Source organism: Ascaphus truei, chromosome 6, assembly GCF_040206685.1.
Source record: "Ascaphus truei isolate aAscTru1 chromosome 6, aAscTru1.hap1, whole genome shotgun sequence".
In the NCBI taxonomy this organism is placed as follows: domain Eukaryota; kingdom Metazoa; phylum Chordata; class Amphibia; order Anura; family Ascaphidae; genus Ascaphus; species Ascaphus truei.
The window spans coordinates 25,790,496-25,862,584 of NC_134488.1; the positions used below are offsets into that span (position 1 = coordinate 25,790,496).

A 72,089-nucleotide genomic window follows, 5' to 3' on the forward strand; every position below is an offset into this window, starting at 1 on the left:
CCCATTAACTTAGGGCCCCCTTGACTGTTATAGGGACACCTCACATCCCTTTGCCCCTTTTACCTTTCTGGTCTGTGCTGAAGCGGGGAACCACTAGTGGTGAGTCGCGAAAGCGTTTAAGGAGACAGATTACCGAGACCATATGTCTACATGCATCCAGATTTCCTGGGTACATTTTTAGGGGAACGAGCCACTCTGGGCCCTGGCTAGATAGACACAATCTGACAACACTTTCACCGCAACCCCCCCCCCCCCTTGAAACTCATACCAACGCCACCTCTGCTTGCTGGCACTCCTGTTAAAGGTAAAAACACATAAAATACTTTATTACCGCACATTACAGGTTATGCATGTACAAACCCTGCGCTCAAGAGCTGACACTCTATAAACCCAACACATGGATCAGGGGTAACCAAACGAGCTTAAACATTTGATAGCCTGGCAACCCCCTACTGTCACACTCAACACCAACTCCCTCACACATTATCCTGCTCTCACACCTCTACCTCCGCATAATCCCATTTACTGCTTCCCCAACACCAACTCTCTCACAGCTCTACCTCCGCACACTCCCACTTACCTCTAACCTAACACCAACTCCCTCACACATTATCCTGCTCTCACACCTCTACCTCCTCATAATCCCATTTACTGCTTCCCCAACACCAACTCTCTCACAGCTCTACCTCCGCACACTCCCACTTACCTCTAACCTAACACCAACTCCCTCACACATTATCCTGCTCTCACACCTCTACCTCCGCATAATCCCATTTACTGCTTCCCCAACACCAACTCTCTCACAGCTCTACCTCCGCATACTCCCACTTACCTCAAACCTAACACCAACTCCTTCACACATTATCCTGCTCTCACACCTCTACGGCTGCGGCCCCGCTGGCGCTGACCGCGCTCATGCTTGAGAGCGGTGACGTCACCAGCTCTCCAAGCATGAGCGCCGGGTGTCCTGTCTATTTTACAAGCGCGCGGGGGGGGGGGCATTGGGGGCATGTTGAGCGCGCTTCAAACTCTCTTTTTTTTGTCTCCCCAAGCGCCAAAATTTGGGAGAGTGTGCGTGCCCGCACACGAGCGCGCGCGCACTGCGTGAGCGGGGATGGGACAATTGAAATTGCAGGAACTAAACTCGGCAAGCGCAGCGTGCTCAGCATGTTCGCAGCCTACCTTTTCACACACCCACTTACCTCTTTCCCAACACCAACTCCTCACACCAGTACCTGCTCTCACAGCTCTACCACTGAATAATCCCATTTACCTCTTCCCCAAAACCAACTCCTTCACACATTATCCTGCTCTCACAGCTCTACCTTTTCACAAACCCACTTACCTCTTTCCCAACACCAACTCCTTCACACATTATCCTGCTCTCACAGCTCTACCTCTGAATAATCCCACTTACTGCTTCCCCAACACCAACTCCCTCACACATTACCTGCTCTCACACCTCTACCTCTGAATAATCCCATTTACCTATTCCCCAACACCAACTCCCTCACACATTATCCTGCTCTCACAGCTCTACCTCCGCATAATCCCACTTACCTCTTCCCCAACACCAACTCCTTCACACATTATCCTGCTCTCACAGCTCTACCTCTGAATAATCCCACTTACCTCTTCCCCAACACCAACTCCCTCACACCATTACCTGCTCTCACAGCTCTACCACTGAATAATCCCATTTACCTCTTCCCCAACACCAACTCCTTCACACATTATCCGGCTCTCACAGCTCTACCTCTGAATAATCCCATTTACCTATTCCCCAACACCAACTCCCTCACACATTATCCTGCTCTCACAGCTCTACCTCCGCATAATCCCATTTACCTCTTCCCCAACACCAACTCCTTCACACATTACCTGCTCTCACAGCTCTACCTCTGAATAATCCCACTTACCTCTTCCCCAACACCAACTCCCTCACAGCTGTACCTCTGAATAATCCCACTTACCTCTTCCCCAACACCAACTCCTTGATATAACACACAGCTATCAGAAACACACCAGCCTTCCTATCCTGTACCTTATGTATCCACTTACCCTTCCTAATAGATTGTAAGCTCCTTGGGGCAGGGCCCTCCTTACCCACTGTAACAATGTATGTTAATGTTTGTTATTGTATTGGGGTTTTTTTTGTCCTCCAAACCTATTGTACTGCACTACGGAATATGTTGGCGCGTTATAAATAAATAATAATTAAAAGATCCTAAAACCGTTCCATTTTTCGATTACACGTGGAGACATGAAAAGTGCGAAACAAAACTTATAACAAAGCTTTTACGTGTCTGTTTTTCTTTAAATTAATCACTTATGTTGCTTACCATGGAAAGTGTAAAAACGTGACGTGAAAAATCCATATACCTGTCTACTTATTTGTAAATGAGTCCGTCGCCTACATATACCTTATTAAACTTAGTTCACCTCGGTCCTAGGAGGAACTGCCTCTTTAAAATAACTAAGTGATGAAACATGCATATGAAGCGTTTGCTTTCCAGCTTGTCACAGGAATTTCCTGGTGCTCAGCCAGCTGCAGTGTCAAGTTTCCTTCTGACGCAGGTTACGCAGTGAAACTGACTATAAATCACATGGTCTCCTATAGCCAGTAATGTTAATAAGGGGAAATTAGGTGTCCAGGAAGGGGACGGGAGCAGAGAATGTCTCTGTTGGGGCGGGGAAGCGAAAGGGAGATTTAACAAAAACAGCAACCGAGATCAAACTTTGAGTCCCATAAGAAGACAAGCGCTATATGAAATAAAGTTTATTATTATTATTAAAACTAGTGAAGGATACGGGACAAATGCAAGAGGCATGAAATGAAAACCCTGCTCTTTGTTGGCAGGCTGACTATAATTGCTTTATGAATGTGAAAAATATAATCGATTTACCATGTTGATTTGATTGGTTTTACTATATAATACTGCCCATGGCTGAATGTACAGGTACAATCATGGTTGTCATTTGACGCCGCGCAGCCATGGTTCCGGGAGTCGCAGGGGAGACGCGGGAGTCGCAGGGGAGACGCGGGAGTCGCAGGGGAGACGCGGGAGTCGCAGGGGAGACGCGGGAGTCGCAGGGGAGACGCGGGAGTTGCAGGGGAGAAGCAGGAGAATGCCGGGAGACACCGCCGCTGGTAAGACTCGCGAGCGGGTAAAGTGAAGGGGGTGAGAGACTGTTTTTTGGGCTAGTTTTTTTTTTATAGTTTGTCGAGGTGCGTGTTTGTGTGTGTATTTGTGTGTGTGTGTGTGTGTGTGTGTATTTGTGTGTATTTGTGTGTGTGTGTGTGTATGCGTGTATGCGTGTGCGTGTGCATTTGTTGTATAAATGAATAAAAACAGTAACCAGTAGGAAACTAAAGAAAGATACAGGGCAAATGCTGAGAGGAATGAAACTGAAATAAAGAAGAAGGTGAAAAGATTAGAGAGATTAACAAGTCATAACAGGAAAACCCCTCAAACTGCCTCTGTATTCTCAGCAGAGAAGGGTGGGGACCCGTGCTGGTCCTTTCTTCCAAAGGAGGGGAAGGGGGTGGGTGGTATGCAGGCCAATCTCTAGTTGTAGGTGACGGCCCCGCCATGGGGAGGCAGGTCTAACAGAGAGGCAAGAGGGAGAGTAACAGCCGGGCCGGCTGCGATGTTTGTGGGGCTCGGCGCAGGGACATGTGCGGCGGCCCCTGCTCTAACCTTCTCCGGCGGCACCTCCCCCCTGCATGTTCCAGTCATCATGGCTCCGCGACGTCCGATGGCGTTGCCATGACAACGGGAAAGTGCTGTCATGGCGACACGGGGCGTCCCTGTTGTCATGGCAACGCGATACCACTGGACGTCAGGACCATGCAGGAGGAAATGCCGCCGGAGAAGGTAAGAGAGTTACAGAGGCACCCCCCGCAATCAGTTTAATTGTCGTGGAGGAGAGCGTGGGGCCTCTGCAACCACAATTACGCCAGCCCTTTAAAAAAATAAATATGTGTAGGTTTGAGGCAGGGGGGCTCCGGGGCTGAGCCCCGTTTGTTTTGGCTCCGGGGACCCCCTGCTTCCTGAGATACGCACCTCCTTAGGGTCTCAGCTCAGGTTTAAAGCCCCCCCAGTCACATGGGCCAATAGGAAGCTGCCTATGATGTCATGGTGTCCTATTGGCCCATGTGATGGGACAGATAAACATGGTACAAGGTTTCGTATCTCTGTGCGTCCTTCATCCGTATTCCCAATGGCTACAGAACTCTATATACAGGCATACCCTCATTAACGTACGCAATGGGACCGGAGCATGTATGTAAAGCGAAAATGTACTTAAAGTGAAGCACTCCCTTTTTCCCACTTATAGATGCATGTACAGTACTGCAATCGTCATATACGTGCATAACTGATGTAAATAACACATGTGTAACAGGCTCTATAGTCTCCCCGCTTGCGCACAGCTTCGGTACAGGTAGGGAGCCGGTATTGCTGTTCAGGACGTGCTGATAGGCGCATGCGCGAGCTGCCGTTTGCCTATTGGGCGATATGTCCTTACTCGCGAGTGTAATTAAAGCGGGGTATGCCTGTAATGGTGTTTTAAATTCCCAGCCTTTCTTCTCCTGTAAGGGCCCACACATCATACACCAGGAAAAAAAACACAAAGAGGAACAAGCAGTCACACAATAATTATTTTGCTTTTTAATTTTACAATGGGCATTTAAAAAAATGGCTATTCTAAATCCCTTAACCATGGGGGGGGCTCAACTCCAGTCCTCAAGCCTCCTCAACAGGTCAGGTTTTCAGGATATCCCAGCCTCTGCAGAGGTGGTTCAATCAGTCCCTGCTGCTCCGATATCCTGAAAACCTGACCTGTTGGGGGGGAACTTGAGGACTGGATTTCAGAGCCCCCGCCTTAGCCAAATCTAAAAAAAAAAAAAAAAATCGGGGGAAAAACAGAGAAATGCAGCAGCTGCAATTCTGCAGACATCTCTTACACAGCGTTGCATCAGAGAAGGGAGCAATTTGTAAGATAATTGGGTGTCAAGCAGATCTGGGTATAACATAGAAAATATACTGCAATTAAAGTGTTGGTAGCTATGGAAGCCATACATCCCTGGAGGGGGGAGGATGGATTATTAATTAATTGTCAATTTTTTTTATTCTCTAAGAGACACAACAAGCCAATAAACAATATATGTAATGAAGAGCAGATAATTTGTTGCAGCAAAATCCTGCTCCTTATCGACAGACTACCTTGTTACCAATAATACTACATCACTGTAATTGCTTGATGAATGTGAGAAACACAATTGATTACTATGTTGATTTGATTGGTACAAGCATTTATCCGTATATAGTGCTGTACACGGCTGAACTGACCGTTACAATAAATTGCGCTTGACATAGGCCAGGGGTGGGCCAGCTCTTGCCCACAACGGCCACCAACAGGTCAGGTTCTCAGGATATCCCTGCTTCAGCAGAGGTGGCTCAACCAGTCCCTGCTTCAGCACAGGTGACTCAATCAGTCCCTGCTTCAGCACAGGTGGCTCAGTAAGAGGCCTCTGAACAACCGGTGCTGAAGCTTGGGATATACTGAAAACCTGATCTGTTTGGGGGGGGATCTATATGACTGGAGTTCGCCCCCCTGACATAGGCAATACCAACTTTTTTTTAAAACAATGTATCCATTGGCTTCTAATCAAGTCCCACTAAGGACCCGCATATAGTGCTGGCGGCGCGACATCGCGTCAAAACAAATGCATTTCCGCCGCCGCCATCACATGCGCTTATAGTAAGCGCGACGCGAAAGCGCGACAGCTTGGTCGCGATCGCTGGAAGTCGTCGCAATTTGATTTTTCCAGCGGCCGCAGCCTGACGTCGCCTGCAGTTTAAGCGCAGCATGACCATGAATGCAATTCTAATTTTCTTCAGGGGTTAACCCTTTTTACTGCCAAATGGGACCGGCACTGGCCCTTAGTTTAAAAAGTCCCTTCGGCTGCTTAGTATTAGTTGTAGTTTTTCTAGCAGCCGCCCCCGCCTCCTAGTTTTGTAAGAGTGCGTTGCTTTTTCCCCGCTGTGCCCTTTTGTGGGGGAAAAAACCTTTTGGGGAGTTGACTGAACCCAGTGAATTGCTCCAGCTCAAGGGTGCGCAGACTTCTTGAGCTGCTCGGCAGCTGCAGCGTTCGCACCCCCCTTCTCCAAGGACTCGGCGTCAAATGTGGGTCATGTGACCCCCGCCGCGTCATTTGCCGCGCGTTGCCATGGCGACGAGTGACGTTGCATGCCATGGCGACCCGTCGCCGAAGACCCGGCAGAGAGCAGGTAAGGCAGTTACAGAGGCCTCCCCCGGAAGAGCGCGGGGCCTCTGTAACCGCTAGGCCCCCACCCCAGGAAATTGTCGCGCCCCCAGTTTGGGCACCGCTGCTATAGCTGACCTAAATAACAGCTGCCTCCTTTGTGCCAGTGCTGGAATCCCACCACCTCACGGTCCCTTTAATCAGACACAGGAACAGGCATTGAGAGCGGGGACACAGGGAGCAGCAGATGGAGCAGCTTTAATACAAAGGTGCAGCTGTTCTGCCAATAAAACAGCTTCACAACCTCATAAAAGTTAGCTGGAGGGTCAATCCTATCCCTCCTAGGACCAAAATGAACCAACGGCAGTGACATTTAAAAGGGGTCACATCTGGGTGATTGATGCCTTTTAAAAAAAAAAAAAAAAAACATAAATTCTGACACCTATAAGTATTATTAAATCCTGTTTTAAAGTCGGTTTGTAAACAGGGGGAGATGAGAATTGAGATTTGATTTCCTGCTATATCACTGTGCTGAAGAGAAGGTTGCACCCCGGAGGAAATTGCTCCCCCCCCCCCCATCCCACCCCCCGCACCCCGGATTAACTGCGTTCATTTCAGCTCCGGGGACCCTCTGGTCACCAAGCTACTTACCAGAAAAAGTAGGGTCAGTACCTCCACCCCACGTGGGCCAAAAGGAAGCCACAATGTGGCACACCTTCATATTTGTCCACATGATTTGTAACTGTTTTTTGTTGTTGTATAGTGCTGACAGTGCACACTGCTCTGTACATAGAATTTTTGCAGGCACTCCCTGCCCCAGAGAGCTTACAATCTATTTTTTGGTGCCTGTGGTTCAGAGAGATAAAGTGACTTGCCAAAAGTCACCAGGCACCAACACCGGGATTTGAACCAAGTTCAAACCCAGTGGTGTTGTGTTGTGTTGTGTTCCGAGTCAGTGCCTTTACTCACTGAGCCGCTCAATATCAGCTTCCCTGTGCATGTTACTTTAACTGTAACATAATAACAGTGTTTAGCTTCACTAGTTATTTTAGTGTTAGAGCCGGAAGCTGCTTATTCTCCTGGGACAATAGCATCATCTCTCAATGTTCCCTGGTGCTAGGGGTTGTGCGGGGAGAGGAATGTTGCAACACTGGTAATTATCCACGCAAGCATGAATAGCCATGTCTAAAATTCCCCTGTCAACCCGTCACGTATGTTTTATTACGCAATCGCGGCCATAAACAGAATACCAAAAAGAACACATTTGCGAGATGGCTCTTTGCCCAAAATTCGACGTACTAACCCGGGAGCGGCTGTGAACTTTCACTTTACAATGTTTGGTTGAAACCTATCCCAGCTCCATTTTGCAAAGCCGGTATAACCAGCCTCACACTGAGACCCAAAAGGTCAGAACAGCCGTCTGTGAGCAGGGTTACTGGCTCTGCACCGCTTTAACCTATGCTGTGCTGAATAGCTGTGTAATGCGGCAGCCATACGCTTATAGGGGTCCTTGTTACGATGGATTTGAAGCAAAAGGTGACACTGAGTGCTCATTTGCATGTCCTTTCCCAGAATCCTTAGCTGCAGCAGAAGCCAAGAGATAATGGGGGTGGGGGGAGAGAGAGCAGGGTCTGAGGCACGTGAATGTGCTCACAAGTGGGGTTTTTATTTGCTGTACACAATCCCACATAAAATAGACAACAATTCATTCAATAGCCACCACTTCGGGTTTGACCCGGAGACTACGGGTTTTGTAAACCTCTGGGTGGCGGCGGCGGTATCTCCCGGCATCTCGCCCTGCAACTCTTGCCAATATAGCTGTTGCCATGACAATGCGAACACTACGTGATGTGCTAAGGGAAGGTGAAGAAAACGGCGCTAACTCTATTAGTGTACACTTGTGTTATACAGTGAATTTTTAGTAAAATCAATTGATTATTAAACAATAGTGACGTGATCAAATAACGTGCAAATAATGTTATGAAGTTCAAACCCCTGCTCAAACCCAGCTGGTGGGGACTGGTTTCACTAGTCCCACAAATCGTCACTCTCCAGTTGTAATCCAGGGGGAGCATGGAGGGAAATAGAACAAAAGACAAAAAAACAATCTAAGTGCAGACAGTTTTGAAATTGGTGTATAAATTCTGTGTTCTGTCTTGGCTCGTATGTGTTGCCTACTTACAAGATGTAAGTCAAAATCAAGCGGTTTTGACACACAATGGTCTCTGCTAGAAGGATTTCTCCACCAGGTAATGGGGTCTCCACCTCTCAGCTCCGCAGCAATGTGATGCAAAAGAAATGATAACCATAGTGCAGACCAGTACAATATAAAAAACTCGACTTTATAGGGTTAAAAAATGAACACTTACAATGAAAACAAGTGGTTTAAGCATATGTCACAATCATTGTGATCAAGGAGAGAAAGTTGTTTATTTCAGGCTCACCCGCCTCCTCCGGTGTGACTTTGTGTGGACCACCACTCTCTGGGACTCTGCACTTCCGGCGTTGAACGCCGTCTTTCAGGCCTTTTCCCCTCGTGGGCTCCCTCTTATGTGGGTTGTTCAGCTCCCATTTATAGATGTTTGCCGGCACTGTAAAAGTCTTTGCTTGGAGCTCCCTCTCGGGTGGATGGTCCTGCCTCACTCTCACTCCGATGCGTCACTTCCGCTTCGTCCCGATACGTCACTTCCGGTCGCGGTTGTGTGAGTGTCTGCTTGCAAATCTCTCCTCTCTCCTCTCAGGGCGGCTACCACTCTACGCGTTTCGCCAAAAAAGGGTGCGTGGCTTCCTCAGGAGTGTACCGCCCCCTACTCTCTGATGTCTCTATATACCCTCCATAATTGGTATTTAATCAAAAACACTTGTGTATTAAAATGGTCAGCACTAATTACCATCTATACATCTATATGCATAAGGGAGCACTTTTTAAATGGGAATAGGATCCTCTGCCTATTGTTGCGGTTAACATGTTCTATCCTGTCTGGAACCGCAATGTGGGATGATAGGATGAATTACTCCTTTTATTATTAGGTGTAGGTTATTCCAATTATTTATGGGGTGATACAGTGGAATCAAATTTATCCACAATATGAATTTCAATTGGTGGGAATAGGGTGACGGATTGGGAGTTAATTGGAATGGGACAGGTTTAAATCAGACGTATTTCATGCTATGTGATGGGGTCAATGTCATATTTGAACCCAGCAGGGAAAGCGTTAAAACGCATGAATCAAATGCTATAATGAAAAAAAACTCCCATGATTGGACTGTAGGGGCCTAAATTTTTTTATGCATTTCAAAATAAAAAGTAAAAAGTGAAAATATTAATATACATATTATACCTCATATTTTTCAATGTGTGATATATGAAAAAATGTACAAAATGTACGAGAGAGCTCCGTCATGTATATAAATTCTTATATTCATAGGAATTCACATTTATATTCAAGAGGGGTTGGTTGTATATTTAAAGTTCATATTGACAATTAGAAGACATTTACTTTACCTTTAAACATGGAAGTGAATAAACTGATGGGATATAAACGTCATGATATTCTGTAGCATGACTCAAAAAAACATATATATGTATCCTTTACAATTTTTACACAAATGTGATAAAATACTTTGCTATGTGCATAACCTGGGGGTAATAGGCAGAGTGATATACAGTGACACATTTATTCATCTTTTACCTAGAAAACAGATGACAAGTGCATGCTGTGGAAGAGAGAAAAAAAAAAGGAGAGAGAACAACAGGAGGAGAAAACAAAAGAACTGGTTAGTTCAATCTGACACCTCAGAGTCTCACATCTTACATGGATTACAAGAAGGGTGCTATCTCAATTGCCATGTTAAGGCCCCTGGGGGAGAGAGTCCGCAACCTATGAATCCAGAAAGTTTCCCTTCTCACGAGTTCCAGATTGCGATCTCCCCCCCCCCGCCAGTGGCCCGCAACATATCTGACTTACATGCCCATAGAACAAACATAGAACAAAAACATAGAATATGTTTTTTTGAGTCATGCTGCAGAATATCATGACGTTTATATCCCATCAGTTTATTCACTTCCATGTTTAAAGGTAAAGTAAATGTCTTCTAATTGTCAATATGAACTTTGAATATACAACTAACCCCTCTTGAATATAAATGTGAATTCCTATGAATATAAGAATTTATATACATGACGCGTTGACACATGACAAGTCGAGTTTTTTTATATTGTACTGGTCTGCACTATGGTTATCATTTCTTTTGCATACACATTGCTGTGGAGCAGAGAGGTGGAGACCCCATTACCTGGTGGAGAAATCCTTCTAGCAGAGACCATTGTGTGTCAAAACCGCTTGATTTTGACTTACATCTTGTAAGTAGGCAACACATACGAGCCAAGACAGAACACAGAATTTATACACCAATTTCAAAACTGTCTGCACTTAGATTGTTTTTTGTCTTTTGTTCTATTTCCCTCCATGCTCCCCCTGGATTACAACTGGAGAGTGACGATTTGTGGGACTAGTGAAACCAGTCCCCACCAGCTGGGTTTGAGCAGGGGGTTTGAACTTCATAACATTATTTGCACGTTATTTGATCACGTCACTATTGTTTAATAATCAATTGATTTTACTAAAAATTCACTGTATAACACAAGTGTACACTAATAGAGTTAGCGCCGTTTTCTTCACCTTCACTTAGCACATCACGTAGTGTTCGCATTGTCATGGCAACAGCTATATTGGCAAGAGTTGCAGGGCGAGATGCCGGGAGATACCGCCGCCGCCACCCAGAGGTTTACAAAACCCCGAAGTTAAGCGCTAAATGTAAAAATGTTATCTCCGGGTTAGCCTTCACTAGAAGGTGGCAACCCTGGTTCTCAGTCCTATATAAAGCCTGCTACTTCTGCTGCAGCTGAGTCAGCAAATACTCTTATCTTCCTTGTTCCATCCCGTACATACTGTAAACAGATGAGATCATCCCTGTTTCCTCTGTCCTGGTTCAAAGGGAAGTCATTCTACGTTAAAGAGGAAGTCCCTCCTACATGGTCTAAAGCAGGGGTGGCCAACTCCAGTCCTCAAGGGCCACCAACAGGTAGGCTTGCCAGGTGTCCAGTATTGAACCGCACTGTCCTCTATTTGGACACTCTGTCCTGTAAAAAAATGAGAGGTAATGCTGGACATGTGTGTTGCTGGTGTTACTTCTCTGGATGTAGTGACCTGACCGGCTTGGGGGGGACGTGGGACTTCCTCCCCGAGCAGGGAGAGAGCAGGGCTGTTGCTAGGGGGCTGGGCAGCTTCTTCCACCCTGATTTGCTGCTGCTTGGTAATGCAGCCAATCAGGAGGAGATGTCAGGAGCCTGAGGGTGGGGCCAAGGAGATGAGGAAACAGCATGGAGAGGAGAGAAGAGAGAGGGGTGTGTGTATGTGTGTCTCGCACCTTTCGCCATCGTGTCCAGTAGATTTGCTGAAGCCATCTGGCAACCCTACCCAATAGGTCAGGTTTCCAGGACAACCCTGGTTGTTCAGTCTTTGACTGAACCACCTGTGCTGGAGCAGACTTATCCTGAAAACCTGACCTGTTGGTAAACCTTGTTGGCCACCCCTGGTCTAAAGTGTACTAATGCTTGTGAAAGTGTAGAGATGTGTGAAACTTCCACATGAGGTCATGAACTATGTGACATTTGCTCTTTTTGAGTAGCAGAAAAAATACGCTAAGTTGTGAAATTCCATAAAATGGCTAGATTTGCTTAAAAAGGAGCACTCCGAGCATTAAAAATTTTTTTTTAAATAAATATGTTTTAAGCAGGGGGTCTCCGAAGCTCAACCGCGTTAATTTCAGCTCCGGGGACCCCCTGCTTCCAGAGATGCGTCCATGGGGGGGTGCTGATTTCTCTCTGCTGTTTAAAGCTCACGTGTCACACAGGCCAATAGGAAGACACGAGGATGACATCACGGATTCCTATTGGCCCACGTGACACTTTACTTTTAAGCCGCCATTTTGGTAACCCCAACTAGCCCACCCAGAGCTGCCACCGGCACCCCTTCCGGGGTCAGGATGTCGGGAACCAGGGGGTCCTCGGAGCTGAAATCACCACGTTTCAGCTTCAGAGACCCCCTGCTTCAAACCTATTAGAAAGAGGGGGAAAAAACAGGTCGCTCTGTGCCTCTTTAATGGTAAGACTATAAATTGGGCACACACGTTTCTTGCACTGTCTGGCGATATTTCACTGAGCGCTCACTAATATTGGGACATTATTAGCACTTTGAAGCTGGGCGAAATGCGAGTCGAGGTTCCGCACGTCGCTATTAAAGACGGTGATGCAGAGCACAGAAAAAGCAGGTCAATATATTCGAACATCCATACAACAATCATACCCCCACCCTCCCCTTTTAGTCCCAAACCTTGCTCACTACTGGGTCATTGTATAATGTGTTCTCTCATCTTGAGTTAGCCTATCATAGGGTTGCCAGACGTCCCGTATATACGGGATTGTCCCTTATTTCAGTGTCCCGTTGTCCCGGAAAGGCCTGTCAGGACGCATAATTGTCCCGTACTTTATTGCCTTGACGTGTAGGGTTGCTAGGTGGCTTCTCCAAAAATACTGGACACAACGGTGAAAGGTGCGACGCCCTTGATGCTCACGCGCGCACACACACACACACACCACTCTCTCCACTCTCTGCTCTATGCTGTTTCCTCCTCTCCTTGGCCCCACTCCCAGACTTCTGACACTTCCTCCTGATTGGCTGCTGCTGGGTAATACAGTCAATCAGTATATGGAGGAAGCTGCCTAGCCATAGCCCTGCTCACTCCCTACTTGTGGGAAATCCCGCGGCCTCCCAAGCCAGTCAGGTCACTATGTTCAGAGAGGTAATACCGGACACATACATGTCAAAGTATTCAAATACAGGACAGTCCGGTTCAATACTGGACACCTGGCACCCCTACGTCATGAAATGCCTGAATTTAACATTACTGTGATGACGTTGTCATAAAAACGCATTACATTTCTACTCGAGTGTAATAGTTACCTTTTCCGATAGATGTGACCATTGAATTATTAAAATAATAAAGTTAGGACACTGCCTGGTCCCCTCATAATACCGTGACACCCAGCCCTACAGGCGTTACTTCCTCTCCCAGCGCTCCTTGTTAGTTCTACGCGCGCCTTTCCCCGTCCGGCCAAGCGCAGAGAGGAGACAAACCAAAGACTACAGCGGTCAAGCAGGAGATACCACTCAGCTCCAATCGTTTGCAAACCATTCATCGCTCATGAGGATGTCACAATTCTAGGTTGAACTTGATGCACGTATGTCTTTTTTTTCAACCTCATCTATTATAGAACTATGTAACTTTCATACTGGATTTCGTCGACCCCCGTATTATAAAAACTGAAACGCGGTCACCCAAATCCTAGCAGGAACATCAGAAGCCGCTTCTGTACATGTCCATCTCTTGAGAGTGACACTGCAACCTTTGTATACAGCATATAGCCTCCGACTAGCAGAGATTCCGTTACAGAAAGCTCTGAAACTCACACACAAGCATTCAAAGCACAAGCACTTTGTGGTGGAAAAATAAGTGATTGTCCAGGCTGCAGTGTACACAGTACGTGCAGAAAGTCATTTAACCTGTTCAGCGCTGGCTCTTGCATGCCTGTACTATACCCACTGGCCACACGAATGGCTCTGAATACCACAGTTATGAATAACACGCGTCGGAATACCACACTTTTGAAATACTGGAAAATTACTGGAAGGACCGTTTCCTGTTTGTCTAAAAGGGGAGCTTTCCATGTACTTTCACTGATTGAGCAACGGCTGGCAATGTAAGGTTTAATGGTGCTTTCTACAAGAGAGCAATGTAAGGTTTAATGGTGCTTTCTACAAGAGAGCAATGTAAGGTTTAATGGTGCTTTCTACAAGAGAGCAATGTAAGGTTTAATAGTGCTTTCTACAAGAGAACAAGTTAGGCGACCTACGGGTTGTGTTTGTAAGGCACGTTGAGGTGTGCAGGAAGGCAGAGAACAGTTTGTTTTAACACATGACAATGTTTTTTCTGTTTGCCAATGCACAAAATGTCAAACAAATTGTTATTCAAGATTGTTCTGGTATGACGCAGGATGTGAACCTGAACATTTTCTACCAGCTCGGACCTAGTGCAGTTTGTGTTACACTAAGAAACACAGGGGAGTTGGGGGGTGGGGAGGGTAACACTATCTCTGTGATATCTCCCCCCCCCCCTTTATTTCCTGTACCCACCAGCCCGCCCTTCCTTTTCTCACACAAATAAAATAAATGCTCATTTGCTCTAATGTAGGGGGTGGCCAACTCCCGTCCTCAAGGGCCACCAACAGGTCAGGTTTCCAGGATATCCCTGCTTCAGCACGGGTGGCTCAATCAGTGGCTCAGTTGATTGAGCCTCCCGTGCTGCCACAGGGACTGATTGAGCCACCAGTGCTGAAGCAGGGATATCCTGAAAACCTGACCTGTTGGTGGCCCTTGAGGACTGACGTTGGCTGCCCCTGTTCTAATGTAACCAAGCTTAAAGCAAAGATTTTGTTGGGTCCGGCATCCTTAAATTTCACTGATTCCAGCCCTTAGCGGTTGACATATTGGGTAAAGCGACGATGTATCGGGGACAGCCACAGTTTTCATTGGCCTGCCAGAAGCGCAGCTCGATCAACGACAGCTGCAGACAACGTACAAGACTTGTTACAATCACCAAACTACTTTGCTGACGATGGGAGGTGCAGGAGGAAAGGACCCGGAAGTAGATATTCCTGGGTAACTGTACCCCTGTATCTCGATGTTTAATTCTCTCGGGCCTTGGTTTCTCTGATTTTATTTATGTTTGGGGTTTTTATCATTGCTATTAATTGGCCGTAGTTCATTTTGTAACATACATGGGTTGCTGTAGTAACACACATGGGTTGCTGTAGTAAGTTACATGGGTTGCTGTAGTAACATACATGGGTTGCTGTAGTAACACACATGGGTGGCTGTAGTAACATACATGGGTTGCTGTAGTAACATACATGGGTTGCTGTAGTAACATACATGGGTTGCTGTAGTAACATACATGGGTTTCTGTAGTAACATACATGGGTTGCTGTAGTAACACACATGGGTTGCTGTAGTAACACACATGGGTGGCTGTAGTAACACACATGGGTGGCTGTAGTAACATACATGGGTGGCTGTAGTAACATACATGGGTTGCTGTAGTAACATACATGGGTTGCTGTAGTAACATACATGGGTTACTGTAGTAACACACATGGGTTGCTGTAGTAACATACATGGGTTGCTGTAGTAACATACATGGGTTGCTGTAGTAACATACATGGGTGGCTGTAGTAACACACATGGGTTGCTGTAGTAACATACATGGGTTGCTGTAGTAACATACATGGGTGGCTGTAGTAACACACATGGGTTGCTGTAGTAACATACATGGGTTGCTGTAGTAACATACATGGGTTGCTGTAGTAACATACATGGGTAGCTGTAACGACGGCTTGTAACACTTTATACAGTACAATGGGCGATGCAATTTGAATGCCAAACAAATTCCCCAAACGGTGTTCTTTTAATCCAAGCGCACAATTTCTTGTTAGCAGGGGGTCTCCGGAGCTGAACCTCGTTAATTTCAGCTCCGGGGATCCCCCTGCTTTCGGAGATACTTGCCTCCGGAGGGGGCGCCGGTAGCCGCTCCTCTCGGCTAGCAGAGCTCATTTAATGGTAGAGGTTCAAAGCTCCCGCCCCCTGTGGGCCAATAGGAAGCTGTGACGTCATCAGGTTCAGCTTCCTATTGGCCCGCGTGACGATGGAGCTTTAAACTTTTTCGACCTACCAGCACCCCCTATGGCAGGGTTACGCATACTGGGGGGGCGCAGGGGGGCTGCAAGATTTGCTAGGGGGCGCGGCGGTTATGGACGCCACGCACCCTTCCCCAAGGCATTTAATTTAAATGCCGGGGGAGGTGTGAGGCCTCTGTAACGTCCCTTACGTGCTGCCAGCCGGGTCTTCGGCAACGCGTGGCCATGGCAACGTGGCTTCAAATGACACCAGGGGGTCATGTGACGTGATGTATCGCCATGACAACGCGCGGCAAGTGACGCTGCGGGTTATGTGACGTGACATCACATGACCCGCGATGTCAGTTGACGCCGGGTTCTAACTGAGGGGGGGGCGCGAATGCTGGGGCTCTACGGGGGGGGGGGGGGGGCACGCCAAAAACTTTGCGCACCCCTGCCCTACGAAGTCTGTATCTCAGCTGAGCCACTGATTGAGCCACCTTTGCTGAAGCAGGGATATCCTGAAAACCTGACCTGTTGGTGGCCCTTGAGGACTGGAGTTGGCCTCCCCTTGGGTTACAGTACTAATCCTTCCTTTGTCAGAGAAGATCCCCCTCCGGCGGCGAATAAACGCCCATATTTACTACGTAGTGTTCTGCCATAAGACAGCTTCCGGCGCCAGAAGACAATTTTCCAGCCTATTCAAGTGAATGCCTTGTAAGGTGTCATCCAGAAAGGTGTCTCGTGGCAGAGGGCTGCTTAGTAAACATGGGCCCAATAGTTGACATGTGAGTTGTTAATATGGCTGAGCCCTTTCATTGTTTAGCTACTAGAATACATTTCAGTTTTACACATTGAGCACTCAGTCCATGTCTCCACTGGAAGACTGTGCCCTCCGAGACACAAAAGAGGTCTGATGCAAATATTTGCACTCTATACTCTGCACTGAATGGCCAGGTCAGATTATGGCTGATAATAGCATTGTGTAGCATTCAGTTTAGCTGTTCACACAGCCTTCCCCTTTACCGAGACACAAAGGGTTCACACTGACACGATAGCTGCTCCAGCAGACATTAGAAGTCTTGATTCGGGCCTCTGCTTACAAAACGTATTTCTGCCTGGCAGACAATAACGGGTAAAGGTTTAAAGAGGCACTCCAAATGGGCAATTTGTTTATTTTATTTTTAACATAGGATTGAAGCAGGGGGTCTCCAGAGTTAAACCTCGTTCATTTCAGCTCCGGAGACCATGATCCTCCAGAGATAGGGGGCGCTGGTGCCACTCCGCTCGGCTAGCACGGATCACGTAATGGCGGAGTTTCAAAGCTCCCATGCCCTGTGGGCCAATAGGAAGCCGTGACGTCATCCGGTGAGGCTTCCTATTGGCTCACGTGACTCGGAAGCTTTAAACTTTGCTGAGATTCCGGCACCCCCTGTATCTCAGGAAGCGGGGGGTCCCAGGAGCCGAAATTCATGGGGTTCAGCTCCGGAGACCCCTGCTTCTATCCTACGTTAAAAATGTATAAATAAAAAAAAAGTGCATGAATTGCTCCTTTAGGCATGTATTATACTAAGCGCATGCACGCTAGCGTGCGCACGGCAATGAAAACTACCTGTCTTCCTACGGCAGTGTATCCACTGCCGACGCGTGTGCGCACGGCAGACAGCGTCGGCGCGGCAGCTTGGTTGAAATACAAAGAAATTTGTATTTTCGAGTGGCTGCCTTGCCACGTGACACTGTGAGCCAATCACAGTGAGGCCTGCCCTTGTGACATCCTGGCCACGCCTCCTAGCCACACGCATCATCGCTGGGCCTATAGGCACAAAATGCGCGTGCCACGTCGTGCGCCCGCCCGCACGCCCGCGCTTAGTATAATATATGCCTTAATGTGGGGGCATGCACAGTAATATCAAAGCAATCCAAAAATATCATATTCTGCTATATGTTTCCTTAGCAAATCCTAATACTGTATAATTATTTAAAGTTGCATTCCAATTTAGCAATAGTAAACATTGCTATAATGACAGTAATATGTTTTATAGGTTAAAACTAGGTTATTACCATCCTAAACAGTAAAAATCATTAAAGTGAAAAAAGAGAATTTGTTATAATTTATAAGGGACTGTGGGGCCTATGCAGAGAGCAGCGCTAGAATAAATTGGAGAGTTTAAGAAAAAGTAGCTTTAATGGAGAGTTTTATTCTCCATATGCAGAAATGGGCGAAATCCGCTATTTTTAGCATTACTGCATGTGGAGAATTGTAAATGAGGAGATGCGCGCAGCTGAAAGGGAGAAAAAAAAAATCGCGCATTTTTTTTTTCTCCCTATAGCCGGCGAGCTCCTGCTTCTTGCCAACTTTAGTTGGCGGAGAAAATTGAAGAAAATCGCGCCAAAAACAGCCGCTAGATGGCGAGCGCTCCTTTCTGAATTTGGATATTTTTCAGACTGGCGAGATGTAGTTTCTCGCCAGCCGCGCGGCGAGATTTTCAAATAGAAAAAAAAAATGGCGTTTTTTTCCTACCTCGCCATTTTCAGCTGTTTTTTGCGCGATTTTCGCCGGAAAATGGCGAGATTGTAAATAGCGCTGCTCTCTGCATGAGGCCCTGTAATTGACCATCATAAAAACGTTTAAACACTATATGAGAGACACTGGGCAGGATAAGGGAGATATTAGGTTGTTAGACACACACACACACACACACACACACACACACACACACACACACACACACACACACACACACACACACACACACACACACACACACACACACACACACACACACACACACACACACACACACACACACACACACACACACACTTTCTGCAATAATTTAACATGGATCGCTCTCTCTGCATTAATTAAAGTGTGAGGCCTATTTTGCAACGGAAAACCAAAGCATCTTTATTTAGCAATGCTAATTACAGGCAAATATTTATATGATATAATATAATATTTAACGGAACATTAAAATGACATCGAACTGCTGTAGAACAATAAAATGTCAGGCCACGAAACCCAAATAGCGTTCATGTAAAGTATATCTAATAAAAGTGTAAAAGAAGGATCTCTGCATACAATACAAGTTATTGCGCTTGTAATTATATATATATATATATATTTTATATATATAGCCTAGCATGACCTCCGTGGCTTTGAAATTTCTGCTCTTTTTTGCCCTCACATATGTCAATACTCCAAGTCCTAATGTGTTCTTTGTATTGTATATGTCTGTGAGTAGGTTACTGGCTGTGCACTTCTGTAACCCACGCTCTGCTGATAATCCGTGTAATGCGGCAGGCATAAGTTTCCAGGGGTCCATGTCAAAATGGATATGATGTAAAGAGTGACACGCCGTGAGTGCTCATTTGCATGTCATTACCCAGAATCCCTAGGTGCAGTGGAAGCCAAGGGCTGGCTAACAAATGTTGGCCCGGGTGGGGTAAGCCCAACCAACCGGCCCAAGAATCAGACGGCCCACACACCATACACAGACACACCAGATACATGCACAAAACACTGATAAACACACCAGATACACACATGCATGCCAGACACTATACAATAGCCCAATAAAAATGCACACCAGATACATACACACACAAAACACCCACACACACAGTATGTACTCCGGGGAAGGGAAATTTCACAGGCACGCGCACCTAAAACTTTGTCCCTGGTGCCCACGTTTTGCCAAGGGGCGATGGCGGCACGATACGTTGCATGGTTGTTTTAATTTTTGTATTTCAATGGCTTGAATAAAATGTTGTCTCTTTAATATTTCTAAAAAATATATCACTAGTGGTCTACATTACTGGCACTAAGTTAAGGCAAAATATTACTTTATTGCATCCAATATGCACATGGGTCCGACGTTTTGGTCACAAGGGGACCACTGAGCCACTTTTTGACACTTACATAAATATATATTTTTGTGGGGGCTCAGGGGTTCCCCAAATGAGCTTCTTGGGTTTCTGTGTGTTGTTTAACGTATTGTCAGCTGGTCTCAGCTGTTGGAGGTTAGTGGCCCCTCCCTCCCAGGTGTCAAGCTCACCCCTCCCCACTGCCCTAGTTAGAAGGTCTCTTTCATTTTACTGGATATTGGTCCTTCTCCCTCCTAATAGAGGTAAATGAGAATTTTAATCCTAATAGAGGTATATTAATATTTTATCTGGTAGTGTTAGGACCTGTGAGCAGGGTCTGCCTTGATGTGGCTCACAGGGCTTTGGCCAAAGGGTTAAACCAAATGACCCTTTTTCAAGAGAATATATAAGTATTTTACTGTGTATTTTTGTCATATTGGATGTAGCATTGGGCTTCTCTGTCGTCTGTTGTATACATATGCTACGCTCAATAGCACTCCATTTTGACACTTATATACATATATTTTTTGTGGGGGCTCAGAGGTTCCCAAAATGAGCTTCTTGGGGTTCTGTCTGTTGTTCCACTTGTGCTGTAGCAGGGATATCCCTAAAACCTGACATGTTGTTGGCCCTTGCGGACTGGAGTTGGCCGCCCTGGAATAGAGCTTCTTGAATATATGTTGGCAAGTGAGCGTTTGAAGGCTGGGTTGAACTCGACGGACATATGTCTTTTTTAAACCGTATCCACCATGTAACTTTACCGCGACCGAACGTCTTGTTCGGCACAGGTCTGAGGAGAAGCGAATGTGGGGCGAGGAAAAACTTATCAGTATAAACCAAAAAGCCTTAGGCAGAGTCCCCGCTTGCGCTCAAAGCATGCGAGCCGGGTGTCCTGCGTCAGCTCGCGCGCCTGTGGGGGGGGGGGAGAGGGGCAGCATTGCCGAATAGTTGAGCGAGCGTGAAAGTTACAATTTTTAATTTACCTGAGTGCCGGTGAGCGTGTGCACGCGCATACCCGCGGGCGCATCGCGTGAGCAGGGACTTGCATATATATATATATATATGCAAGTCACCTCGCCAAGCACCGCCCGCTCAGCGCCAGCGGGGACAAGGCCTTATAAAGTATCACAGATTGTTGTTATACAGCAGCCTGCTCCATCTCCAATAGACTGCTGGCTCATGTAAATCTATCCTGGTTTACCTTAGTTTAGGGGTCGTACTTTTGAAGGGGCCAGTGCTGTGCGTGTTTGGTTTGCAATCCCATACGTGTTTGTCTGGTTGTGAAAGATCTCTTCGAACTTTGCAAGAGCTTCTGCCGACATTCAGGCTTCACCTTGTTTAATAGCGGAGCTGTTTAGACACGTCCTTTGGCAAGGTTACAGTATTTCCCTGCTGCACTTAACACTTTGTTTCAACAGGTCAGAGTGCCATTCAACTGTATTCGGTTGGGTCGCACTGATTTTTACCATCCGCGTCTCCCATAGGACTTCAATTGGAGTTCCAATTAAAAAAAAATAATTAAATCAGTACTTTTGCCATTTATCTGCCATTTTTGGTCCTGAACCCGCAAACTTCTCTGAACTGGTGGGTCCTTGGAGGCTGGTATCCCCGGTGCTTTGTAATGCCGCATTGGATTTCCTTGGATATATTATTACACACTCCGACACTCGCAAGGGCCAATAAATAATCTGCAACTTGCTGGTGATTTACGAAATCAGTCATTCATCTTTCAGCAGCCGCCTCTCGCTGGAAGCTTTCCCGCGCCGTCGGAAATAGTCCGTAATGGGTACAGGACAAATAAACTAGTTGCAGTTCCTGCTAAATAGGTGCAGCTGTATGGGATTAGACCAAGGGGTGGCCAACTCCAGTCCTCAAGGGCCACCAACAGGCCAGGTATTAGGGATATTCCTGCTTCAGCACAGGTGTCTCAATCAGTGGCACAGTCAACAATTGAGCCACCAGTGCTGAAGAAGGGATTTCCTTAAAACCTGACCTGTTGGTGGCCCCTGAGGAGTGGAGATGGCCACTCCTGGATCAGACAGTTGGCTGACTCATGTGAATGACCAGCAAACACATACTGTAGGTACAAGGCAGGGCAGGCAAACAGTGACGTACAGTACAGTCAGGTGATATCTTACTGGAGATTGCCACAGTCTCCTAGCTCATATACAGGATTGTGTGCAACGTGTTATTGCATGTAGTCTAACTCAATGATTTGTCTGCAACAAAGGTTTCCTTAAAGGCGCAATTGCACTTCTGCTGACGGGCAGAAGGGCATCTGGTCCTTTACGGAAACCCTTGATAGGGACAAATGATCAAGCTAAGAGCTTTTGTTAAAATGAGTGGGAAGTAGGGGGTTCCCTCAGTTGAACCATGTTAATTTCAGCTCTGGCGACCCCCGGGCTCCCTTGATAAGTTCCGGTGAGAGCCGCCGGTATTGAAACCCTGTGCCACGCACGACATTAGGAGTGGTATCCCTGGAATCAGAGGGTCCCCAAGGCTGACATGTATGCTGTGTAGCTCCGGAGACACCCTACTTCCCACCCATGTTAGAAATAGAATTGGCTCTTTAAGCGAAGCATGTGAATGTGAAATAAAGACGTACCCCTTATTTTCCTCCCAAATCCCGCTAAATACCAACGTGGCAGATTTATGAAGAGTCGCAAATAGACGTGACAGAGGAGTTATAGGAGCAGTTAGGGGAGGCGTTATATGGAGCAGTTATAGGAGCAGTTATGGGACATATAGGGAGGAGGTTATATGAGCAATTATGAGAGCTATAGGGAGCAGTTATAGGGGATGTTTATAGGAACAGTTAGGGAGGAATTATAGGGAGCGGTTATAGAAGCATATTAAAGGTGTGGTTATAGGAACAGCTAGGGGAAGAGTTAAAGGGACCTACAGTATAGGAGCTGTTGTTGGAAATATTATTTTGTACAATATTATAGTGGGATGGATCAGAGTTTGTCTCTGTAAGGGACTCTTGTTTGCCTAAAAGATCAGTGTCAGACACTTTCCTTCTGAAAAACAAAAATAAAAACCGGGCGCTTCTCAAACTAAGTGAATGTTGAATAATTATACAATATAAGTGACAGTGATGTTCAATTTATAATGAATAAACAAAATGTGTTTAGTGACCTTCACCAATATGTGGAAAAATAGGAATAATAATGTGCAATACAATAATGAAAAAGCAGCTCTACACCCTTGAGGCGGACTGTCCAGGTCCAGATGGGTCTTGTGCAGGTTTTCAAATTTGAGCGGAGCGCTGTGTGACTCGTGAATATGAAAAAGAAAATATTCTGATTCCTGAAGAAGCCACAGCGAAACGCGTAGAATCGATCCGCTGCGGGAGGTGATTGAGCTGGGGAGATCATTGGAGACAACTGCTGGCAAACCATCAGGAGACGGACACACTAGGCAGCCTCTTCCGCCCTGACCCAAGACGACACAGGACGTGACGAGGGTATTCGTGACGTATGCGGAAGGGCTCCGCCGCTCCTGGAGAAACCGGCGTTCTCCAACCACAGCTGTCCTCTCCCTCGAACATTATTGTTATTCAAAATGTGAGTGTATTATACATATATTTATCCACTGCTGCTAATACAATTTAGACTATACTACTCCATTGTGCGCTCTCTCTTTTACTTCCATATACCCCTGGGAGAATAATTGACTATCTACACTACAAGCTTCCTGTATCAAGACACCACTCTGAGGGGGATCCATTAAAGGGCTCCCATCAGAGAGAGAAGGGTCTCTGATACGCCTATCTTTGACATTGTCATCTGTGAGTACAACTATTGCAGAGAACACATACATTCAGACCATCATTGTTGTACCATCTGCACTATTATATTTATTTTCTTTTTCATATTCACGAGTCACACAGCGCTCCGCTCAAATTTGAAAACCTGCACTTTCCTTCTGAGCTGGGCGTACAGCTATATTCAAATAGTGTAGAATCTATTTAAATGAGAGCAGCAATGCAGCTTCAAAAACAACAGGTAGAAAACAAAATGTCCTTTTTCAAACTAATTTATGGAGACTCCTGTCACACTCTGAAATGCAAATGTGTCAACACCAACAGGACTGTCAGGTTACATCATTTCGGAGGTTCAAGGCAAGGCTGGCCCCTTTGGTAATATTACTATTTTTGGTGTTTTACACATTTTTATTAGTTTTCCTTTTTAAAAAAAACCCAATCACATTTTTCATGGTGAAATACTATACTGACTGTTTATAGACAAAATATTATTTGTATCCTAACATTATAGGAGTCTAAATAGATGACCATATGCAGCACTTAAAACACCCAATATCAAAGTGAGAAAACATACTAAATGTGAACATATATAATGATGTGTACTGACCAAAAGATTAATAATAAATAACTGAAATAACACAAATCATTACTGCAACTTATACTAACCATCAAAATAAATCATATGTTTGTCTATAATTTGTCATATTGGAAATAGGTATCTTGTTATCAACCTAAAACACATAGAACTAAGAGTGCATCGAACAATAACAGCTGTAGCATGACCACACACCGCAATGGCAGTCATCAGCTGTCACTCAATACACATAGATAAAGTCAGTATAGAACAATTAATTTCCAAAAATACAGACTTGACGTATAAAAAGTATTTCAGGTCTATCTGGTAGAACTTAATGGACATGCTGAATCATTAATAAACATATAAACATAGAACATGTTATGTCATGAACTGATAATCAGAAAACCTGTAGTGTGGAATCAAAAACATGAATGGTAGATGGCATAAAGAGTGCGTCCGCCAGTACTAGAAACATATCCATCAGATCATCAAGGATAATCAGTAAGAAAAAAAAAAAAAAAATATATATATATATATATATATATATATATATATAGGTAACAGAGCAGATGGCACACAAATACAGATGAGGACAGGTGCTTAGTCCCATATGAATGAATACAATCAAAGGCTCCTTACCAGGCAGACCAGAGAATCCAGGGAATCCAAAGCAGGCACAGCAAGGAAGAGACAGCACACTTGTTAGCAAAAAGAATTGTATTAGTGAAGCAGGCACAAAACACCAACGTTTCGGTCCTAAAAACAGGACCTTTATCAAGGGATATATAAAACACTGCAGAAATTAGACATTCATTCCAAGCCCTGTTAAATGTATTAGTGACAGAAATAAAAGCTTCTTGCGAACATGTCACGTGGTGATTTGAACGTTTGTGTAAAAGACGCCAAACCATTTGGCATTGTAATAATAATCCCTGGGGTCCTTGCAGAGTTAAGGACATTGTATGTGAATAACAAAAACATGAATATTACCCCATATTAAAAGGGAAGTATTCAAGGTATTATTGTTCCCGGCATTACCAATATTATTTTCACATGAAATCAGAATGAGTGGGTTTTTTTTTAATGTATTTTTTTAAATAAAACCTGTTGGCTGGTAATAGCGCCAGTGAATTAGTTTTTCTTAAATAACAATCTCAGTGTGAGATCTCTGGCAACATTTTGTATTTAATCCCATTGATGATGTATATTAATAATGATTCCATTGCAAATCAGCTTCATTACATCAACAGCTAGGCTAAGGCCGCGCTTATAGTGCCGGCGACGCGACCGATTATGTCACCCGTCGGCATTGCGAAAGTTATATTTTAAGTTTAGGCGACGTCGCTGGCTACAAGGCCAGTGATGTCACAAAAGGGGGAGGGCAGAGGCACGGAGAAGCTCCTGATTGACCGCAAGGGGAGTCCGTCGCCAAAAAAATCAAATATCAGTGACTACCAAATTTTTGGTAGCACTGTCGCCGACAATGCAGTTGTTTTGACGGGACAGTCGTGTCGCCGGTACTATAAGCGCAACCTAAGCCAGTGGCCCAGGAAACATCTTTTCATACGTGTCCTTAATTAAAACACAAATATATCTCCCATAAACTAAGGTAACACCTTATTTTATAGGAAAGGCTCGTAATGTAATAAAACACAGGGGGGAGAGGGAGTGTAAAACACTAGCTATTTTGGTGAGGCGATGTTGCAACCACCGTGTAACTTTTCTTTTGTGGTTACAGCATCTTATTCTCTGCCTCCCATCCCCCATCCCCAGCAGCTACAACAACAACCCAGGGAGAGAGACACAAAGCAGAGCCAACTTCCGCACTGCAACAGGCTCCCTTCAAAGCAAGCAGGCGCCTTCCTATTGGCTGCCCGGCCGACTCTCCGCCCTTCACATTGGCTACGGCGAGCCAGGGCGGCGCCAACGTTCCATTTTGTGCTGGAGGCTGAAGGTCGACAAGGGAGTGCGAGGATTGGAGACGAAGCAGGAGAGAAGGAGACGAAGCAGGAGAGAAGGAGACGAAGCAGGAGAGAAGGAGACGAAGCAGGAGAGAAGGAGACGAAGCAGGCGAGAAGGAGACGAAGCAGAGCGAGTTGGGGGGGATAGAGACAGTCTTAGTGAGGTGTGCAGATAAATATCGGTCACGTTGCGCAGAGCCGGGTGTGTAGCACCGCTTCGCTGAGAGAGAAGAGTCGGGTTCGTACAAGGAAGTCTCGGTGAGTTCGGCGGTGTCAGTTGTACTGAGACTGCGCGGTGTCAGCCCCCTGGGCGCCGCGGTGTCAGCCCCCTGGGCGCCGCGGTGTCAGTCCCCCCGGCGCCGCGGTGTCAGCCCCTCGGGCGCCGCGGTGTCAGCCCCCCCCGGGCGCCGCGGTGTCAGCCCCCCCCCGGGCGCCGCGGTGTCAGCCCCCCCCCGGGCGCCGCGGTGTCAGCCCCCCCCCGGGCGCCGCGGTGTCAGCCCCCCCCCGGGCGCCGCGGTGTCAGCCCCCCCCCGGGCGCCGCGGTGTCAGCCCCCCCCCGGGCGCCGCGGTGTCAGCCCCCCCCCGGGCGCCGCGGTGTCAGCCCCCCCCCGGGCGCCGCGGTGTCAGCCCCCCCCCGGGCGCCGCGGTGTCAGCCCCCCCCCGGGCGCCGCGGTGTCAGCCCCCCCCCGGGCGCCGCGGTGTCAGCCCCCCCCCGGGCGCCGCGGTGTCAGCCCCCCCCCGGGCGCCGCGGTGTCAGTCCCCCGGGCGCGCCATGTTCTGTCTTGTTTTCCTTGCCTTTGTTTCCTTCACTCACAAGTTCCTCCCCCTCCCCGCCCGCCACATAGTGTGCACAGCGCTGCGCACACCGGGGTCTGTGCGGTGCCGCCCCCGCCACCCGCACTGTGTGTGTGTCTCCCCGCTGTGTGTGTGTCTCCCCGCTGTGTGTGTGTGTCTCCCCGCTGTGTGTGTGTGTCTCCCCGCTGTGTGTGTGTGTCTCCCCGCTGTGTGTGTGTGTCTCCCCGCTGTGTGTGTGTGTCTCCCCGCTGTGTGTGTGTGTGTGTCTCCCCGCTGTGTGTGTGTGTGTGTCTCCCCGCTGTGTGTGTGTGTGTGTCTCCCCGCTGTGTGTGTGTGTGTGTCTCCCCGCTGTGTGTGTGTGTGTGTCTCCCCGCTGTGTGTGTGTGTGTGTGTGTGTCTCCCCGCTGTGTGTGTGTGTCTCCCCGCTGTGTGTGTGTGTGTGTGTGTGTGTCTCCCCGGATTGGGGATTGTGTTCTGCAATATCTGCATGTGTTTTTATTTGTCTAAAGTTGGCTTATAAAATAAGACCTCGCTTAGCGTTTTTTGCCTTAAACAAAATACTTTATTTTCTTTTTTTAATTTGAGTTGTATATCCTGGGCTATCGATTAAGACCCAAACCGATCTAACAGAAACTACACTGATTATATATATTCACACTATATTCTTTAATTGATTTGTGCTAGTAATGCAGATTTGTGGTATTTTTTTGTATTGTACTAATATGCTTTCCATTAGTGTGTGTATTATTATAGATTTTTTTTGCCCCTATTCTTTGGGGAGGGGGGGGGGGCGACGACACTAACTCACTCCACATTAGGTTAGGGAACGCTCACTAGTGTGGACAGATCAAAACCCGATCAGCTGCTTTGCTCGTTGGGGGGGGGGGGGGTGTCACCAATACACACCTTGGGCTGGATGTAGATTAGTGCCCTGGTAATGTGTTGCTGTTCTCCCCCTCCTGCTGTGTGATTTGTAGACAGTTGATCAGGAGTCGAGTACGGTTTGTTTACACTAATGAAACCGGTTCTGCACTGAGTGCTTTTGTCTGGAACAGTTTACTCCATAACATGTTTGTTTACTTGAATGCAATCACTATTGTATGGGAATATTGCTCTGTAATTGGGGTGCATTGCACCACTGCTTTTTTTTTTTTTTAATTTTATTTTATGTATTTTTTTAAGCGGCAATACTACTTTCCAAATTTTTTTTTTTTTTTTTTTTTTTTTATTCTGGATTCTTACCCAAACTGGCAATCGTTTGGTGCTCCTGTTTATAAATCTGTCAAAATCCCCATTTGTGTGCCTATGGCTGCGCTTATAGTGACGGTGACGTCAGGCTGTGGTCGCTGGAAAAATCAAATTTAGATGACTTCCAGCGACCGCGACCAAGCCGTCGCACCGCGCTTACTATAAGCGCACGCAACGGCGGCAATGCATTTGTTTTGACGCGCCGTTGTCTCCGGCACTATAAGCTCAGCCTAACGTGGCTACTTCACTCAGTGTAACTCAGCAGCTACGATGTATCCTTGTATTACTTGGGTAACATTCATCTATTGTTAGTTTGCAGCTCAAACGGCTGGGAACATTTGCAACAAATTATCCCAAACGGGAAAGTGTTTTTTTTGCTGCTTTACTGTGGACCCCAAATGTACCGTTACTGGTTTTATTGAGACTTGTGGGTTTATTTTAAGACACCTCTAAGGCCGCGATTTATAGTGGCGTCGTGCGTGCACGCGCGAAACATGAACTAAGGTCTGAAGTCACATGAGCGGGACAAACACAAAATTGTCTTGCGAATAGTCGGTCGCGCTTCATAGCTTGCACTATGGACACCATCAGGGTACACATTTGTTTCGCCGTCGCACGCACGTCGCCACTATAATCGCGGCATAACTTTCAACACAGAAGCATTGTATACATTTTTATTAATATATGTCTGACACAGTAACAATATACTACTTGTTTGGCAGCTTATCCCCCTTTTATACATTTTATTGGCCACTTAAATGATTGTGTTTTTACAAACTGCATTCATTGTTTACACGGTAAGGAATTAAGGGCTGGCATTTAACCCTTTGCTGGTGTTGGGTGTAACATTACAAAGACCTGTCCCTCCATTGTGTGTTTTGTAGTGTAAAACGCTGAGCTCTGTGTTTTATTTATTTATTTTTTGGTCATTGACAGCTGTGCGGACTTCACCCCCCTCGTGCTGCCCAGGAGATTTCGATGTTGGTTTCGGAACCGCGTCGGCTCATGCGAACGCAGACCTGCAGATACAAGAACGGATCGCAGAGAGGGGAGAGTGTCTTACTGCTGTGCAGAACTGGAAAGGGGGCAGAGTTACTGTTTGCAGGATCAGCTGAAAGGTGGGGAAACTGCATTTCTCTTAATGTATGCATATTTATTTATTGCACATGCAAAGCCCTCTTTCCTTATTATTTAATGCCTCTCGTGGGTGGAGTGGGCTGCAAGTTGGAGTAGGCAGTTAATTGATAAACACCCGCTACCCATTCAGAGGCCCAGATTTAGTTACAAAATGCCACACAATCCTTTTATGCTGCTGTGAGTAGCAGACAATGGTGCAGCAAAGGACTGTAATCTGTGAGGTGGTACTGGAATAGCCAAGCTTATTTTCCAGCGAACTATAGTGCGAGAGAGTCCTGTGCCTTTAGCAGTACCCATAAACTCGGAGCTTAAAGCAGCCACCCAAGCTGCCGTTAAAAGATAAATTAATAAAAATGATATTTCCTTTTAATATGTGCATCCGTACAATCCACACAATAAGTAATTGGCTTAAGTTGCCGATTTGATCTCGGGGATTCATTTAAATGGCTCAGTGCAGCAGAAGAGGACCAAAGATGCAAAGTTCTGTGGGGAAGATCATGTGACCAGGCAGTCAAGAGGTACAATGAGGGCAGGGCTCAAAAAGTGGGAATAATTCCTTCCCCCTATCACGGAGTTGCCAGTACCTTTCAAACCTGGCAGAGGGGCTTGTCAGTCTGCTCTGGGCATGTGCCAACTTTGCACCGTGGCCACTTAGCATATGAAGCCCGTTCCCTCTACCTGGCACCGCTCAGTCTGGGCAGAGCATCGATTTGCCAGGGTGGCTTTGAAATTCTCTTCCTTGCTAACAAAAGATTTAACACCTCCATATCCTGGATCGACTTTGAAGCTGTTGCTAACAAAAGGTTTAACACTCCCATATCCTGGACTGGCTTTGAAGCTTGGAGTAGCCACTCTGTCTCTGGCGTGTTAGATGAAAATCCCCATATGCCTAACATGTTGGTACAATTAAAATAGGGGGACGTAAATTACAATTTTTTTTTTTTTTTTAACATAACTAGATAAATATTGCGCAACACGATAGTTCCTGATTTTACCCGAACCTTGCTCACAGCAAATCTCACAGCGCTAGAAACTTGTTGGCAAAAAGCCGCCTGCTATGCTGCTCCGTTTTAAAACCATTTTTCCTTTCACATGCTTACACGAAAACACTGCCACAGCCATACACAATCTGAACACCTCTCCCCCCACCCCTCCCCCCTCGGTTCTGGGGTTCGCAGGCATATACGGGGGACCTGAATGTAATTCATTCTCCTGCCCGGTCTTTCTATTCTGGTCTGTGCTGAAGCAGGGAAATGTCTGCTGCTTAACACTCTTGGAATAATAAGACATACATAGTTTTATCACAAGGCACAGTGTTTCTGCCATGATTGGGTTGCAGAGCTGACAATCACAATTCCCCAATATGGCTCAGGGGCACCCAGCCGGGCCAACTACCTTTTATTTACGGGCCTAAGTAGCCCATCACCGTCACACGGAGTTAAAAAAAAAAAAAATGCTGCCTGTATTTTCTCATGATACAGGGCTGATTTTTATGTAAAAAACCGCATGTAGGATATTGCTTGACCTGCAGCTTTAGGCCGAGTCCCTGGTGGGCGCGACAGTGTGCAGGCCCCAGTAGGTGTGTGCGCGATAGCACGACCGCTGGGTGTTAAGACAAGAATTTTGTTTTCCTGTGCGGTGACATGGTCACATGGTTGACTGGCAACCAGATAGTGTAGACCAATGGGAGTGAAGTATTGGCCGTCATGGCCGCGTCCCATCGCTACCCCTAGACCGCGGCTTATACTGGTGCACAGCCGTGGCCTCCGGGGCCTTGGCCTTAAATCATTGATTAAGGCAGCAATCCCCTTCCCCCCCACCTGAAGTCTGAGTAACTCTTATAATGTTTTATGTATGCTGAGTCTGAGGTCACCACAGTAACATTTAGTCTGCACTGGACTCTGGGGAGGACTCCATTTTAACCTACCGGACATTTAACGAAAGGCCAAAAATATATTGAACCATGCTAATTGCTGCTTTAAGTGTACATTGTTGAATAACATTAGTACATGGGCTGAGCAAGTCTGTTTTTGTGGACTAATCCTCAAGGGGCTTTCAAATCGAAACCATATTGTTGAAGCCAGGGGGGAGAACAAAAAATGTACAGAAAGGGAAGTGTCTTATGAATGCAAACGTGAAAGGGGAATTTCCCAGCACAAGTAACGGTTGTGGGTGGTGACGCTGCTTCTGAAAAGCTGCTTTGCTTTTCTAACCCTGGTGGCTGTAACCAGCACTGTGCTTTTTAAAGGCAGAAAAAGCTGTCACGGTACATCAAAGAGCCTTTCGACAACACCGCCCCCCAAATCTCACCAAAGCTTGGTGTTGGGTAATTAAACAAAGTCCCATTTTTAGGAATAAAGTGAATTGAGTGGCAGGTTTAACTAAATTGCTTGTTTGTGTAAGAAGCGGGAAAACACCAAGTCTAGCAGTAAAAATAAAAAAGGTTGATTAACAGAAATCGGCTCACTGGAGCCTTCTTGAAGAAAACCACACACGGTGCAAATAAAGAACCATTACATCAATCTCTCTCGTCAACAGTCGGACAATGGGAAATAAATGATGCTGATGATGATGATCAGTCGTGTATTTTTAAATCCTCCAAGTTAGCTTGTAGTCTTGTTACGTTTTACTAGATCTAGTTGACGGCGAAAAACCTAGCAGATAATGTTGCTAAATGTGAAAAAGATCCACTTTTAAAATGTTCCCTTTTCCTTCTAGGTGACAAAAAAGTTGACGATGGGTGGAGGTGAAAGATTTAACATTCCTGTTCCGCAGCCCAGAAATAACCTCGGCAAACAGAATAACCGTCAAAAGGCAAGAGATTGGAAGAACCAGAAGATGAACGTGTCTTTCACTAAGAAAGACAGAGGCTACGGTTACAGCCCTTCTGTGCTTGCGTGGCAGGCCATGCAAAACGCAGTGAACAACAACGTCCTCTCCCCTAACCAGAACTGGAACGCCGCCTTCCCGGTTTCCAACCACCTTTTCAACTGTCAAGACAACCAGAACTATGCCGGCGCCAAATTCAGCGAGCCACCGTCACCAAGTGTTCTTCCCAAACCACCAACCCACTGGGTTCACCTGTCGTGTAACCCTGACGATAAAGAATTGATGTCCTTTCAGCTCAAAACCTTGCTGAAGGTCCAGGCCTAAGATGGCTTTGCCCGTGAGACGCAGATGCCAATTTTTTTTTTTTTTTTATTTTTTTTTAAACACTTGCAGGGTTTCAAATTCAAGACTGCCCAGCTCAACGTTTATAAACCAGTCTTGCGTAACTTAACTGACACATATATATATATATATATACACCTTCATGGATTGGATCTGTTCTAGATTAAGCAGCTCAGGAGTTAAAATTAATGAAGATGTTGGGACAAACTTCGATGGAGAACTCCCCCAACATTCAAAGCACTTTTTCACTACAGCCTGGTCTGTGTGCATTGCACTGAGTTCCCTTGTACTATGTTTCCACCTTTTTTTTTGTACCCAAATTAAGCCTATACAACGCTTTTGCACTTAAAGTAGCTGGTTGTTTCAATGATTGCCTTCAGTGCCTGTGGTGGTTTGCAATGAATGGTAGGCCCCGCTAGCCCTGAATGTATTTCCGGAACGTTCTCATCTCTTGCCTTGTATATTTTTAATTTTGACGTTTTGTGCTGTGATTAAGTTGTAGTTCCCATGGCCAGCGGTTATACTAACTTTGTGCAGTTAAGGCTGTTTGCATTCAGACCGCTGTCATGGTTACTGTAGTGAGCCATCATTTGAGCAGACCAGACTTTACTGTTGCCTTTTTTTTTAACCCATTATCTGCCAGTCCTGCATTGCATTGACCCACTTGGCAGTGAAAAGAACACTTGTTTTCCCCCACTGTGTGCTACTGGGGACTGCAAAACAAGATCTTGCTGATCCTCACTAGTGTTGGTTCAGTATTATTTAAAAAAAAAAAAAATTCTTAAATTACTTTGTATTCAAACCAGATTTAATGTGCCAATGAAAAAGCATTTTTGCGCTGCCAGGGACTGCCAAAAAATTGGATTTTCTATCCACGTAACTCACGTAGCACTTTTGTAGTCTACTGAAGCAGCTGTGCGACGTACACACTTAAAAAAAAAATATATATATATATTTTTTTTTTTTCTCGTATTGCGGTGTTAAATTTTCCAGTACTTTTTTTATACTTCTAAAAGGCAGCCATCTTTAATGAGGGCCACACTTATCAGAGTAGTAGCAAAGCTCTCATTCCTTAAGATTCTGCCCATGTGACCTACACCTCATGGGTTTTAGTAACATTAATTTGATTTAAAAAAAGAAAAGCTTAAAAACCGCATGTGAATCACTTGTGTGTAAATGCTTTCAGTCCTTTGTAAGCTTAACATAACCCTGCGTGGTGACACTGCTGATGTGAAAATGGTATATTTAGCAGTGAGGTGAGCACTTTTTATTTTGATACCCTGTAAATGTCTTTGTGTGTGGTGTGTGTGTGTGTGTGTGTGTGTGTGTGTGTGTGTGGTTATCGTAGAACAACGAGCCATGTAAATACATGTAAAAGTTGTAGAATATGTAAATGATTGCAGGGGCTCCTGCGGAGATAAAGTATTTTTTAGTACACAACTGCTGAATGTAGCCACGCCAAAGACGTGTCTTCACAAAAGCTAATATTTTGTTTAAGAAAATACAAGAAGGCACGTGCGTGTAGCCTGTGCACTAACTGCCAGTAAAACGTATGTACACGTTATTGTGTTACGAATTGTTAACTGGTTTTCTAGTGGGATTTGGTGCAAATGAAGCATTGATTTCATACATTAAAAAAAAACTACAAAAAAACTACAAAAAAAAAATATAATATTGCTGCTCAAACCAAGTGAAGAAACACATTGTACATGTATAAATAGATGTATTTGTCAGGTTTCTACTGTCGAGCTTCCCACTGCTCAGACAGCATGGTGTGTGTGTGTGTGTGTGTGTGTGTGTGACATTGTGAGTTATCTAGGAAGACTTATTTGGAAACATTTATCACTTCTGAAATATGCTTGTGGGGCACTGCCTGGGTTTTCATTCCGTGGTGTTCACCCCTCGTGCTGTGCGCTGTTGGGTCACCCTTGCAGTGCAAGGGGTTAAACTGTATTTAGTCCTAAAGTTCATGTTTTTAAATTTGCTTTTGACGATGGTGTTTACATCTGCAAATGCAGAGGAAAAGTGTCACAACCAGACCCCTTCACACACTACTTTCAACAGCTTTACCTCTACTGGACTTAAAAGGACTAAACATTCCTGCATTTCACTGGTTGCCTAATCCCACTGTTGCATAATCAATGTGCAGATGTAGCCGCAGTTGTTGCTCCCGTTATTGAGATTCTCTGCGTGGGTTTAAAAAAAAAATTGTACGGGTCTAGAAAATGGCACCCCATTGGTTACCACCTGTTCCAGTTGAGCAGCATTATATTGTCAAATGTTGGCGCAGTGTGTTAACGGGAGCAATTTCTTCTACATCTGTGTGAACAATTCCTTAATGTTGTTGTGTGAAGGAGGAGGGCCATGTCAAAATAGTATGAGGTTTTTGAATGGGTTTTCCGATTTTTACCAAGCACAACGTGTGTATTGTAATGGATTACGTTGTCGATCTTCCAGCGTTAAGTGTCTGATTATATATATATATATATATATATATATATATATATATATATATATATATATATATATATATATATATATATATATATATATATATATATATATATATATATATATATATATATATATATATATATATATATATATATATATATATATATATATATATATATATATATATATATATAACCATGGCTGCTGTACATCTGCAGCTACATTCTCTTCACAGCTCGGCATTGAAAGGAGAGATGTGTATCTCTATGTACAGCAGCTGTGACCTATCTTCTTCACTTTGTTTATAACATGGACTGTCAAAAGGGAATCTGGTTCTCGAGGACTTGCACCGCTGCTGGATCTCTGACAGTGTGACATCACTTTTTTTATCCTTTTATTTTAAAAGGGCAAGCATTTCTTGGATACGGCCGCGCTGTATTCTTCTGTCTGTTTTTTAAACTGTTCTGAATAGATTTTGTTCACAATGTGATGACTGTAAAAAATGCATCTCTTTATACATTTTAAGAATGTGTCGGCAGCTCTTATGGGTAACATTACCTATAGAATATCTCCCAAGAAATGCGATGAATGAATTGGCCATTACTAAATTGTATAATCTCCCCCACCTCCCAGACAAAGTCACTAAGATATAAAACATACTGTTAAAGGAGCAGCCCACCCTAACCTCCACATTCCTGTTTTTTACGGGATTGGAACTGGGGGTGCTCTAGAGAGCCCTCTGTTCCTGAGATATTGGGTAAGTTACCGGTATTACACTTTATTTTATTTTTTTTAATGGGATTTAAATGGCCATCCAATAGGAGGCCACAACCAATGATGTTGCAGCTTCCTGTTGGTCTGAGATTTTAGCAGCTATTTTCTCACCTGTGGGAGATATTAAACCCGGTAACTTCACCACGATTTATCTCGGGAACAGAGGGGGTATCGGAGCTGAAAATAGTGGTGATTGGCACAGACACCCCCCCACTAAAATGAAAAAAGGAGGGAGGGGCGAGTGGATAACCGAAGAGTAGCTTCCCTTTAAAGATCCCAAAAGAAAAATTGGCAGAGATAAATTTGGTTCTGAAATGTGTTTTCTACACATCTGATTTTGGAAATGTAAAACAAATAAATACCCTTTTCCCCCAAATAAGGTTTTCGTTATTTCTTGCAGAAGTTTGCTTTTCTGAGCAGCATGGCATGGGAATGAATGCACCTTGTATAGACTGTTAATGCATCCAGCCAATCTGTATTATTTTCTCTCCAAGGATATAAACGTAGACCGATACGTGTTCGGTTATGTTTCAGCCATGCTTGCTTTTCTGTATTGCGAATACAATACTATGGGGCTACTTTTTTTTTTTTTGTGAGAACTGATATCCATCACTTTTGTTTTCTTCATAGGTTAACAAACTCTGTTATGGGGGTTTATAAAATGATTAGGCTTTAGTCTAGAATATGAAATAGGAGGGGATGCAATATTTTAATATCACATTTTATTTAAAAGCAGATTTGTTTATTGCAGCTCAAAATAAAACCATTTCTATGCTTACGTTTTTGGTACACCAACCTACAAACACCACTGGTACTGGATATTGAGAGACGGGCTTTGACGGGTGTTCTATTATTATTTTTACACCAGCTCAAAAATAAATGAAGTCACTGGCACGTCTAAACTATATAACTGTGACTGGTGCTGTTTCTCACCTTTTTCTGTTCCTGCGATATCCTCAGCCTAATTAAGTACAAAAATCATTGTCAACAAAGTCACCAATGCTATTCTGCACCAGTGGTTTTTTAGCATGAAATGGTCTGCAAGGGAAATTCTAAAACACATCGAACTGAACTTACACATCTCATAGATGTGGGGAAGAGAGGCGGGTAGAACTTTCTTTTTTTTTTTGGCACACGACTGACCTGTCCTTTTTTTTTTTGTATTCAACGTTTTATTGAAATTTTCGAACAGAATGTACAAAAGCATAAGAGAATATACATGTATAACAAATTAAACCAAAATCCTATAAATAAAAACACATTGAAAACATGATATAAACTGACGAAGGGGGTGTAAGACCTGGGATGTCTGTATAGGAAAACTGTGGTTCCCAAACCTTCTGAAATGTTGGAGAATAATGGTAATTTATCAGACTGGTTAGTTTTTTCATGTCGCAGAGATACCAGTCTTTATTTCGCGAAGTGCCGAAAGATCTTTCTGCTTCCAGAGGGCTGTTATCTCAATTCTCGTGGCAATTATTATATTTGTAATAGGTCTATTTTCAGCTCTGGACAAATCTGAGGTCTATGTAATAGGAATAACCAAGGATCTCGAGGGACTGTCATTTGTAAAATTATTTGGAGCCAATCTCTAATCTTCGCCCAGATCTTTTATTTTTGGACAGGACTACCAAATATGTAGAAATTAGGCATTTTCACTGCAGCCCTTGGGGCAAACCTGGTACCCATGAGGATCTCCATCTCATGAGATAGATAGATATATATCTCATGAGATGGTACCCATGACTTCCCAGTCCTCTGCGTCCAAGACCCCATCCAGGTCTGAATTCCACTTGGACATATATTTAAGTTTCCCATTTGGTTTTTAACTTGGAGATCTAGTAGGTGAGTGTATAGTCGAGACCAACATAGGGATTCAAAATGTGAGAGGGTGATCTACAGCAACTGTATGCCCTTGGTTGTAGAAAACGGAAAAATTCACTTCAGGATTCCCCTTTCTAGATGTAATTTTTCAAAGAGAATTGGTTTATTATCAATTAGTATATCAAGGATTCCATCTAGTCCCGTCCTCTTCCACTGGGATGCAATATCTGGAAAATCCGGGATAAACTCAAGGTTGTGCCATAGTGGACTCAATGGATTTTGGTGAGGTTATTTTGTATTTCGGACAAACCTCCAACCAGAACCCAAGAATGGGAAATCGTGGGCAGGATAACTTTGGTTTGAGAGCGGGTTACAGAAGGTAACCATATTAGCTTATTTCTATTGGGTGAACCAGCTCTGCCTCAAGATACACCCATCTCCTAGGGCCCAGAGGAGAAAGCCACACAATCATCTGTGCTAATTGGGCTGCTCTATAGTATGATTGGAGGTACGGGAGCACCAGGTCACCTGCCTGAGTGCGTGTGGTCAGAATACATTTACTAATACTAGACCTCTTATTCCATATAAATTTGATGTCAGATTGGAGGTCATTCAATTCCTTCAGTCTTGGAGGGATCGGGAGGGTTTGGACGACAGCAACCTAGGGAGCAAGTTCATTTTTATTGATTTTGGATTCTTCCTATCCACGATATCCCGGATGCATTCCACCTATTGTGGTCCTCCTTTTAAAGTTTTGATAACTTTGGGGTAGTTTGCTGTATATAGGGTTTGGTATTATTTGTGATGGACACCCCTATTTGATGGATTGTAGTTGAAATTTATAGAAAGTAGTTTCACTACATCCTTTTTAAGGTATATATTTAGACTTTTGATTTGGAGTTGTTGATTTTGAAACCTGATATACTATGGAACACTGATAATACACTGAATAGGTTTGGGAGTGAGGTCAGTGGCTTTGAGAGAGAGGATGATATCATCTGCAAATAATGTGAGTTTGTGGGACTGGTCTCCAACCTGAAAGCTTGAGACATCTGGGTTGTTACTAATATTTGCTGCAGGAGGCTCTATACAGAGGGCGAATATCAACGGAGAGAGTGGGCATCCTTGTCTAGTGTCAAATTTTATAGGGGTTTTTATTAATAAAGCATAGAAGACAGTCATTTATTTTGACACACGAGTTCTCTTAAGTAAATGTCTTAACCAAACCTCATGACACACAACACAGAAACACACAAAACATCATTACAGGGAGGGAGGGGAGCCGAGCCATCAAGTTTTTGGATCGTGGTCCCTTTAGGGGACTTGGTTCTCCACTTTTTTTTTTTCTAATTTCCATCCGGCAGATCCTATGAGTATTCTTGTTCTTAACCACCTGCTGCCCACCCCTAAATGGTGACCGAGTACCTATTCCGTGTGGATTCTAGCCCCGAGGATTGTTCCTAATTGTAAACTCACAGCCCTCGATCAAAGGAGAACGCGCCTAATCCTATATCGAGCAAGACGGTAGCATTGCTCACTCCCTGGATATCCGTCTGGGTCAACTCTGGCAAGCAGATTTTTTGGTAAATTTGGGCCACTGTCATTGACTAGACTCGTTAACTTCTCCTTTTCAAAACAGTGTCCTGCCATTTCAAAATGCACCACAACCAAGACCCGTTGCGTTATTATAAAGGGGGACACGTTATTCCAGTGGACATGAGAGGCGCGGGAGATCACAAGAAGACTTTGTCCAAACAAAAAAGCTTTCGGCTATTTAAACTTGGACCCTTAATTGCGATGGGGCTGAATGAAGAGCGATATCCTACCACTATTAGTTTTTGTGTGCATGCATGTTGATCAATATTAATAATCTCCAATTGTTCCCAATAAATTTATTTGATAAGTTCCCTTTTATACACTAGTCTGTTCTTATGCTTTGGTGGTAATTTACTACATTTATGGTAAATATAAGCTTTATTCATGTCTTGTCTGTGATAGTCCTGTTTACTTTCAAGTATGGTAAATATATTGCTACCTATATTAACTGTTTATTCTACAATTTCTTTTGGTTGGATCGAAGTTTTATTTAATTTTTTTAGTTACTGATTTGTACCTCGTATTGTTATATACTGTTTTAAAGTTATTTTAGTGTTTTACAGAAAATCTCTAACGTGTGAGATCAGATGCACTGTAAATTTTTCTGTATTTGGAACATTTTAAATGACCTGATAATTACAGGGAACCTTTTTATTAAGCCCGCACAACACAACAGCTCTTACAAACCCGTTGGAAAAACACTGTTCTAATGTTTAATATATATATTATTTTTTACAGATCTACACCCAAGAAGCATTCCCTTACATTAGTTTGTAATGCTAAAGGTAATAACCCTGAAGATGTTCAAATGACAACGTAGAAGCTATGAGAAAACACTATTGTGGCTATTTCTATCTTATTCCTTGAAAACATTTTTTTTTTGTTTAGGCAAATTATGTAATCTAACATTAAGTGGTCCGCATTACATTGCTGCACATTTCTCTGAATTTTACATTTATTTAAATTCGAATACACAAACAGCATTAAAGCAAATTACTCATCTGTTTGGCAGAGGGCATCTTATAGTGTGGCGTATCCCTTCTGCATAGCCTCTAATGCTACCTATTTAGCAGGTATAGTAGGGATTTCTTGGTCCAGTACCTATTGCAGACCAGATGTACCCATTTTCTGCCAGTGTGAGGAAGATGGGCAGGGCTCACTGTCTATCCTGTATAATCATTGGTTGAAGCTCACAAACCTTTAACCAATTGGAAACTTATGACATACTAAATGTAAAATAAAAATAGATCTGATAAATGTCTTGTGTTTTTAGCACCGCTCCTTTCACGTGTATACAAGTACATACAAATAAATATAACAAATGTTACATGTTAATCACTCCATGTGAGATTTGAACTTGCTAGGAAGCTCTTGTAACCCGCACTGATGGAAGAATGAATCTATCTAATTTCATTTGAGATATGTTGGATGGTTTCCTGCACTTGTTGGCGAGTTAAAGTGATACACATTATCCATGGATTGTCACCAATTATAAAAGCACTTTTCATTGAAATGCCATTAGAACCCAAATCTGATTTCATACCATGAAGATTGAAATCTCAGATGTCATCATATGCAGGGGAAAGAAACAAGGAAACCTCAATTACACCTAGGATAATCTACCATTTTTATTACCATCTACTGCCATTAGATTATAAACTATGGTGCAAATTGCCTCTCACTGTTCTTATTTGTATATTTGGCCATCTGAATTCTGGTACAATATAAAGTCCTACTATAAACAAGAACACAGTTCTACTTTCTTCCTGGTGATGGATGACTGCCGTGGACAACTTTTTATCACTAGTAATGGTTTGTCAGAACTGCAATTCTGCAGACCATCCCAACTTCTATGAGCACAAGGTCTTTCATAAGTGATTTGTCAGCATGGTTGTTGTCCTGGAGCCAGTGTGTATATTTTATGTTCGGAAGCTGCTGTAATTCCCCAGTCTTAACTTGTTACAATGTAACTTTATGTAGGCTTCTTAGCCTGTTGCCTTGGCAATTCCCCTTTTTCTCTGTAAAATTGGGCTTCTCCCTCCTCCCCCTGCTAGTTGACTCAGCCTGACTATTTCCCGCTTGTCCTGGCTGGCATGCTTCCTTTTGTATCCAGCAGCCATTGTGAATAGTCACAACTCACCTATCACTTGGTAACGCTATTGTAATTTACCGCTCCCTTATATTTGGTACTCCCCTTTTTTATTACTGCTGTTTTACAATAAAGATTACAGAAGAAAAGGACTCTGTGTGCATCAACAGGGAGAGTTAAGCTGCCCGACTCTACTCACTTGCCACAGTGAGCTTTGGAAAGAACAGTTATTTCCCCTTGATGTTAAAAGGTGGTTATGTCTGAGCCATAAGAATATTTCATATTTCTAACAGGAACCCCTTCTCTATTGTTTTAGCTTTTCTTAACTTACATTTAATTTGTTATACAAGGTTATTGTACTGCACTGTGGAATCTCTGTGCCAATGTCATTAAAATACCAAGTGATTAGTAGCTCAAAGGCCTAAGCATTCACTCTTGGCCAAAATTAGGCGTCACTAAGGGAAGAAAAAAAAAATCAACCAAAAAGGTGACGAGTTGTTCCCCCCCCCTCCCACCACCTGGCAATTCATAATTGGTGAAAGTGGTTACATATTAAGTGAGTGTAACACAGTATGGGTACAGTAGAAGCTCATAAGACAATTAAAAACTACCCACCCACTGTACACATGAAGACATTAAACAACTCAAGGCTGTAGTCACATAATGGTGTTATTTGCCAACATGGAACCATGGCTAGATAAGGAAGGCAACACAACTAAAAGCAGTAAAGACCTCTGAAATGGTGCTGCTAGCAGCCAAGAAAAAGCAATTATGCTGCAATCAATATCCCCCCATCGCCTCCAACATTAGACATATTGAAATCATATTTATTGAAACTGAGCATGGAAGAGCGGCGAGCTTCCGAAAGGAACAAGACCAAAATGTATTTCCAGAAATGGGGATAGCTCATTAACTCCCCAATGAAAAACCCAAGGGGAACATAGAAAAATTATTTGCAGACAACATGGTGTTTAAACAACAGAAGGCTACTCACACAAAAAATAGAATACTCTAATCATCGAAACCTAGAAAACCAATACCTAACCTTAATCCGGAAGGAAAAGAAAGAAGGGTGGACATTGTAGTTACGGGGAAGGGGGAAATCAATATCTTAATAACAGGTTGAAAGAATGGTTGAAACTGCCGAGATGGTTTGTTATGTTAAAGTAAAAGGTTAAAAAAAAAAAAAAAACAGCATATCTAACGAAGATAAGTACAGTATATCAAGAGAGTTACATTCAGAAAAGTGTTCAGGGTAAATAACAAGGCTGTTAGTTAAGCAGTGTGTATTCTCAAAATGTGAAATGTGTTATGGAAAAAAGATATCAAGTGTAATGATAGTGTTATTGTTGTATTGAAATTTTGCAATAACAAGATATATGTAGATATATATTCAAGACTGCAGTCACAGGGAACAAAAACGTTACATTGCAAGTAGTGCAGACACATTCCAGCGTCATGCAATCGCTCCCGGAGAGATCACGATGCGGCTGGAAGTGGAGGGAGCACCGTGTCAGTTTTGTTACACAGGATCGCTCTGTCAGAGCAGTCCACCTGATCTGACATGAGAAAACAAGCACACGCACGATGTACCAGGAACATACGGGGAACCCTAGGATCCTGCGAGCGGAAATGAGTGACGTAGGAAAATTTCTGCTAGAACTGAATTTGCAATCTTCAGCCTGCGTTGTAAGACAACTTGCGCACATTATAGTCTACAAACCAAACTCAAGCCCAGGGGTCTTGAGAACATGTGAAAGGGGACCGAGTCCAGAAATAGTATGTGGTCATGCTGTGTCTGCCATGTTATGCTTTACAATATAGTCATGTCAGTGAAAGCTTTTCCAATTCAATGTGTAGTATCTCTCACGTTTTCTAGAAAATAGATTGCCATTCCTTCTGGAACAGCGCTCCCTCCCTCCCTCCATTTTAAATGATTAAAGCTAGAACAATTAGAAACAAAAACACATTCACAGGAGTATGTGAGGTTTTCAATGTTAATTACAGCAGATGTGGTGGTTGTGACCCAAGTCTACTATGAAGACAGAAGCCTATTGGGAATTTCGTGTTTCAGATTAATGTACAAAACTGTGTAGCATAGTGAAATTTGCCAATGTCAATTCTTTTCCGAATAGGTGTAGCCCCATTTAGTAAACTAATGAAATTGTATTACAGGCATACACCGCATTAACGTACGCAATGGGTCCAGAGCATGTATGTAAAGCGAAAATGTACTTAAAGTGAAGCGCGCTACCTTTTTTCCCCACTTATCGATGCATGTACTGTACTGCAATCGTCATATACGTGCATAACGGATGTAAATTATGCATGTGTAACAGGCTCTATAGTCTCCCCGCTTGCTCACAGCTTCGGTACAGGTAGGGAGCCGGTATTGCTGTTCAGGACGTGCTTACAGAAGCATGCTGCGTGAGCTGCCGTTTGCCTATTGAGCGATATGCACTTACTCGCGAGTGTACTTAAAGTGAGTGTCCTTAAACCGGGTTATACCTGTACATTGAAAGCCCTCAATATCACACTACCAACTGTAATGAATTTGTAACTTAAGGTTAACAGTGTAACTTTCCAAATCAAGGCATCACAGAAGATCCAATTAGTACAACTTCTTACAAATTCAAATGTCTTCAATTCTCATAAAGAAATACAAATGTACAGCAATTTCATTTTTCCCTTTTTATTACAGCATATTTGCCTATATTTACAGCAAGCAGAGAATAAGCTGGATCTCAAGTTGTATGAGCAACCATTTGATGTTTTCAAAGGTAAGTAGACCATCTGTTAAAAAGAACATATAAAAATACCTTTTATACAAGCTTCTATAAGAAAACAAAATACAAATTTCAATCCCGCAATTTGTCTGCTGCAACTGCATTCTACTGCTAGCATCACATGACATCCATTAAGGTCTACAAAACAAAAAAAATGGAACATGCATAGAAATGATTGCATAGCCAACAGGAACATGAAATGCCAATAAGAAAACAAAAGAATTCTAAAATATACAGGTTTCCTAAATGTAACTTTTTCAATGTATTGCCAGCTTAAAAAGATCCCCTTTAAAGACACAGACTAAACTAAAAATCAAAACAGCCAAAAAGGAGCCAGATATCTGAAATGTGTGTCTGTATTGGGATAAAACAAGGCATTGGAAGCTGATGGGACACAGGTGTCCTTATAACCAGGCCTAACATTTTACAACTGTTAAAATAGACGTCTTGTCAATCTCATGAATGGGGGAGGGGGGGGGAATGTAAATACATACCCCATAAAATTAGATCTCTTATTAATAGAGATTCCTGCCTTGCCCACTGCACTACATACCAGGACACCGAGAAAAGCAACAGGAGAACAAACCTTACTTTTGAAGTAAAACCAAAGCAAGTTATTTTGGTTAACATGAGATCGGTATAAAATATACACATCAATAAAAATCTGTCAGCTGGCTCCCCAAACATTAACAGTTTCAGCACTTCAAACATTTGTTTCTTTGCTCACACAACAATTGAAACACAAATGCTGATGCAGTTTATTAAATACTATTTTCAGCTCATCCATGACACCATGCAGTGCTCATGTCACTAACCCATTCGCTGGGGGAGGGGCTTGAAAACACCACCAGCAGAAAAAAAAAAGTGTTACGCTGCATTGTGTAACACCATTCACAAACTGCTTACACTGCTCCCTTTTAAAAGGGGGAGGCCAGTAACTTTTATATACATACAATTTAAAGTTCAACTGTTTAGGGTCACATACACGGAATAAAACATTCTACCTAAACAGAAATTAAACTCAATCACTACGTATTCTACTATGTCACAATGTTTACGTGGCTATTGGGCAGAACGTGTTTGATCATCAGTTAAAAGTGTTATGCTGCTAGTTAACTCTTGTACTTTAATAACCGTTCTACACATGGGAATCCATGTATAGTATAAGCACTTCTGTGTATGAGGATGCGGTAAACAAGGTTATAAATGAAAAGTTTTGCTTTAAGACAAGCTATGCAATAACAGAACCAATGCATTAGCTGCCCATAACAGACTTTCCTTCACTGCCCTTACACGTTTTGTCTTTGATCAAACTCTGCTATAAGGAAAACAGAAAAGAGACAATCATAGCACTCTTGCAACTTTATAACCCCGATATAAAAAAAGAAAAAGAAAAAAAGGACATCCACGTTTATAAGAGTTACACACATAGAAGAGTTAATGACCACTGGACTTATGACTATTCCAAGATCGTGACCTGGATTTAGACCTAGATCGAGATGCTGAACGGGATGGAGATGCTGAGCGGGACTGAGATGCTGAGCCCGCCTGTTCCTCTCTCCTCGATTCCCTCTCGTATTTCGAGCTTGCTTTTGCTGTGGCTTCTGTCTTCACAGCTCCTCCCTGGGTCCTGGAGTGGGACCGGGACCCAGAACGCTGCTCTCTCACTTCTTTCTTTGGCTGGGACTTGGAGCGAGATCGTGAGTTGGATTTGGATCTGGACTGTGATCTGTTCCGGCGTGTAATCCTGCCAAAGGATGGACTGCAGATATAAATAACTTTAATGCAGGCCCGGTAACCCAACCCCTTTTTTGCCACGATCGACTCTGCTTTTCTTGCTACTAAGGACAGTGTTTTTTTTTTCTCACATTAATGCGTCACACGATTCATGTACTAAAATATAATATATCTAACTAAAAAACAGCAGACTTGAGCTGGCCAGCTGAATAAACAGCGTGAACAACTGCCCCTTAGAGGGAGATCAAGTAATAACACAAGAAATTGGAATATCAGGATAAAGCAGACAAATAACTGAAATCTATCCTGTCCCGTTAAAACAGAAATATCATGTGGAGCTGGGATAAAAGATTAATTCACCTACAACACTGAGAATATCAAGATCAACAGAAATGGCAATATCTACTTCAAAAACTGTCACCCCTCTATAGAAGTACTGTTCAAATCACTCATTGGCACATGCTCAGAACATAGCAATTTAAAACCCTCAGGTAATCATGCATGAACCGGAGATACCCGCTTTTCAAGATTTAAGTTAAGAAATTGGCTCTTTATTCCCAAATATTGTACATCAGAAAAGAAAAAGCCATTTGGTTTAACAAGCTTTAAAAGATGATTGAAGTATAAAAACAAAAAAAAACAAAACGGCAAATAAGGGCCCCCATGCAGCAGTACAGGTTTCTTACCTGCCATGGTCTGAATGGCTCCCACTACGACGTGGTCTTTCAGCTGTCCGGCTGGTAAAAGATACAGTATATGGATTACCTGTACAATATGCCAATTTGCTCACATTTTAAGGCTTATACCAGCAGTTTGTATTGAAACATGTGATTGATTAAACCATGCTGCTGACAGAGGCTCGAGCAACACATTGGTGTTACTAGCTATTCTGCCGCCAAAGGTATTGCACTGCGCAGTTGGACAACTTACTTCTTGGGACTGTATGATCTACTGAAGTTCTGCTCATTGGAACGACTTCTAGACCTCCTCCTCTCGTAACTACGGCTTCTGGATCTCCTGCTGTATCTGTCATTGTCATCATAACGTGAAGAGCCATACGAACTGCCCCCCTCCTTAGCTTTCATTTGATTTGGTGCTGTTAATGGAAAAACAAATATTCAAAGCCAATGTTGGTGGAACAAAGAGATTATATTGAGTTTCCTTTCAATATTCGCCACGTTGTGCTTTCTTGTTTTACAGATACAAAATGCAATAGCGTGCTAGAGTGTATAACACCAAGAAGAAAAACTTTCCATTACCAAATATACTAGGTTCTATAGATTTGCCAACTGTCCGCAAATGCAGCGTAAATTGTAGCCTTTCTTCCAGGGTCATGACCTATTTATTTTTATAAATAATTTCATGGAAAATGTTGTACAAATATGTTTGATTAAAAACTAACTGTAGAAGCACAATTTAGTGACCTCACTACAATAGTGTCCCCCGAAACATGTCCTCATGGTCTCCCTTTTTCACATACAATCGTTCTATGCAGACTCTTCAATGTGTCTTAAGAAGTTTGATGTCCGTGTAAAGGAAGCATTGTGCAGACTATCTATATATTTTATATCATGCCCATATTCTAAAAAAAAAAAAAAAAATGTACTTCAACAAGAAAACAAAAACACTTCTGTGGACAATTAAACTTCATCTTCCATGAATCTTAACACTTACGTACTTTGGATTTTTTCCTTACACCAATAACTCACTTTTTCGGTCGCCTTGTGCAAATTGAATTTCGATCTGCCGGCCACATATCCACTTCTTATCCAAGTTATGCAAAGCATCTTCAGCATCACGGACATCTTCAAACGTGCCAACGGTTAAGGTACTTGACAATATTGTGGATTTTGTAACTACATGAAACGCAACTTCACCCATTCAACAATTTTTAGTCGATGCATCAAGGGAAGGAGGGGAGGGGTAATCTACTTTCCTTGCAACACTAAGAAGGCCCGAGACCAAATAACACATTGTAGGTAATGCAATACCGGATATCATTAGATTACACACGTATTTCAAAGAACACGTCATGTATATTCCGTGGGAGTTGTGCTTTTTAAAATAAAAGTTTTCCATTACTAATAGCCGTACTAGGCTGAATTAAATATTGCCTACTGATGATCAACAAGTCCTTCTGACCACAAAAGGAGTAATAGCAAACATCTAACTCATTAAAGACGTCAATGCTAGAAACTGAATTTATGTACATTTAGACTACTTCTAATAAACCTATACAAAAACGCTTTTTTTGTTGCGGCGTTCTATAGTTAAAAAACGCAGCTAAATATCAAGCCGAGTTATATTTTTAGAAGGATTAGTCCTTTCTAAAAAAGGTGTAGTCTGATCGTAAACACTACATTTTTATTTGGTGTCTTGCTGGTATAAGAAAAAACAAATTTTTTTCCCAGCAAATGGTGATAGGGTTTTACAGTGCCTGAACCAAAGATCAGTCCTCACCAGGACTTAAATTGAGATTGCAATCCGGATTAAGCAGCAGCCAAATTTCGATTCAGCAACATAGTTGCAACAACTCTGGCCCTTAATGAGGACGCTGATTAGAATATCATCACACACAATATAATAAAGTCATCTTCCCAGCAACTCAATTACTAAACTATGCAATGCATGCACTGCATATCACAGCTGGAGTCATTGCAAGTTGTGATGGCTTAAGAGAAGGAGCAGCAGTGAGTAAAGACACTGACTGGCACTGAGTTTGGAGCAGGGGAACCTGGCTCAATTCCCGGTGTTGGCACCTTGTGACCTTGGGCAAATCACTTTATCTTCCTGTGCCTCAGGCACCAAAAAACAGATTGTAAGCTCCACGGGGCAGGGACTGTGTCTGCAAAATTTCTGTAAAGCGCTGCGTACAACTAGCAGCGCTATACAAAAAAAAACCAACTACTAAATAACCACGACTTTTTTTCTTTACAGGATTGGAACCAGGGGGTCCGCCAGAGCTGAACTGCTCTATTTTTAGCTCCAGGGGTCCCGCAGTTCCCAAAATACTTGTGAAGTTACCGGCACTACATCATGCTTTTTAAAAGGGATTTAAATTAGAAGCCATAACCATTGTTGCAGCGTCCTATTGGCCCGAGATACGCCAGTCATTTTGAGGATGATTTAAACCAGCAAGTACCTCGGGTACTGGAACTGAATAGTGGCTTTGGCTCACGGGGATCCCCCGTTCCCACTTTACATAAAAGGGGGCAGGGGAGTGAAGGAAACAAATGAATAGGAGGAACTGCTTCTTTAAGATAGCACTGCAGGTGAGTTAAAGGGCCATAAAAGGTTTCAACAACTAATGGCACCATACAAAATTATAATAGAAAAGGTGCTGAAAGTAACCCATTGATTATTATGTGGCACTTATTTTAGTTCTACATAAGTAATAAGCCATGTCCAACTGGTACAAAATGGACAAGGATTATGATGACCTTGAAATGATATTCACGGACTTGGCGTCTAATCTCCCAGTATGAACGACACTCTGTGTGTCGTCTTGCCCATTTGTATCTTAGCCTACTGTTAAAAGAAATAGAGCGCAGCATTAGGGGGGGGGGGAAATCAGCAACCTGGAAAGGGGTGACAAAAGACAGGGAATCTAGACGGTTGGCACAGGAATGTGAAACAATTTAGCTTGCTTGAATCCAACATTTAAGCGCAAAACATTCTTCCTTATGAAATTTCATTTTAGCTAGGCGATCGTGCAAAAAACAAAAAAAAACTACATTTTCTAAATGTACTTATTATTACAAAGAATACAGACTAACTATTTCCCCAATATATCTATTATCACATGCGCTACGAAATAGATTGGTATGGGATGGTGATCTGCAAGCCTTCAGGAAGCACTTAAAAATGTGTGTTTCAATAGGGATATGAATCGGGGACATCCTTCCTACTGTTCAAATTAGCCTTAACTTATATGTAACCTTTGTGTTTATGCTGGAAATCCCAATACACAGTAAGAGACATTCATGATATGTTTTACATTCCTTAAATCTGCCTAACAAGCACCTCTTCTGATTGGGAAGGGTTAAGCACCAAACTGATATTATTGGGGCGGAACAAGGATCGACAATATGGTCTAATTTTTAAATTAATTTTTTTTAAATTCACAATGACAAAAAAAGATTCTGTAAGACACTGTACTATAAAATAAGATGGCGAGCTAGGTGAGCAGTTACACTTCATATTGCTTTTCACAATAGCAGCAGTTTCAGTGATTCTGCAAATTAATTGGGCTGGACACGCAATCTTGGATACACCTTGTAGCACAGGACAGTTCATAGCAACTCAAGTAGCATTTGCACGAATACAAAACTATTCCCTGACCTTCGCCCAATAAATATAAAAATGTATGCAGTTTCCAAAACACAAAAAAGTGAAATGTTTACTCTATAAAAAGGCATAAATATTGTGGATACTAATAAAATCAAAACGAGAACATTTCCTTTTCCAACATAATATACTAGGAAGACCGCGTGTCACCAACTATCAAACACCAAAAGGAAGCAGTGAAGCAAGACAATATGCATATAAACACTAACTAGTCCTTCATGTCAACCCAAATACATTTTAACGGCGTCAGCGTTGCAAGAGCCTGCCCTGCGCACCTTGCGTTATAGTGGTTTAGTTATCTGCAGCAGTGCATGTTTAACATAAGATGCACAAAAAAAAAACCTACATTGTTGTCACCAATTTGACCCCAAACCAAATAACGTACTTACACACAAGAGTAAAGACATCTTTGTTTGGTAGGATACATCAGGCATGACTCCTTTAATCTTGGCCACCAATCATTCAACTTCATCTTGACCTTTAATTCTAAGAGCTTGTCAGAAGGACTTGTCATGAGGTGCTTGCAAATTATGACAGGTGGCTTTATCTTTAACTTTCAAAAATAACTGTTCCCCCTTTTGTGGATAAACCGAAGCTTTGTCTCCTATAATGGCTTGTCATTCTTCCAGCTTTTTTCTTTACTTTTTCTTTTCCCACTTTCCCTTCTTTTCAAGCCTGAACATTAAGATGTCTTTGGTTTGTCTACTTGTCTTAAGTGATGAACTCTACTCTAAGGGGTCTTTCATGCTTTCTCTGTGGTTTCGCCATTACTGTACAGCTTTACAATCTCTGAGGTAACAGAGGACAGCAGAATTAGGGGACAGTATTTAAAAAAAAAAAAAAAAACCCACCTCATGTTAAAAAAAAAAAAATAACAGTTTTGTATTACTAATTCATATAACCAATAGCCCTTACATTAAACAAGGGAGTTAACCATTTCTATTTAACAATAATTATTTTGTGGCGTTTACTTTGAGAATCAATACTGCACTAGAAATGTTAGTAATAATGTGCACACTTATCACTGAATACAATGTGGGGTTTAATGTCAGTGTGTGCAATCAATATGCAAATTCCTTGTGTAAAAGTGGTCTACAGAATTACTTTGCAAAGGCACTGCTTAAAAACTACAAGTTAACTTTACAAAAACATTGCAATTCATTTCACTTGATGTGTTACCTCTCACATAATCTTTATTTGTAAACTTCACCTCCCCTCACCAACCAGTCGACTGAAGAAAGGATATTGAACATAAGCAAATCCTCTGGGGCGTCGAGTATAGAAATCAAGTGGAACATAAACATCAACAATAGGTCCATAGCGACCAAATTCTCGCCGCATGTCTTCAGACCTAAAATGGGAAGGAGGTATTGTACTAAAAGGTTAGATTTTCTACATAAAAAGCTCTCCATTTTACAACTCTTTACACAACTCGTACTATAATAATAATAATAATATATATATAGAAAAACAACATTACCATTCTCTCGTCCGGTAAAGAAAGACTGCACTCGGTTCAGTAATCATGAAAAACTGTATTGGGCATCTGAATAAAAAAGATAAGTCACCCAATATCTTTTTTTATTCAGATGCCCAATACAGTTTTTCATGATTACTGAACCGAGTGCAGTCTTTCTTTACCGGACGAGAGAATGGTAATGTTGTTTTTCTATTATTTGAGACTAGCACCTGTCTATATGAACCAGTACATTGAGTGCAAGCTGTGATGCTTGTTATATATATATATATATATATATATACACATACACACACACAAAAAAGGGGGAAATAGGGAGTGATCAACTGGAAACCACACTAATTAATTGAAAAATAATCGATAATTAATAGGTGGGTGCAAACTGTGAACTGAAGTGAATCAGAAAAAATGATGCGCTCACAAGACAGTGTGCTCAATAGAAAATTCACTTATATGCACACCACTTACATATAACATATAACCTTTATTGACATTACATAAAACATATATTACCGATAAGGTAGGTGTAACCAAAGTTTTTAAAATAAGTTTGACGAACTGCCTATCACCTTATCTAAATAGTTCAACACTAAATGGCACGTTTAACTGATGATATGGGATACAGAGGGCAGGTACAGCAGTGGTATTTGTTAACCATCTAGGACCAGATCTAAATTGCACCAGAAAATGCCATATGCTGATAATATCTGGTTAGGTGCAGAGTTAATACCATGCGTTTGATAGAGGTATATATATCAGGGACAGGGAACTCCCTTATTAGTCTGAGTGAAGTGTAATGGTGATAAATCCTCACACTACAAATTACCACAGCACCTATATAGCATAGATACAGGTGCAAGTGTAATCAGACTCAGACAAACACACATATATGAACTGGCACAGCAAGAGTGGAATCAGTTACCAGTCCCATGCACTAATAAGTAGTGCCAGTGTATAAGTCCCAAGATATAAATCTACTGCTGTACCTGCCCTCTGTATCCCATATCAGTTAAACGTGCTATTTAGTGTTTTACACACACACACACACACACACACACACACACACACACACGCGGAAGTTCCTACAGAACGAAACACGTAGGGCAGTGGAGCAGTACCTGTCAATTAGACGCTGCAGGATCTTTACCTGATTCCTCCGTTTCCTGGTGACGGCGACGCTCTGGAGCGGATTGAGCGAGGCTGGTGTGAGCTGTCTGTGTCGGTTCCTGGAACCATGGTGGTCTCAATGCCCCTTTGTGAGTGTTTTGTCTTTTTCTTTCTGTGTATGTTTTCTAGTAAATTGTATATCTGTTCTATGGTCTGTTTTCTTCTAATTTCTATGAACGGAGGATCTGAGGTCTAATTTCACACTGGAACGCTGAGCCCCAATTCTAACCTGCACCACGGAGGTTCCTGCCACCATTGAAAGAGGTTTATCCTCTTAAAGCTGCAGTTCAGTCAATATCCTGCATGTGTGTTTTTTTTAATAAATCAGTTCTGTAGTAAGAAAAAATACTTTTAGCATTTTCTGTTTAAAAAAAAAACAACTTTGAAAGACCAATTTTCTTGTATTCTATTTTAACAGCCATTTGCTAAGGCACCGCCCCTTCATGTCCTGTCACAAGCCCTGGCACACCCCTTTGTCAGCCCTGCCCTCCCTCTTGCACATGTCAGTGCAGGAGTGCTCATGAATATTCATGAGCTTCCAATGACTGACAGAAGCAGATGAAAAACATATGCCATATCTAAAGATGTCGCCAAATTTCGCCGATCAATACATGGAGAACGAATTGACTGGCAGCTATACAGTTCTTTAGGTAATTAGAGATTGCCCACATGAAACTATTGAATTAAAAAATTTAAAAAAAAGACTTAACTGCAGCTTTAATTGCACATCATGCGAGTGGAGATAATACATTTTTCTGCTTCCAAATAATGCAACACAGCAAAAATGCAGTATTCTCTCCCCCCACTCCCCTTCTTTGCAAATACCTGGGAAAATTTGCGCTCTGTATCCTGCACCCAAAAATATATCTGCGTCTACTTCCAAAGTTTGTAATTAAATAAAGCAAAATGTAATACTCTAAAACTTGTTCAGGTTTCCATAATTTCACTTGGTGTATGGTCAGGAAAAAATCAGCGCACCTCATAAAAAAGGATGAAAAGAAAGAAGTACAACACAATAGTGAAGCACATTCACAGACTGGTATGTGCACAACAAATGGTGAGGTATGCACTTACATAAGAACTCGAGCGCTCGCAGCTGGTTTTGCATGCATGCTGTCATTGTGAAGTGTACCCTGATATTTTATACATAAAGTTGGACTTTTAATGAAAAAGGATTCTGAATCATTCCATACCATCATAAGAGTGGCTAAAGAAACCTTCAAGTGTCTGAACGCAGACACTTACATGTAAGTGCATACCTCACCATTTGTTGTGCACATAACAGTCTGAACGTGCTTCACTATTGTGCTTTTCTGTCTCTTTCTTTCTTGTCCTCCAGTGCGCGCGCCCCCCTTACCTTAGTGCGACGTCAAATGACGCTGCGGGATCATATGACATCACATGACCTTGCGGGATCATATGACATCACATGACCTGCGGCATCCATGGCAACGCAGCGGGGTTCTGTGACATCACATGATGCCGTGTTGCCATGGAGACGTGTCCAGAAGCCGGCAGAATCTCGGTAAGTTCAGGTTGCAGCAGCCTTACGCGATCCCCCCGGCATTTCATTTAAATGCCTTGGGGGAAGAGCATAGGGCCTCTGCAACCACGGCACCCCCCAACTTTAAGAAACAGCACATACCGCCTTCTCTTTTTTTTGAGGGGACAGTGTATGTATATACAGTAGGGCCCCGCTTCTCGGTGATCCGCCAATACAGCGGTACAGAGAAGGGCCGGCAAGTCTGCGCATGCGCAGAACGGGGACGGCCAAGCATGCGCAGAACGGTGGAGCGGCAGAGTTCGCCCATGCGCAGAAGGGGGGGCTGCCCGTGTGCGCAGAAGGGGGGGGGCTGCCCGTGTGCGCAGAAGGGGGGGGGCTGCCCGTGTGCGCAGAAGGGGGGGGGGGGGGGGCTGCCCGTGTGCGCAGAAGGGGGGGCTGCCCGTGTGCGCAGAAGGGGGGGGGGGCTGCCCGTGTGCGCAGAAGGGGGGGGGGCTGCCCGTGTGCGCAGAAGGGGGGGGGGGGCTGCCCGCGTGCGCAGAAGGGGGGGGGCTGCCCGCGTGCGCAGAAGGGGGGGGGCTGCCCGCGTGCGCAGAAGGGGGGGGGACTGCCCGTGTGCGCAGAAGGGGGGGGGACTGCCCGTGTGCGCAGAAGGGGGGGGGACTGCCCGTGTGCGCAGAAGGGGGGGGGACTGCCCGTGTGCGCAGAAGGGGGGGGGACTGCCCGTGTGCGCAGAAGGGGGGGGGACTGCCCGTGTGCGCAGAAGGGGGGGGGACTGCCCGTGTGCGCAGAAGGGGGGGGGGACTGCCCGTGTGCGCAGAAGGGGGGGGACTGCCCGTGTCCGCAGAAGGGGGGGGACTGCCCGTGTGCGCAGAAGGGGGGGGACTGCCCGTGTGCGCAGAAGGGGGGGGACTGCCCGTGTGCGCAGAGGGGGGGGTGGCTGCCCGTGTGCGCAGAAGGGGGGGGGGAGACTGCCCGTGTGCGCAGAAGGGGGGGGGGACTGCCCGTGTGCGCAGAAGGGGGGGGGGGGACTGCCCGTGCGCAGAAGGGGGGGGGGGGGACTGCCCGTGTGCGCAGAAGGGGGGGGGGGGCTGTCCGTCTGAGACACCAAAAATCACTGGTTCTTTTCTGCGATTTTCGCTTTGCGGCGGGACCATGGAACAGAACCCGTCGTATTAGTGGGACTCTACTGTATATATAGATTTTATTACTTACCTTAATCAGGGAGTCCCCCCTCCCCCAGCTGCAAGGGGTTTTGTCCAGATGGGTTTTGTCCAGCGCGCGCCTCTGTCTTGAGGATCCCCATACGGCGTGGGACGCTCAGGAGGCCGGGCCTCTGCCTCGCAGCCTCCCCACACGGCGCTCAGGAGGCCGGGCTCAGCCTCGCAGCCTCCCCACACGGCGCTCAGGAGGCCGGGCTCAGCCTCGCAGGGTCCCCACACGGCGCTCAGGAGGCCGGGCCTCTGCCTCGCAGGGTCCCCCACACGGCGCTCAGGAGGCCGGGCCTCTGCCTCGCAGGGTCCCCCACACGGCGCTCAGGAGGCCGGGCCTCTGCCTCGCAGGGTCCCCCACACGGCGCTCAGGAGGCCGGGCCTCTGCCTCGCAGGGTCCCCCACACGGCGCTCAGGAGGCCGGGCCTTTGCCTCGCAGGGTCCCCCACACGGCGCTCAGGAGGCCGGGCCTCTGCCTCGCAGGGTCCCCACACGGCGCTCAGGAGGCCGGGCCTCTGCCTCGCAGGGTCCCCCACACGGCGCTCAGGAGGCCGGGCCTCAGCCTCGCAGGGTCCCACACGGCGCTCAGGAGGCCGGGCCTCTGCCTCGCAGGGTCCCCACGAGGCGCTCAGGGGCCTCTCCGCTTGGACACACCCACCTGATGTCGTCGGCAATGTTCCTGACGAAGAGAGAGCTGTTCGGGGGCCGCAGGTAGCGAGACATAATTGCGCGCTCGCCCTCCGGTAGCCAGGGGCGGGGAGGCAGTGGGGGGATAACGGGAAGAAGGCGTCTGCTGCCGTGCGCGTCCGCCCCGAGCTGCGAATAGCGATGGCTGCTACTTGCTCCTCCGCCCCCTTCTCGCGAGATTGTAGAGCAGCGAAGACAGATGGTGACTTGCGGCCTCTGCGAGACTTCGGGTGGGGAGAGGCGCGAGACGCCTGTGTCGCGAGGCAGTTGGCGGCAAAATGTGTTTGCGCGCGCAAAAAAACCCTGCATATTCCCCAAAAATACTTTATACCCCCTTTCCTACCCCCCCACTCATTCGTTATTTTCCTCTATCTATCCTCGTCTATCTATTATATATATATATATATATATATATATATATATATATATATATATATATATATATATATATATATATATATATATATATATATATATATTTTAAAAAAATTGTATTAATCGAATGTTTCATATTGAAGATTATATATTCATTATTATATGTAGTGTAATTTTATGTAATATATATTCTGTACATCAATTTCGGTTTGTATATATTTTATAATTATATATTCTGTTATAATAGAAAAATGTATGTATATGTAACTTTATCTAATAAGATTATAGATTTAAAAAAAAAAAAACTTGTTTAGATAAAACCTTTTCGTTAATAATAAAGTCAATGCTGCCAACATAAAATACAATATTAAATATACTTTCGTAACAAAAATACTAGTGGATTTATGAAAAAAGATATGTGTAGTTTGTTCCTTTCCAGGGTTGCCACCTTTTATTTAAGGCTAACCTGGAGACTTTTTGCGATACATTTTTTTTTACATTTACCCCAAATTTCGGGAAGCTGGGACAGACAACAAAAAACCGTGATGTCTGGTCACCCAATCTATTTCTCTTACTGGTCCTCTCCCCCAGCACCACCTTCTCCTGCAAGCAGGGTTGCTACCTTCTATTGAAGGCTAACCCTGGAGACTTTTTGCGATACATTTTTTTTTACGTTTGTTTCTATAATACTTTGATAAACGCCATCTTCACTGTCGCGTCTGTGTGCTTGCTCTGCACGCCTGTATATGAAATATGACCTCATCACTTCTATTTTTGCATGAGAAACAGATATCAGAGATTACACATAGAAAACCCGGGTTTTTGGTATAATTTGAGTCGTGTAATTGCAACGGTTGCAAATATCTATTTGTTATACTTATGAAATCTTGGGCCTGACCGCAATTCACATGTAATAACTTTACCCAAACCTGTGGGTTGTCATCTTAGGCCGCGCTTATAGTGAGGACTGCAGTGCGTACGACCGCATGAGGTAATTCACGCGGCGTGTGTGCGTGAATCCTGCACTCTACCGGCGGGGCGTGGCGTCATGCGAGCGGTTCGCCATTATTGACTGAACCGCTTCACGTGACGCCGCATGGAGACACAAATTCATTTGTCCTGGATCCTGCCGCTCGGTCATGCCTCCGCCTGGTCACGTCACGGTCACCATGTGCAACATGACGCACATCAGGGTATGTGTTTTGGCGCCGTCGCCGCAAGTATTAGCGCGCCCATAGCCACACACCCCATATATTTTCACAGATCACCCAAAGAATGCTGTTCAAGTTATATTTTTAAAAGGTTTACGTTTATTCTAGTGTCAGGACAGCCATGTTTCAATCCCTCCATTTACAAAACCAGATATCTTTATCCCTAGATAGCATCAGTCCTATAAAACAGAGGCCTGGTCAGGGGGTTTGACAGGCCATAAAAAAACTATTCTTGTATTTGAAAGACAATTTGTAACCGACATTAACCTCTCGTTTGTCAGAATGATAAAAATTCTTAATATATCATGATATTATCATGCCACATCACAATAAACTAATGTAAAAGGGCAAATAGAGAAATGAAAAGTACCAAGGAAGATAGAATTACAAGGATAATTATACATTAAATAAGTTATGGCTGGTAACAAAAATCCTCCACCTTACACTATACCAGCGGTGCGCTAACTGGGGGGGCATTAGATTTTCTGGGGGGACGCGGCAGTTATAGAGGTCCCGCGCTCTACCCCCAGGCATTTAAATGAAATGAAGCCGCGGAGTCATGCGACGTCACGTTACCATGGCGACGTGACGTAACGACCCGCACGTCATTTGACACGGGGGTCGAGCAAGGGGGGGTGCACACAGGGAAAAGTTTGCGTACTCCTGCACTATACAGCAAATAAAAATATCACTTGTGAGCACATTCATGTCTCAGACTGGCCAGCAACCCTGCTTTTCCGAATTGTCTCTTAGCATGGAATGCTTCCACTGCAGCCAGGGATTCTGGGTAATGATATGCAAATGAGTACTCACAGTGTGTCCCTTTTTGCTTGTTACAGATTTTAACATGGACCCTGTGACAGGGTGAATGAACGTCCCCAGCCATATGCCTGGAAAACCTATGTTTAGGCTTGCAGTGCAGCAGTGACGAGGTTAAGTTGAGAAGGGCTGCTTAATTAGTCTGACCCCAGCTGCATAATCAAGGTGTTAAAACCCCAGGCTGCACACACATGCAGGAGAGCTGGTGAGGAGACAGGACTGAAAATGCTGAAGAGATTACTGCTGTAAGGTCTGTGTTGCAAAGTACATGTGTGATGAACTGTCTGTCTCCTGCATACTAAAGAGAAGCTGTTTTGTTCTGTCTGCTAAAAATAAGCTATTTTGTTTTGTCTGCTGAAGAAGAAGCTATTTTTTTTTGTTTGCCGTTGAAAAGCTATTTGTTTTTGGTGTTCTGTATGTTTTAAGGCTCAAATAAATAAGCCTTATCCAAAGAACCTGCGTGTGTGGTTGCATGTATCCTGCAACATATGGTGTCAAGAAGTGCCGGGAATTTGAAAGGCCCCTGCAGTTAAAGGGCCACACACACACACACACAAGAATGAGAAAAATGGAAGAATTTTTTTAAGAGTTTTTGTGCGAGCAGACCAGACAGCAGGGACAGTTAATGCAGGAGCAGGCCCGGCTACAAGCAGAGAGAGATGAAAGACTATTGCAGCAGCAAACCCAGCTCCTAACCCAGCAGCAGGCAGCACAGGAGGAGCGGATGGCCAAGCTGCTGACCCAATTCCAGGGGTCTGCCAGTCCAGAACTTGCAAGCAAACCCCCGATACTCCTGAGGAATATGGCTCCGAACGAGGATCCAGAGGCTTTTTTACTAACATTTGAAAGAGTTGCCGAAGCTCAGGGCTGGGCTACAGATCGCTGGGCAATTGCTTTGGCCCCGCTCTTCATAGGAGAAGCCCAGGCCTCATATCAGGGCCTCCCAGCAGATCAGGCAATGGACTACCGACAAGTAAAAGCCGCCATACTGGATCGTTTAGGTCTGACCCCAGAGACCTACCGGCAGCAGATCCGGAACATGAAGTACACCCTAAGATGAGACCCCGGGTCCTCGGTCAGCGGTTATTGGACTTGTGTACGCGCTGGATACAACCCGAGGAGTGCACTAAGGAGGCAATTCTTGAGCAGGTGGTTTTGGAACAATTCCTACAAATAATATCTCCTTCCGCACGCTCGTGGGTAAAACGCCACGCTGCTGAAACCCTAGCTTTGGCGGTCCAACTCGTGGAGAACTTCCTTGGGGCTGAAGAGCAGGCGAGTGTCCTGGACCCGACGGATCCGACTCCACCAGCACCTGCGGAAGCCCAAGAGGGAGGTCGGATCAACGGGGAACCTACGGCCCGTCCACGCGCAACCGCCAAGTCCAACGGAAGGAGCAGGCGTTCCAGCAAGGGCGGAGTCCAAATGCTGGTCCCCGCCAAGACCCTCATCTACTTACTGATGTCGGCTCGTCGCAAAATGGGAGGAGCTTCCATGGACGTCGCCCACAGGACCCACCAGATGCCTGGTCTCCAGTGTCCGGTCCAGCAGAGCGCTATCCACGGCCCCCTTCTATGAGGGAACCCTCTCCATGTTCCGCCTGCGGAGAACAAGGCCACCGGCATGTGGACTGTCCACTGATGGATTGTTCATTCGGCAGGACCGTCGCCTCGGCCTCCACTGGAGAAAACTACAAGCCCTGGCTACTTCCAGCCCAGGCTGGGGGAAAAACTATCCAGGCCCTTGTAGATTCGGACTCTGGGAAAACTCTGGTCTTCCAGGGACTGTTACCGCCTAACGTGTGTTCTTTTGACTCTCCATGGAGCATAGAATGTATACACGGCGATGTAAGACGGTATCCGACGGCCAAAATCCAGCTACAGGTAAAGGGTCAGGAGGCCTACCTCGAAGTAGGAGTCGCTCCTTGGCTCCCTGCCCCTGTTGTGCTCGGCCGGGACTGGCCTTTCTTTTCGAACCTAATGGCCACAGTCTCTCACGGGGAGCCTTATTCTGTGGCTCAGGAGAACCCTGGCAAACTGTTCCCCTTCTCGGCAGACCTTTTCCCCAGCCGATACTAGGTTCCAAAGACTCGGAAGCAAAGACGCTCCGACAAACAGGACTGGTTGCAGAAATCTGGGTCTCAAGGTGACCATTCTAGTAGCCAGAGGTCACAAGTGATGGCTGGGGATGGCCAGAGGGAGGGCAATATGGGCCCTGGAGATTTACCAGATCTATACCTCCCTGATTTTCGCCAGAGGCAAAGGGAAGACCCAGTCCTTGCTAGACAGTATGACAAGGTGGTAAAAATTGATGAGCAGATTTTAAATGCACAGGGGGTGATAGTATTCCTCCATTTTGAATTATCAAATGATATCCTGTATAGGGTGAATAGGCAGACACAAACAGGGGAGTTCACCAGACAGATATTGGTTCCCAAGGCGTTTGTTAAATCTGTGTTCACTCTAGCCCATACTGTCCCTTGGGGTGGTCACCTGGGCAGGGATAAAACATTGGATCGTATTTCGTCCCGATTCTATTGGCCAGGGATGCATAGTGATATTGCTAAGTTATGTGCAGCATGTCCGGAGTGCCAGCTAACTAGTCCGAACTAGTTCCTCTACCCTTGGTGTCAGTTCCCTTTGAAAGGATTGGGGTAGACTTGGTAGGACCTCTAGAAACTTCTGCGAAAGGACACAGGTTTATTCTTGTAATAGTTGACTATGCAACAAGGTATCCTGAGGCGTTACTAGAGGTCAAGTCGGTTCGGACATCGGTCTACCATCCACAGACTGACAGATTGGTGGAAAGATTTAACCGAACTCTAAAAGGGATGCTGAGGAAATTTGTAGATTGAGAAGAGAGCCTGCGATGAACTTCTCCCTTTTCTGCTGTTTGCAGTGCGGGAAGTTCCCCAGGTCTCCACGGGATTCTCTCCATTTGAACTGCTGTATGGCCGCCAACCCCAGGGTATCCTAGACCTTCTAAAGGAGTCCTGGGAGGAACAGCGGTCCCCTTTTAAGAATACCCTGCAATATGTACTAGACCTTAGGAAGCGCCTAGATGTGGTAGGCCATTTTGCTAGGGAGAATCTTAGATCAGCCCAGGACAGTCAGGAGAGACATTACAATCAGAATGCTCGCATGAGTGTTTCACCCGGGAGACCAGGTAATGTTGTTGTTACCCAGTTGTGAGAGCAAACTCCTAGCCAAATGGCAGGGCCCATTCGAAGTACTCCGCCGCACTGGTGATGTGGATTACGAGATCGCTCAACCAGGGTCCAGGCAGGGTAAACGAATTTACCATGTGAACTTCCTGAAACCCTGGAAGATGCAGCGGTCTCTAGTCATCCACCCGATGGAGGAGGAAACGGATTTGGGTCCTCAGCCCCCACAGGAGAACATCGTGGGTGACAATAAAATCCCAATGGGTAGACAATTGTCCTCTGAACAAAAAGGGGACTTGTTAGAAATAATTACACAATTCTATGATGTTTTTTCTGATTTGCCAGGGCAAACTAATTTAATTTCACATGTGATCGAGACAGCACCTGGGGTAAAAGTACGTTCCCGTCCTTATAGGTTGCCTGAGAGTCGTAGGTCCCTGGTAGAGGAGGTACAAGAAATGTTACACTTAGGAGTGATTTGAGGAATCATGCAGTGAGTGGTGTAGTCCACTAGTTATGGTCCCTAAACCCGATGGGAAGGTAAGATTTTGTGTGGACCTCCGAAAGGTCAATGCGGTATCCAAGTTTGACGCATATCCGATGCCAAGGGTGGATGCGTTAATTGACGCCATTGGTAACGCGGAATATATATCCACGCTAGACTTAACAAAAGGATACTGGCAAATACATTTGGAGGAAAAGTCCAAGTGCAAAACAGCCTTTGCCACTCCCATGGGTTTATACCAGTTTGTGACAATGCCATTTGGACTGCATGGAGACCCAGCCACATTTCAGAGACTCATGGATAAGGTGCTGAGACCCCATAGGGCTTATGCCGCAGCCTACCTAGATGACATTGTCATTTATAGTAAACACTGGCGGGCCCATCTAAATAGGCTGAAAGCGGTCCTCAAATCTCTAAGAGAGGCAGAGCTCACAGCCAACCCTAAGAAATGTGCATTAGGTAAGGCGGAAACCAAATACTTAGGGTATGCAGTGGGAGGTGGAAAAGTAAGGCCACTAGCCGACAAGGTAGTTGCCCTGAAAAAAGTCCCGAAGCCCCCCAAACAAAAATGCAGGTACGCTCTCTGCTGGGTTTAGCAGGGTACTACCGGCGGTTCATCCCCAACTACTCAGAAGTTGCAGCCCCATTAACGGACCTCACACAAAAGTCCGCCCCTACACAAGTGCTATGGTCAAGGTGTAAGGAATCCGCTCCGTGGTTTACTGGTTGCCTTACCTTGCAGACATGTGCAGTCCTGGAGCACCTCTCCTGATGTTTGCTGCAGCCTGGATTCACTCACCAAAGCAATACACACTCCCTCTGGTATCTACTGCAGCTGTGCAGCCTATCACTGCAACCTAGACTTGCATTCATTCATTGGAGCAGTACCTTCACACCCCCCTCCGGGGATTGGCCCGCTGGCCTTTAAGTATTGTCTTCCCATAATGCTCCCTGCCGAGCATAGTCCTTCCTGGATGTCACTATCTGTTCTGCCACAAGCCCTCGCTTGTTCCTGTCCCTCATGCTGAAGCGGAGTATTCTCCTTGTTGTCTGCAGCTCCAGGTTTCCTAAGGCCGGCTGCTATATTCACGCAGCGGTCTGCTCCAGTCTCCTGTGTTGTAGCTGAGTACTCTTCTTGTTCACTTCAGCTCCTTGTTCCTGGGACCGGCTGCTATATTCACGCAGCGGTCCACTCCTGTTCTCCTGTGCTGAAGCAGAGGTTTCGTCCCTGCGTCCTTCAGCCTCCTGGATTCCTGCACTGAAGCGGAGGTTTCGTCCCGGCGTCCTTCAGTCTCCTGGATTCCTGCACAGTAGCGGAGGTTTCCCTGTGTATCTTCAGCTTCCTGGTTCCTGGGGCCTACTCTTTCCCTAATCTAGAGAGGCCGTGTCCTGGTTCCTGCGCTGAGACAGAGGATTCCCTAGCCCGCTCAGGACTCTTGCGCTGTAGCACTGGTGCACCCGTGCAGCAAAGCGGTGTGCTACTCTGGTCTGCTTACCATCTCCTGTGACCAGCACCATGGGCCATGGCCGTCGCTCGCGCAGAGCCCAACCCCGCGCTCCTAAGCTGAAGCGGGGTTCTCCTGACTACATGTTGCCGAACTCTTGCCTGAACAATGTTTATCCTGATGTCTCCTGTCCTGACCCTGGCTTCTACAACGACGACGCTGTCTTCTCCAATCCTGATCCTGCGACATATGACTACGAACTGCGCAATCCGGATCAGCCTGCGCGGTCTCAGGTCGGTGCTTTTACAACCCCACCTCAGCCTCGCGGTCCGGTCCAGGTTTGTGGCGAGCACAATCGTGACAGTATGCTCGGCCGCACAAACTCGGACCGCCCTGTGGTGAGGGTTGGTAAGTTTCTGTCTGAAAGCCTGTCCCAGCCTGTAAACCAGTCCCAGTGTGAATACCAGTTTCTATGTGAGATAATACCCCTGATTGAAGATCTGATTGTGTTTGTAGGTTTAACCCCTTTGCAAAACAAATGCCGTAATGATCTCATGATGAAGGTTTACCGCCTCCGGGACTTAAAACAATCGCTGGCCGCTTGTATTTGCTTTCCTGGTTACCCTTTAACTTGGGAAAATGTGTACCCTTTAGAATTGGACGACGCCCAAAAGGAACTCTCTTCCCTGGCCTTGTCTTTAGACATTTATATAGCAAAAGAGGACCCTCTCCTCATGTTGGCTGATGCCCAAAAAACACTCCATATCCTTTCCATGACATTGGACATTTGCATAAAGGAACAGGATCCTCCCCTCGCCAGCTTCGCTGCCGCTTGGCTGTATCCCTGGTCTACCACGGATCCTTGCCCTGAGTGTATGGCCGGGTTCCCTGACGCCAATGATATGTTTTCGTTAACCCCTGCCGATCAGTCCTGTGAGGTTCCCCTGGAGAATACATATGTTGCTCTACCCAGCACTAATGTTCTTGTATCAGAGAATAAGTTCATTAGTTCTCCTATTTCTAGCTCAGAAGTCCTTTCTCTAGGTCTTGAGGGTTTTACAGCTTTAACCCCTGCCGAGCAGTCCTGTGAGGTTCCCCTGGAGAATACATATGTTTCACTAGCCAACACTAAGGTTCTACTATCAGAGAATAAGTCCCTTTGTTCCCCTATTTCTAACTCCGAATCTGTCACTCCAGCTCTTGAGGGTTTTCCAGCTTTAAACTCTGCTAGGCAGTCCTGTGCGCTTTCCCCGTCAGAGAAAGAATCCCTAAGTTCTGTTCCCAGGGTTAGTTCTGTATTAACCCCTGTGGGGCAGCTCTCTGAGTTTCCTTTGGTAAATCCCTGTTCTCTGCCAGCCATGGTCACGCCCCTAGCTTCAGACGAGAGATTCCTGGTCTCTCCTAATACAGAGAGATTACCTATGTTTTACTCTCAGGCATTGTCTGCATTAACCCCTGTAAATTCTTGCTGCCTCCAAGTTAATGCCTTCGTTTTAGCCTCAGAGAATGAGTCCACAAGTCAGACAGCAGAGGTTGCATTGAGGGATTCCCATAACCGTACGGAGTCCCTAGATATTCTTTGCTATAAATCCCCTGCTTCAGCTCAAGTTTCCGCAGTTTCGTCTCCGGAGACTTCGGCTAAAGTTCTGGTTCCTGATAAATGTATTCAGGAGTCAGGTTTTTCCATAAGCTTGCTCGCAGAGTTCCTTCTTCCGGGTGTTTCGCTGAACCAGCCTGTCGCCCACATAGCGGTGATCCCTGCTTCAGCGCATAGTTCCCACATTATGGAGTCTGCAGTAATTTCTGGTTTCCCAGACATTCCTTACCAAATACCTACTTCAGAGACCAGTACAGTTATGATTCACCCCCGTGTACTGTCTGAGTTCTCCTCCTCTTTAAGCTTAGGGTTAAAAGCATACAGTAGTCTGTATGTCCCTCCTGGGGTTCATATTATGTTCCCAGGAATGTTTGCTGACGCACGGTTTTCTCCCAAAAGTGACGCTTTTTCATATAGATTAGTAAAAAGCTTGCACACTGTTTCCCTTTTCGCTGAATTGTGTCTTTCTAGTTTTGAGACTCTGAGAGGTAATGATTCTCCTTCTGATTCTGAAGCTCTTCCTACAAGGAGTATCCTGATTGGGGGTCCCCCTGATTTCTCTGTCCAGGCTAATTCTCCAGGGATCAGCATATCTGTGGTCACTTCCTTAGTACTGTCTGAGGTCACCATGCATATATTACAAGTCCTGGGGTTTAAATCTGAGCTATTTAGCTGTCCTGCCTTTGCTGAAACCCAGTCCCTCAGTACTGTGTCTAAATATGTCCCAGCAAACATGGGGTTACTCTGGGAAGAAATTAAAGCTCCTGTCTTAAAGGGTATTTTTTCTCACATGTCCAGCAAATCTAGAACCTCAGTAATTGTTTCTAAGTCACTTATCAATACATCTGATTTTTTCTCTAATCAAACCCAGACACCCTCACTATCGGTTAGGAGTCCTGTGATCAGAGATTTTGCACTAGAAAACACACCAATTCATGTTTTTGTCAGGTTAGGTACCCCTGTGGTTAGGGCCATTGCAGTTTCGGAAAAGACTCCTTGTACTCCTAAGGTGCCTGTCATTAAGAGTTTTCATAGTTCATACTTGCTGCTTGTTGATTCTCAAGGCCCTGTCACTGAGGTACAGACTTCAGCTTCTGATGTTAGCTTCCCTCCCACCACTACCCTGGCTCTGCCTTTTTCTCAAGCTACTGATTTGAAGATCCCAAGGACTATTCCTGATTCACTGACAATACTATCTCCCAATGAAGATTTCCCAGTATTGGAGAGCTCTACTGTTGTTTGCTTCTCTGCTCCTGCTAAACCATGGTTTTGTCCCTCGGAATTTTCGGTTGCCCCTGTTATTTCCTCTCAGTTGGAAATACTCTGTACGTATCCCAAGATTTCGGTCCCTATGCCGGGTTTACTGCTTGCCTTGTCACCTTCCATACCAATATCGGGAGATGCTTCCAACCAGCCTATACCATTACTAACCATTACCTGGGAGCCTTCTAGAGGAAAAAATTCTCGCAAATTTCAACATGCAGTGGTCAGCCAAGACTTTTTCTGTTACAAAGTTCCTCCTGGTGTATTCGATCAACTATCAGGGCCGCTGAGCCTAGATTCAGGTTCCTTTTATTAAAGACTGGGCTTCCTGTAGGGGTTCTTCTGCCGTTTCTGCTCTGGAACCCTCTGGTTCTTCACAGCCCTGGATTTCCAAGTCATTTTGCGGGGCGAGCCATGTACCAAGGATGTTTCTTCTACCACTCTTATTTCCTAGAACTGTACTCACCAAGGAACTGCTAGTTTACGGATCCCCTTTCCACCTAAAGAACTTTAGGAACAATTCGATGTCTCCGAGACCCATGGATGGTCCTGTCTGGCCGCTGTTTTCACCGTGGGGTGGGGGTACACTAAGGAGTAACCACGAGTCTCTGGACCACGACTCTACCCCCAATCCTAGACGGTTCAGCAACAATTCCCGGTCCCCCAACTCTATGTGTGCTCATGTTCGCCCGGAGGTCTCGCGTGAAGGGGGGGGTACTGTAAGGAATCCGCTCCGTGGTTTACTGGTTGCCTTACCTTGCAGACATGTGCAGTCCTGGAGCACCTCTCCTGATGTTTGCTGCAGCCTGGATTCACTCACCAAAGCAATACACACTCCCTCTGGTATCTACTGCAGCTGTGCAGCCTATCACTGCAACCTAGACTTGCATTCATTCATTGGAGCAGTACCTTCACACCCCCCTCCGGGGATTGGCCCGCTGGCCTTTAAGTATTGTCTTCCCATAATGCTCCCTGCCGAGCATAGTCCTTCCTGGATGTCACTATCTGTTCTGCCACAAGCCCTCGCTTGTTCCTGTCCCTCATGCTGAAGCGGAGTATTCTCCTTGTTGTCTGCAGCTCCAGGTTTCCTAAGGCCGGCTGCTATATTCACGCAGCGGTCTGCTCCAGTCTCCTGTGTTGTAGCTGAGTACTCTTCTTGTTCACTTCAGCTCCTTGTTCCTGGGACCGGCTGCTATATTCACGCAGCGGTCCACTCCTGTTCTCCTGTGCTGAAGCAGAGGTTTCGTCCCTGCGTCCTTCAGCCTCCTGGATTCCTGCACTGAAGCGGAGGTTTCGTCCCGGCGTCCTTCAGTCTCCTGGATTCCTGCACAGTAGCGGAGGTTTCCCTGTGTATCTTCAGCTTCCTGGTTCCTGGGGCCTACTCTTTCCCTAATCTAGAGAGGCCGTGTCCTGGTTCCTGCGCTGAGACAGAGGATTCCCTAGCCCGCTCAGGACTCTTGCGCTGTAGCACTGGTGCACCCGTGCAGCAAAGCGGTGTGCTACTCTGGTCTGCTTACCATCTCCTGTGACCAGCACCATGGGCCATGGCCGTCGCTCGCGCAGAGCCCAACCCCGCGCTCCTAAGCTGAAGCGGGGTTCTCCTGACTACATGTTGCCGAACTCTTGCCTGAACAATGTTTATCCTGATGTCTCCTGTCCTGACCCTGGCTTCTACAACGACGACGCTGTCTTCTCCAATCCTGATCCTGCGACATATGACTACGAACTGCGCAATCCGGATCAGCCTGCGCGGTCTCAGGTCGGTGCTTTTACAACCCCACCTCAGCCTCGCGGTCCGGTCCTGGTTTGTGGCGAGCAGAACCATGACACAAGGGAGTGTCAGAGAGCCTTCGAGGACATAGACACCTTTTTATCAGAGGGTTCCGTACTTAGAAGACCAGACTTTAACAGGCCTTTTGTAGTGCAAACCGATGCATCAGAGATGGGGCTAGGGGCAGTGTTGTCACAACAGTTTGAAGGAGTGGAACATCCGATCCTTTTTCTGAGTAGGAAATTGTTCCCGAGGGGAAAAAAACTACTCAGTGATTGAGAAGGAGTGCCTCGCAGTAAAGTGGGCAATCAAGGCTTTGAGGCATTACCTGGCAGGAGTCCATTTTACTCTGGTAACGGACCATGCTCCATAAGTGGTTAAATAGCATGAAGGACTCCAATGCTAGATTGACCAGGTGGTATATGGCCCTCCAACCCTTCTCATTTGAGATTCAGCACAGGCCAGGAAAAGAAAATGCAAATGCTGACTTCTTTTCTAGAGAAGGGGTGGAGGATCGGGCTTCAGCCGTGCGTGGCCCCAGCCACACACTAACAGGGGAGGAATGTGACAGGGTGAATGAACGTCACCAGCCATATGCCTGGAAAACCTATGTTTAGGCTTGCAGTGCAGCAGTGACGAGGTTAAGTTGAGAAGGGCTGCTTAATTAGTCTGACCCCAGCTGCATAATCAAGGTGTTAAAACCCCAGGCTGTACACACATGCAGGAGAGCTGGTGAGGAGACAGGACTGAAAATGCTGAAGAGATTACTGCTGTAAGGTCTGTGTTGCAAAGTACATGTGTGATGAACTGTCTGTCTCCTGCATACTAAAAAGAAGCTGTTGTGTCTGCTGAAGAAGAATATTTTTTTTTGTTTGCTGATGAGAATCTATTTGTTTTTGGTGTGCTGTATGTTTTTAAGGCTCAAATAAATAAGCCTTATCCAAAGAACCCGCATGTGTGGTTGCATGTACCCTGCAACAGACCCCTATACAGGCATACCCCGCATTAACGTACGCAATGGGACCGGAGCATGTATCTAAAGCGAAAATGTACTTAAAGTGAAGCATTACCTTTTCCCACTTATCGATGCATGTACTGTACTGCAATCGTCATATACGTGCATAACTGGTGTAAATAACGCATATGTAACAGGCTCTATAGTCTCCCCGCTTGCGCACAGCTTCGGTACAGGTAGGGAGCCGGTATTGCTGTTCAGGAAGTGCTGACAGGCGCATGCGTGAGCTGCCGTTTGCCTATTGGGCAATATGTCCTTACTCGCGAGGGTACTTAAAGTGAGTGTCCTTAAACCGGGGTATGCCTGTAATAGGGTTACCATAAATTCCTATTTAAAAAAAATCGAAGCAGGCTGCGAATGCGTGAGCGCTGAGCTTCCGACTTGGGCTTTGTCCCCGCTGGCACTGAGCGCTCTCATGCTTGGAGAGCTCTAGGGGAAGCTGAGCGCGCTAGAAAGTTTAAAAAATGTGTTTATCTAAGCGCGCGAGGAGACTTGTATGTATGAATATATATATGCGCAAGTCACCTCGCCAAGCGCCGCCCGCTCAGCGCTAGCGGGGACGCAGCCTTATGTTCACGCATACGGGAGCGGTGAGTGCTGACCGTGTATCGCTCGCCCATGAGCGGTCAGCACTCAAAGCTCGCGCATGCGTGCTCGGGTTTCGTTCGCGCATAAACAACGCTAACGCTCGCATGCGTTGCCGGAAATTCCTGACGTTTTAACATATTTTTTTAAATCCTCCCGGACGGCCGAGCTTAAATCCAAAAGCGTTGGCGCAGCAGATCTGGCAAAATAGAAGACATTTGTATTTTCGCGCTGCGAGCCAATCACAGCGCGGCCTGACGATGTCACATCAGAACCACGCCCCTTAGCCGTGCACGCGACTGCGTGCGCTATATTAACTAATCGCGCACACAACATCCACGCAGAGCGCCGGGCGCACGCGCACCCGCACGCACTATATAACAAGCCATGCACAGCTTTTCAGCACACCCTTGGTTAAAGAAGTGCAAAGCCTGTAACCCTACTCACAGACAGCTAATCCGACCTCTTGGGTCTCATGATTATGCTAGAGATAAAACCATATGAGGGAGAGAAAAAACTTAATCTGTAAAAAGCTTGATAACCTTTAGTATTTTTGTGTGTTTGCTATTATTCCTAATAAGTAGATTGGTAGATAACGGAAAATAAGAGACACCTGTAACTTTTTTTCCTCTGTCCCCCTTCATTTTCATAGTCTTCTCACATTCTCTCCCCCCTCTCCTACCTCTTCAATCCTCCTGTCTCCCCCCCGTCTATCTCTCGCTCTGCCCCTCACTTTCTCTTATCACATTAGCTTCCCTCCGCTCTCTCCCCCTTCTATCTCTCTCCCTAATGCCTCATTTATAGTTGTGGCGTCAGTGCGCGCACGACCGCGAAACCTACACTGCACGCTGGAGGCGTGGCCATGACGTCACGTGAGCGGTTTGCCCTCTTTGGCTGAACCTCTCACGTGACGCAGCAAGAAAAATTTCAAACATCTTTTTAAAAATTGCGCTCTTGGACGCATTGTTCGCAAGCGCAGTCATCGTGCGCGCTCATTGGACAACAACTTTTTTTTGTTTTGGCGTCGGGCACTGCCACTATAATCCCGGCCTAATGCTTCTATATATATATATATATATATATATATATGTAGAGGTATCAGTACCGTGTTAGCCGAGCTTCAATAATCAAAAAACAAATAGATGATACCGTTCTGTGGCTAACGAAATGCTTTTATTTGTGCGAGCTTTCGAGATACACTGATCTCTTCTTCCGGCGATGTTACAATGAATGAAGAAAGATATATATATATATATGTAAATACAACTGTATGCTCATCTGCATGTCTTAGGCAGGTCTGCAACCCTGCCTTCCACCATTATCACCCAGCACTTCCACTGCAGCAAGGGATTCTGGGGAATGACATGCAAATGAGCACACAGTGCCACTTTTTGCTTCAAAAACCATTTTTAACATGGTTCCCTAAAGGCTTAAGCTTGCTGCATGGTCACAGCTTTGAGCACAACCAGGGTTAGGGTGCATACCCAGAAAACCAACCCACAGACAGCTTTTTTTTTTTTTTCTTCCTCCCGAGAGGGTACACCCTCTCGCTCATCGGATCCCAGTCCACTTCAGTGGATAGGGAGCTTGCCCTTAGACTGTCCAACAGAAGTCAGACCCGCCCTCAGTGCCCAGTTTCCCTGGAGGTTTCAGCCTGAAAGCCTTGGTCTCCAGGGACTTTGATGCCTTCCTCCGTTAGGATTCAGGACATCCGTCTCTTCCTCCCTCTGGCCCGAGGCCCGCAAGGGAGTTCACATCATATCCCCTCTTTCGAGGGTTGTGCGGGTGCTCCCCAGCCCCGAAGGGCTGGTTGTTCTAATGCCATCCCCCCTTAGCCCGAAGGCTCAGGGGTTCTGTGGTCCGGGGCCTGGACACCACCTCTCAACGAGCTAGAGGGCCAAATGCTTGCCACAGACCTTTCCTACTGGAGCCCCATGTAGGATAGTACTGCATTTGGTCATAGCTGTGCAGGTCGAGAGGAGCACTCATCTCGCCTTGATCTTAGCCAAAAGGCCGAGAAGCTGGGTCTCATCAGTGTGGGGTTGGTAAACTGGATATGCAGAGAAGCTAAAGGATGGGGTTTACCATACTGAGTTAAGTTATG

The 72,089-nt window shown here is 45.1% G+C and overlaps 2 protein-coding genes across 3 annotated transcripts; one reads left to right on the forward strand and one right to left on the reverse strand.

Annotated features, from left to right (window-relative positions):
• The first annotated feature begins 26,199 nt into the window (after positions 1 to 26,199).
• PNRC2 (proline rich nuclear receptor coactivator 2) lies at positions 26,200 to 34,834 on the forward strand. Its single transcript, XM_075603694.1, has 3 exons — positions 26,200 to 26,493; positions 29,215 to 29,396; positions 32,134 to 34,834. Exon 3 carries the CDS (start codon positions 32,152 to 32,154, stop codon positions 32,566 to 32,568), a length of 417 nt encoding a protein of 138 aa, XP_075459809.1. The 5' UTR covers positions 26,200 to 26,493; positions 29,215 to 29,396; positions 32,134 to 32,151; the 3' UTR covers positions 32,569 to 34,834.
• Positions 34,835 to 43,999: 9,165 nt separating this feature from the next.
• On the reverse strand, positions 44,000 to 56,422 carry SRSF10 (serine and arginine rich splicing factor 10). 2 transcript variants are annotated; one of them, XM_075603696.1, is made up of 6 exons: positions 56,208 to 56,422; positions 51,440 to 51,544; positions 47,556 to 47,659; positions 46,777 to 46,942; positions 46,533 to 46,583; positions 44,000 to 45,871 (listed from the first exon to the last, which is right to left on the reverse strand). In XM_075603696.1, exons 1-6 carry the CDS (start codon positions 56,270 to 56,272, stop codon positions 45,547 to 45,549), a joined length of 816 nt encoding a protein of 271 aa, XP_075459811.1. In that variant the 5' UTR covers positions 56,273 to 56,422; the 3' UTR covers positions 44,000 to 45,546. The 2 variants fall into 2 exon arrangements, with proteins under 2 accessions (XP_075459811.1, XP_075459812.1); XM_075603697.1 differs by having other exon boundaries at positions 44,000 to 45,856; positions 56,208 to 56,420.
• Positions 56,423 to 72,089: the final 15,667 nt, after the last annotated feature.

What these genes read in the sequence shown, in the direction of transcription:
- SRSF10 (XM_075603696.1), bottom strand. Translation starts at nt 56,272, where the DNA reads ATGTCTCGCTACCTGCGGCCCCCGAACAGCTCTCTCTTCGTCAGGAAC. An exon ending in AACATTGCCGACGACATCAG is followed by an intron (nt 51,545 to 56,207) that starts GTGGGTGTGTCC and finishes TTCCCATTTTAG; the next exon opens with GTCTGAAGACATGCGGCGAG. An exon ending in AGAGGATTTGCTTATGTTCA is followed by an intron (nt 47,660 to 51,439) that starts ATATCCTTTCTT and finishes AACCGTTGGCAC; the next exon opens with GTTTGAAGATGTCCGTGATG.
- PNRC2 (XM_075603694.1), top strand. Translation starts at nt 32,152, where the DNA reads ATGGGTGGAGGTGAAAGATTTAACATTCCTGTTCCGCAGCCCAGAAAT.